General features: G+C 29.6%; 2 protein-coding genes, 1 non-coding gene and 1 pseudogene across 15 annotated transcripts; 3 read left to right on the top strand and 1 right to left on the bottom strand.

Annotated features, from left to right (window-relative positions):
* Positions 1–23,772: 23,772 nt before the first annotated feature.
* LOC112291685 (protein UPS3, mitochondrial) lies at positions 23,773–25,975 on the bottom strand. Of its 2 annotated transcripts, none has more exons than XM_024539471.3 (3): positions 25,688–25,975; positions 24,598–24,986; positions 23,773–24,492 (listed from the first exon to the last, which is right to left on the bottom strand). In XM_024539471.3, exons 2-3 carry the CDS (start codon positions 24,959–24,961, stop codon positions 24,095–24,097), a joined length of 762 nt encoding a protein of 253 aa, XP_024395239.1. In that variant the 5' UTR covers positions 24,962–24,986; positions 25,688–25,975; the 3' UTR covers positions 23,773–24,094. The 2 variants fall into 2 exon arrangements, with proteins under 2 accessions (XP_024395239.1, XP_090112192.1); XM_090256066.1 differs by lacking the exon at positions 25,688–25,975 and adding an exon at positions 25,398–25,511.
* A 1,087-nt stretch (positions 25,976–27,062) lies between these two features.
* On the top strand, positions 27,063–28,929 carry LOC112291684 (cytoplasmic 60S subunit biogenesis factor REI1 homolog 2-like; annotated as a pseudogene). The gene is made up of 2 exons (XR_016506458.1): positions 27,063–27,527; positions 27,786–28,929. The product of XR_016506458.1 is annotated as a cytoplasmic 60S subunit biogenesis factor REI1 homolog 2-like (transcript).
* Positions 28,930–30,347: 1,418 nt separating this feature from the next.
* LOC112291686 (uncharacterized) lies at positions 30,348–32,928 on the top strand. 11 transcript variants are annotated; one of them, XM_090256067.1, is made up of 5 exons: positions 30,348–30,605; positions 30,976–31,256; positions 31,584–31,766; positions 31,963–32,138; positions 32,509–32,928. In XM_090256067.1, exons 2-5 carry the CDS (start codon positions 31,032–31,034, stop codon positions 32,603–32,605), a joined length of 681 nt encoding a protein of 226 aa, XP_090112193.1. In that variant the 5' UTR covers positions 30,348–30,605; positions 30,976–31,031; the 3' UTR covers positions 32,606–32,928. The 11 variants fall into 11 exon arrangements, with proteins under 11 accessions (XP_090112193.1, XP_090112197.1, XP_024395242.1 ...); XM_090256071.1 differs by having other exon boundaries at positions 30,434–30,605; positions 31,599–31,766; XM_024539474.3 differs by having other exon boundaries at positions 30,464–30,605; positions 32,500–32,928.
* Positions 32,929–53,746: 20,818 nt separating this feature from the next.
* On the top strand, positions 53,747–53,820 carry TRNAV-CAC (transfer RNA valine (anticodon CAC)). The gene has a single exon. It is a non-coding gene; the product is annotated as a tRNA-Val (tRNA).
* The last annotated feature ends 18,269 nt before the right edge of the window (positions 53,821–72,089 follow it).

Genomic DNA, 72,089 nt, shown 5'->3' with positions numbered 1-72,089 from the left:
ATAACCTATTGAAAAAATATAATAAGTAAGATATAAGCAAGTAGAAAATAGAATGGTTGCATGCAAAAAAAATATGGAATGAGATGAATTCTCTTCCAATATCCTTTACTTACAGGAGGAGTTTATATCTATTGTAGTTAAATTTTATGTATAAATACCTTCATCCATCCAATTTAACTTTAGATTCTTTTTAATCTAGCTACCATATCAAATCGTAGCTACCACATTAATAAGTTATTTTTATTTTTTTACTATTTTTTAACTATTAATAATTTATTAAAAATAATTATATCTTATTGTTATTTTAATATGTTCAATTTGATAGGCCTTACTTAGATAATCATCCTAAGATCTTTTTAGAGTGTTTCATGGTAGATTCTACATAAACCACCAACTTTGCTTTAATTCTAGAAACTTTTGAAAACTTCTCAAACATGGCTTCAACTATCTATTTCTATGAATAAAAAATATGAATATCTTATCCATACCTTGTTACAATTAATCTTTCTCTATTAATACAAAATATCCTTATTTTGCTGCCAATGGTATTTTCAAATTATTTTTTGATAATATGTGAGGCTTTGTATAGATTTCTATGTTGCACCATGGATAGAATAACCTTTCTATAGGACTTTGTATTGAAATTGTGGACGTCCATTACCACAAAAAAAGTAGCAATGCTCCAAAATGTTATCTAGTTTTATTATTATTGATCATCAATCACAATTGGTGGTGGCAATGGTAATTGGTATTTGTCCAAAAAGTACCTTACCTTAGTATAAAACTCCTTGAGTTGCAAAAATAAAAGATCAAATAGGCCCAAATATGTCATGAAAGCTTGAGGTGGTATACAACATCAAAAATCACTATAGAAATGTGAAAAGGTTCAAACCATCGAGGTGCGAACTTATGAATTTGGATCGATGCAGCAAATAGAAAGTTGGCATTAGAGAGTAATACTTGCTCAGCTTTCTGAAAGGTCTTATATTGTCGATGGTTATTTATATACTACTTTTTTCAATTTTGTGTAGTGAAGAGGCAATATTGAGCATCCTACAAGGTTATTATAAGTCATTGTATAAAGTCCTTTGTTATTGAGTTGTTGGTATTAATGAAATAATAAAAAGTTATAGGCTGAGTCAAATGTTGATCAATATTAAAGAAAGATGGTCAATGATTGATATTTGCTTGAATATTATCATTACAAGCAAACTCCAAGGATGTCAAATATTTATCTGAGTTATTATGATAAATTGCCACAAATGCTTATAGCATATCTTTCAAGGCCCAATTTGCATGCTCAATTTGTCTATCTATTTGAAGATAGAAGGCTGTGGACATAATAAGTTATATATCTAATAGCTTAAACAAAGCCTGCCAAAAATTTATTATGAAGTGTGGATACCAATCTAAAACAATGACACAAAATAAGTGATAGTGATAAAAGACAATATTAAAGAAGACTTGTACAAGTAGTAGAGTATAAATATCAAAGTACATTGTAGCAAAGTAAAATTACTTTGAAAGTTGATCTACAAAGAGAGCAATCATGGTGTGATTGTAATACATTTGCAACAAATATATAATGAGATCTATAGTCTTTTCCTTCTAACATTTTGTAGGTAGTGGAATTGGGTGCAATAATCTAGGAGATGCTACATTGCATACTTTTTTACGTTGACATGAATTGTAAAAGCATATAAAAGCTTAAACATCATAATCTAAATATATCTAAAATCATATCCTTGAGATCTGTTCTAGAGTCATTTCATGCCTTAGATGTCCAAATATTAGAAAGTTATGTCCTGCTTGAAGTATGCGTTGTCAACGTAGAGAGAATTTGCCTCAAGAAACCACTGGGCTCCTGGTTATCACTAATTACTCAATCAAGCTTTAAAATAAGGGAAGTCCTAAGTTTATATATAAAAATTTTCTTTTGAAGCAATTACATCAAATACATAAGCCTCAAGTAACCAACAACATCTAAAATATGATAAAATCCTCTAAATCCTTATATATCCTGATGTGAATTTTTTTTTGAATTTCAATACCTTATAACTCTTGATCCAACTACCCAAACTTACTCAAATTTTACATAAAGTATTGATGTATTTTTTTCAACTTCTACAAGAAATTTCAATTGCAAATTCGTTGCAAATCTTGAGGTATCTTGAAAACCCTAATAGTCACTTCAAACCCTTGTTTTTATACACCTGCATGGAATTTTCTTTATATCTCATAAAATAAAAGCTCAAATTCTACGAAATTTATATGTTTAATTTTATAATACAAAATATTTCATTCTCCAAAAGTTTGAGCCAAAAATTTGTCTAAAAACTTAAGTTATGGCTCCAACCATTATTATAAACAAAACTACTTACTTACTACCTTTGATTTGAAAGCATCGCCTTCAATTCTTTATATCTTCTTTATATGAATTCCAAAAGAAACCATTCTTTCATAAAAGATGTAGGCCTTAAAATTGCTATTCTAATTGTATCTTTTGATTTTCAAAAACTATCGTACAACTTCTTGTATTCACAAAAGAGTAATATTATATTTTAAATTAACATCTTAACTTCAAATGTCTATAACTTCTTTACCCTCACTCCAAATCTTCTAATTTTTTTACAAAAATTATAGCCCAAATCTTAAAACTTACAATCTTAGCTTCTAATTTCCAAATGTCTCTCTTGAAGTTACTGAAATCCTTCTTAAGGTCACAGGCAGCCTCCTCAAAGTCCATTGGGCATAGTATTCTACCAATAGGGGTGAAGTTTTCTATTTCTTGCCTTCATCCAATCATGCCTTGCTTTCATCCCTTCCAATTAGCCTCCCACTAGTTTGGATTTTCTTTCTTAGGCTTCCACCTTCTTTCAAGGCTTCATACTAAATATTTAGATCTTATATATATATATATATATATATATATATATATATATATATATATATATATATATGTGTCAAAATCAAAACAAGTAAAAAAAAAAAAAAGTAAGATTTCTTATACCAACTTCTTTTAATTTAATCTACTAACCATTCTAATATACATATAGATTTGTCAACATATAATATATTTTAATTATATTTTATATACTATAAGTATTTATAGGTTGACATCCACTTCCTCCAAACCTGTACATCCTCTCGCATGTGCCAACCTTACCATCTTTGTTTTCTTCAACTTCATTTCTTTGTGCATCCTCTTCTTGATGTTCTTTGTTCAAATATTGAGGTAAGAATTTTTTAAGATCTTCTATTTGAAATCAGCCACCTCTCTTCTTGAAAGATTTTATCCGCTTCTCTGCTATTGGAATTCTAATGATAGCTCTATCTAACTCACGTAAGATATATGTGGCATTATTATGGACTATTACTACTACATATGGTTTAAACTATTTTTTTGCAAATTTCTTTATAGTACTATGTTGATGTTCAAGGCTGCTATCATAAATTAAAACCTAGTCTCCAATCTCTATAGGCTTAGGCCTCAACCTATGAATCTTATCAAATCTTTTTTTATTTTTCAATCTTGCTTCTTTTAATCTCTTAACTACAATTTGTAGATCTTCAAGTAATCTATTTAACTGTTGGATTTGAAGCTCCAATAATCTTTTTTTATTAATGTCATTTTTTTAAGATAAAAACATCCATGTAGGATAGGTTTCTTTAGCTGACATCATAGGTTTTTGTCCTAACATTAACTCCATGGACATATAACTAGTGACAATACTGTGAATAGTTCTATTAGTCCATAAAGCAAATGGAAGAAGTGTAGGCCATTGAATTGACTTATCCTTACATGCCTTAACTAATACATAAATGATAAGAGGATGACTCTTCTCACTCTTTCCATTGACTTCAGGATTATAAGAAGTAGTCAACTTCAATTGAACTCCGTACTTATTGAAAAATTCTCTTACTTCAATGGCATCTAATTCTCTTCTATCAACTCTCATCCTCCCAATGCTACCATATTTGCTAAAGATATCTTCCAATATAAACCTACATATTGTCTTTGTACTCTTGGTTCTCAAAGCCCTCCCTTCAACATAATTTGATAGCTCTTCTCTTGCCAAAATCAAATATCTCATATTCCAAAGTCTTGATGGCATAGCTACCAAATTAATTACCCATTGAAAATGTATTGAAGGTAGATAAGTATGATATAGTCCATCTTTGTATCTAACTTTAGATTATAGTTGATACTATGTGCATGAACTAACAAAGTCTTTTATATCCTTGTATAAATCCTTCCACCAATATATCTCCTTGATCTTGGTATATGTGGCCCAAACTCATCTATGCCCTACCCAAAGTGTATCATGATATTCTCTTATAATCTTAAACTTAGTTTCAAGATCTCCTACTATCTTCAATGGGATTTTATGACCTCTTTTTGGCCACTTCCATAGGAATCCATCTCTAGGAAAATAACCATAAGATTGATGTCTAATATCTTTGAAGATTTTATCCATCTATCATTCTTGTTTCTTCATTATGCTTAAATAAATTTCAATATCCTTCAATCTGCCTTTATACAAAGCTTCATAGATTTTTTGAATCTTATCACTAAAATTCATTCCACCAATAGTAAATGAATTTCCATAACTCTTCTTTTTTTGATCTTTACCTCTTTCATGTGCCAACATTTTTTCTTCAAAGATATAGCTAGCTCTAGACAACATATCTCCACCAAGTTTTTTTTGCCAGTAACATGTACTAAAACATGATTCAATGTTCTTATGTAGACTATTCATCTTAACATGGTAATATTTGGAGTAGTACAATTAATTATCATTCCAAATAATGATAAAAAATCTATTTCTAGAACCATACTTATTCCAATCAAATAATTCTTCTTAGCTTTTAGAGCAATGAGAGCTCCTCAAAGCTCCTTTTTAACTTGGAGATAAGTCCTTTGCTGCTTTGTAAGAACCCTTGTCCCAAACTTTATAGAAAATTTTCTTCCTCCTATATCATCTTATCCAATAGTCCATCCAATTTCTATAAGGCTTATATCTAATGTTACAACCATTGGTCTTTCTCATTGTTAATCCACTTATCTAAGTACAGGTGGTGAACTCTACATCTTTTTCAGATTTTTTATAGCTTCTTCTTATTCTTCTTCCCAAATAAATTTCTTATCCTTTCTCAATAACTTGTAAAGTGGCTCAAAGATATGGACAAAGTAAGGCATCCAAATGTAATAGAAAACACATGCTCCTAAAAACGTTCTAACTTTTATAAAATTTTTATAATCCTTTATTATAGATATAGCATCAATTTTATCAAGGTTTGATTTTCTACCATATTTGCCCCATATGTATTCTACTTCTAGAATCTCATCAATTCCAAAGCTTGATTTTTTCAAAAATAATATGAGATTAACTCACTCCAATCTCTCCAATATCTGAGCCACATCTTCAATATGCCTCTTGACAAACTTCCTACAATCTTCGACCTCCATAGTCTCATTTTTGTCTTTTTTTATTTTATTTCTTTTTATAGATATATTATCCAAAAATAGAATATTTTTTTTAGATATAAATTCTTTTAATATTTGGTTCATAGTATTTTTTATATGAGCCACTGAGTTGGTTGCATCTTGAGGTAAGGTACACATCCTCATTAAACTCAAAGGAGTCTTCATGGTAGTTAAATCCCTACTCTCTTTAGCTAATTAAAATTAGTCATATCCAAAATATATGTCTCTAATAGAATAGATGGCATGACTTGTAAATTATTCAACCACTTCATCTACTACATGACCTGATCGCATGTTCCAAATAGTTATTCTATTTGTAGATTACATATTCTAAATAAATCTTAATGCCCTTGACTTCTAAGGTGTTGTGAACCATCTATTAGAATAGGGAGCAATTGAAGGGTCTAAAATATCCATCTTCACCTTCTTCTTTAATAGTTCTATCAATTTTGGAAGTAAAACTTTGGACATAGGTATGGGCTTTAAATGCTATGGAACATGCAACACAATAAAGTTTATTATAAATACTACAATATTAGGATCTATACATCTAATTTCATAAGGAATTAAGGCAAATGCCTTATCATGCCTAATAAGCATTTCTTGAAACATATTTTTTTCCGTTAATGTCAAAAAATCACCTCCTCCAATCTTCAATTTAGCTTATGATTCTCGAATAAATTGATGTCCAATTCCATGCTTTTTTCTTAGACTTGGCTCTTTAATTGCTTGCTTAATATGTTCTATAGTATCAATTGGTAATTGAGAAGCTATAGGCTTTACCTTTCTTACCACAACTTTATATTTAGTTTATACTCTAGCCTCATATTTGAATCCATAGCTTGTAGCAAGTCCACCAATTGCTACTATCTTTTCTAATTCCTCATAAGTCTCTCTTGAATATATTTTTATTATAGCATTTCCATCTATGCTTATAGCTAAATTCTCCAAAATCTTTATCAAATCATCTTTCAAATCTATTTCTTCTATTACTTTTATAGCTTCTTCATATTTATTTAAAGCCTCATCTTCCATATCAACCTTAATTCTAGCTTTTGGCATTGCAAATTGTGCAAATATCTATTCTATCTCTTCTTTCTCATCCATAGTTATCCAAGTATCTAATGCCTCTACCATTAGAAGATTCTTGAAGAAAATTGCATATATTGGATTAAAGAATGATGACAATGGAAGCAAGTGAAGATACTCAAACAAAAGTAAACATAAATAAATATAGAAGACTTTGTCAAAGACATAAATCTTTCAAGATAACAAGATGATTTTAATTAGAATAACAAATATGAAGAAGAAGAATTGAATGAGGACATTGAAAATATTATATAAATCAAACAAAGTTGGATTATTTGGTGCATATCGGAGGATGCACAAGTTTAGAGGGGGTCAATGTCATGTTGTAACATGACCATATGGTGAAAGATAATAATATAGATCTTATTATAGAATAGCCAAGTTAAAAGAAAAAATAGAAAAATATGGATAAAAGATAGGAAGGTAGAGTTTAAGGTCCAATGAGAGTTTTTAAGATTTCTTACAATCTATTAGTTGGATTAGAGTGAAATTTATGTGAGAGAATATTAGACTTATTTTTCTATGTGTATGAGAATTTTGAGATCAATCGAATAGTGAAAAGAAGAGATATTGGCTTTGAGAGATTGGTATCATGGTTGAAAAAGGAGGCTAGCTAATATCCGAGCACATTTTTGAGGTTATCGTCTATTTGGTAATTTTGATCATTTTAAAAAAGTTTATATTTGTTTTTAACTTAGTTTTTAAGAAGTGGACAAAATTTGAGTTAAGATCAATGGTTCATTCATTAGTTATTGAGGTTTAATTCTCTTGTAGAAATTACTAATGTTTGGTTAGGATTTGATTTAGTGTTAGGATTTGGTTTAGGGTTAGGATTTGGTTAGGATTTAGGATTAGGATTAGGATTTGGTTAGGATTTGATTTAGATTTAGGATCTGATTTAGGATTAGGGTTTGGTTTAGGATTTAGGATTAGAATTGGGATTTGATTAGGATTTGATCAAGATTTGATTTAAGATGTAGGATTTTATTTGAGTTTGTTTAGGATTTAAGATTTAATTAGTTTTTGGCCTAAAGTTTGAATGAAATAAGATTTCAACTAGGATTAAATTAAGATTGAATTGAGATGTATTTGAAATATGTTTGTAATCAATCTAATATTTCTTTAAGATTTCTTATTGTTTCTTTGGAATTCCTTTAAGGTTTCTCTGAATTTGATTAAAGCTTGTTTAGCATTGTTAGTATTATATTAGAATTAGGATTTTGTTTTTACAATTTCTATTCTACCTTCTATAGCCAAGTACCTAGAGTATTTTCAAGGATGACTTCACGTATTACAACACCGGACTATCTCTAAGATCTAAGACCTTTTTAATTTATAGTAATATAAATTTGGTCATGATATAGGATAATATAGATTAAAATAAAATTGAAAAAAATAAAATAAAATAAAACATGAAAGGAAAAATAAAGCTAAAAAAATTAAACAAAAGAAATATAAAATTAAATTTTACTAAGACAAAGGAACTAAAGTCACACTTGATTTGGTACCCAAATGACCATGGTGAGTCCTATTTATACTTTATGTAATAATCTTAGAACTTTTTAGAATGTCATTAATAGTAGATTCTATCTAAATAGCTATTTTAAGCCTTTTTACAAATATTCTATGGTAGATCTTACATAAACCATTAACATAGCCTCAATTCTAAAAACTTCTAAAAACTACTAGAAACTTCTCAAATATGGTTTCAATTACCTATCCCTATATGTCAACAATATGAATATCTTATTCATATCCTATTACATTCAAGGTGAACTTAATTTTTGCATCAAAATCTTTTCTTCCAAAATTCCCTTTATATCAATAAAGCTTTTAATTTCCAATTAAAATTTATAGAAAGAAAATTTATCTTTAAGCTTATTTAAGCCCTCTTTTTTTATTGTATTTTATTCTACTCTCTTGAGCTCTAATTCCACTTTATAATTGAAATGAAGGCACTGCTTGAATTTGTGAGTAAGATTTTTTTTTTTTTTTTTTTTTTTGAGCAGATTTCTTAACTCTTAGTAGTCTCTTCTTATTGAAAATCTTTTCTAAAAATTCTTAAAAGAACCTAATTTTCTTTTCTTCTTGAATAGCATCTTGGTCCTCTAAATCCTTATTACTATTTAAAAAGGCTTTGATATTAATAACAATAATTGAGTTATTTCAACTTCTTATCCTACTATTAGTTTTTGTTCCTCTAACCATAGCCTTTTTTGGTGGCCTTGATATAGGCACTAAGATATTGGTCTCTACCTCAATGATATAAGACTTATTTGTTTTCATTGTTCTCACATACAACTCATTTGTTTTCTCTACAAAGTCCTCTATAAGCTTTTTCATACCTCATCTTTTAAAATTGAGCTTCAAAGATTGTCTTATAACAATGAATCTTATTTTAACTTCTTTAAAGTAAATAATTCCTTTTTTCAAGTCGTCATCATAATTAAAACAATCTTTCTTCTCATGCTCAAGACTATTGTAATACATGCATATTTTAATAAATCTCTTTCATCTGTTTAATACATGTAAAGAGATAGTTTTGAGCTCTTTTTCAACTCATTCATCTCCACTTTCAATTCTTTCATGTCTTTAATCAATTCCTCAAGGATATTTTTGGAGAGAGTCTTATATGTCTCTTAAATTAGAATAGATGTTATTGGACTTAATGGAATAATTGGCATCATAGATAGTAGAGCTTTATGCCTCAAAATCCTTCTTTTTGCTTTCATCCACTTTCTTCTAATCATTAGTTAAACCTCCTTTGATAGATTTATCAGCTATAAATATGAAGAACATATCATCTAGTGCTTCATTTATTGCTTGCAAGAAGAAATTGGTTTTTCTTGCATCTAATAAAAGTCACTTTGAAGATGAGAGTTGAAAGAATTTTCTCTCAAATTTTCCAAGAAATTTGTTGGAGGCCATAGTCATCTTCAATTTTTGCTTAATTTATTTTAAAAATAATCTTTTGGTGACTCTATTAAAATCCACATTATAAAATTTATCTTTCTATATTTCTTCATATTTACTTCAAGTTTCTAAATTATCTCCATGTAAATATTTTATTTATTTTTTAAAATTTTAAAAATACATATTAATTCAAAATTAGACATATAGTAAGACTTCAAGACTTGATGTACTTCCATCTCTCCTACATATGTTTAGAGAAACTTAGTGATGTTTCTCCCATCAAATCTTTTATACTTCTTGACTAAGTCTTGCAATGCCTAAGTCATCCCTTTCTTGCTTACTTGTATCTTTTGTTGTCTCTCCATAAACATGCTTGAAGCCAAGAGCAAAAAATTGGCACTTGCTCTTCCAATGAGACTTATACCAGTTTTTCCAAAATCACCCATCATCTTCAAATGTCTTAAATCTTCCATGTCTCTTTTTAAATTCTCTTTTCCAAGCCTCTTCAAGAGAACATGGAGTCTTTAATAGCAAATAGGTTTTAAAAAGTATAATATTTTTTCAAATGAACTCAAATATAAAAAAATAGTTCAAAGGTTGAATAAAAATTTTAGTTAAAAAGAAAGAATTAATTCTTTCTTTGTGCCAAAATGTATCCAATTTCTACCTCTAATCTCAAACCCAAATCTCATGTCACTAAAATACCTATAAATTACTTATTATTAATTAAATTTAGGTAAAGTTTAGTCCATTGAGCTTAACTCAAGATACAAACTTTAAAATATCAAAGTCAATAAATAAATTTTAAAAAATGAAAGCCAAACTAAAAAAAAAATTTGCCACTTGTTATAGCCGCAACCCTCAAAACCTCTATCTACAAATTTGTATAGATCTCTCTCATCATAGTTTGTTTTCTTATTTGTAATGGATTATTAAAAATCTTATAATAAGATTTAGTTTTTCTCAAAATCTCAAAATAAAAAAATAAATATATAATAAATGGTATATAAAAATCTAAACTAATATTGAATCTTTCTGTTCAAAAATTCCAGTGACTCTCTACCACAAATTTGTATAGATCTCCCTTATCATAGCTCTTCTTCTTGCATACTAAAGCTTGTAAAAAAGATAACAATAAGATCTTATTTTTTTAAAATTTCAAAACAAGAAAATAAAATCCAATAAATGGCATAATTTTTTTTAATCTAGTCTTGAATCTTGTCACCCAAAAATTCTAATAACCTCTTTCTACATATTTCTATCCAAGAAAAAAATCTACTTGATGCCAAAATCCTCTTCTCTCCTCTTTTTCTTCTTTCTTTCTCCTAATCTTCCTCCAATACCTACCTTAAACTACTATAGAATTAAATATCCGTCCAAAAAGATAATACTTTTATAGCTTGAATAATCTATTCAAGCCATCAATTTCCTATTCTAAATTCCATTCAAATTTGTAAATATATTAGCATTATATTCCTTCCATCCTACAAGTAAAATTAATTATCCTCCAAATAAATTTGATGCATTTAAATTAAGTGCATCACAATAATATCTTGAAGAAGCCTTATTTGAATATGTATTATTTTTTAATAGTCCTATTTATAATACTTATAGTTTAAGTAGTAGTAGATGATGATAACAATGTAATAGTCTATAGTTAGACATGATTAATTGAAGTTGTATTGCATAATTTAGATGCAAGGCTTAATAAGTAATTTTGAACTGATTATTTTATATTTTTAAAAATTATGATATCTAATTGGAAATATTTGATATATTTTTTACTTATATTTGTAATTGTAATCTTGTTTAATCATGAAGAAAGCATCGTTGGGTAAAAATTCAAGCAAACAATAATAGGTCTTAATTGAAGATGGGTACCAATACATCAAGTATTGCATTAGGTTTTGCAAAAGATAGTACAATTCAGGTGAAGAATTTAAATCAAAGTACAAGTCAAAGATCTACTATAAGGAGATATATTATAAGATTAAAAAGAAATTTTTATGAGATACCTATTATTTGTGTGAGCACTAATAATTTTGTGAGATAATATTCTATTGTATTTATTTATTTATTTATCTATTTATTTATTGGTATATAATTTAAACATTATAAATATATTACATCCTATCTTTAATTAAAATTATATGAAAAGATAAATATAATACTTGTTATAAAAAAATATCTAAGATGAATTAAATTGTGCTCATAAATTTCTTTAACTGATTTGCTTTCTATTTAATAGTTATTGCTATTATATAAGTGCAGTTATAAGTCAAAGGTTTTTGGATGGAAATTGATTTGGTATGCAAGATCTTGGCTTGTGTTTGTATTGAACATGATGTTAGTGATAATATTGTGCAATACAATCTAAATCTTATAAGATGACTCAAATAAGTTTCTATCAGTTGCTTTTGTCAAGACTATAAGCAAAGTTTATTTGTATTATACTATTATCAGATTTAAATTTTTTGTACCTTTTTCTTTTTTTGGTGAAATATTAAATTTGCTTCTACTGCTATAGTGTACAAACTTCTCTTGATGATTTCAACTATGATTTTAGTTATAATATAATGGTTTTTATTATTTTATTGATTTCTTTTTTATTTATTATTATTTATAGATAGTCTTTAATGAAGAAGCTTGGATTGCAAGCACTACCAAAAAGCACACTTATGTATCATGTAAAATCATGTAAACAATCTTTTTATATATTGATAAATTAATTTTTCATCATCTTCATATGAATTAATATTTAAATAACTAATTATACATAGATACTATATATTTTATTATAAATAAGATATACTTATAGAAACTTGTGACATAATTAGATTTTGAATGGATAAGTGTGTAAATTATGCCTTTTTCTTTGACAATTATTGCAATAACAAACATTAATTATTGCTTCAACAACTTCAAATTATAAAGTATTTTATTGTATAAGATGTATATTATATCTTATATAATTAGGTGTTCCATAAGATCCACCTTTTTATCAATTAATTTATGGATTTTTTAATTACACACTTCTAAATGCTAACTCTAACAATTGAGCTTGTACTCTGTGAGTCCAAATTTCACCACTTGATAAAATTAATGCTACACAACAAGTTCAAGAAGTGGAAAATAAGAACTTCCAATTGTTTAATTGCTAAGTTGATTTAAATCTTAGTGTTAATAATTCAATTAACTTTAAGTCTTTCAAGCAATGGTTACAAATATAAATAAATAAAAAAAAAGATTTAATGAGATTATTATGGTCTCCAAGGCTATTTGCATGATCTCCACTTATATCTCAATAGGTTGTTCAAAATCATTTATATAATTTTCAATTACTAATTTTTATGTGATTACAAAAATATAATTAATTAGAATAAATAAATAATTAATTAGTTGGAACTTATAAATTATTATTCCTTAAATAAATGACAGTAAAAGTACTTGATAAAATTATTATCATTAATCCATAGTAAAATTTTAAAAATCTTGAATATTGAGTTAAAAGTTAAAATTAAAAGTTAAAAGTTAAAAGTAAAAATTAAAAGTAAAAGTAAAAAATAAAAGTTAAAAGTAAAAGAGAAAAAAATTAAAGGTTAAAAGTTAAAAATTTAAATTTAAATTTAAAATTTGAAATATGAAAGTTACGAATTACTATAAAAATAAAAATAAAAGTGGGACTAAAGAAAGAGAAAAGTGAAGGTACCTTGATAACCTCCAAGAATTGAGGGCAACAATCCCTTTCTACTCCAAAATTTGCCAAAATTCTTGATTAGTTCCAAATTCAATGTTTTTTAGTTTGTTAAAAATTTAACTTGAAAATTCTCATGCTCTAATAAATTTAAATTCAATCTAGTACTTAAACCGCAGAAAATACTCCTTCAAAGTTGAGTGACCAAGACTGCCACGGCAGGCAACCTCCCTCCACTTGAAAATTGACCAAAACTTTAATTCGTCTTTTAATTTAGTAAAATTTGTGCGGTTAGAAGCTTAGCTTAAAGATACACTTGTTTTTAAAATTTCACAATAATTTAATTAGGAAGCACTGAAAAATTCCTTTTCAAAGATGGATGATTTAAAGTGCCAAGACAGCCAACCCCCATGTATTCAAAATTCCACCAATTTGTTTTCCTTACTCTAAATTAAGCAATTCTTACCTTATTGGAAATCTAATACAAAAGCTACAATTATAAAATAAATTCACATAAAAACTCAAAAAATTGTATGATTGATTCAGGTAGATCTGAGGCTCTAAAATCCTTGGGATATTTGGGAGGCCAAAAGAGCTATCTACCACAATGATCTATGTCTTAAAACCCAATGACCATCATTGAATACTTAAGATCCATGCATACACAACCTCAAGTTTACAATGAGATCAAAAATCAAAAAAAAAAATTAAGATTAGGATTTAGGGCCAAAATTTGGCATGGCTTTGCCCTTCACCAAAAGAGGAAAGAGAGGGCTTGGAGAACCAAGCCACTCTTATAAAATTGAGTGGTGTATTGTTGAAGGGCGGCCATATCTCCACTCTTGATCTCTAAGTTTCATAATATAGATCTATGGCCTTTATTCATCCAAAAGCCAATTTCGTTATTGAGGCTGATGGCTCTTTTTAGTAGTCAAGGAAGCACCTTTTGGTAAATCTACCTTCACCATTGTGTTCAAAACACCTTTTTATGCTAAAATCAACTATTCACATGTCTCAATCCATGCTCAATTGAAATTTTTATGAAAGTTTTTACCTACAAAGATCTTGGCAATTCTTGTAAAATCCTTCAAAATGAGAATTTCATCACTCCACTTGTATTTTGAAGGAGAGGGTGCTGATCTTGTTTTCTTCACTCCATGGGGTGAATTCGGTGCCACCATAGCATTAAAAAGGTTTCTATTAATTAGAAGAACTACTATGCCGCTTAAATTTGTTGAATTGGAGGAAATTTTAAAATTTTCATTACTAATCTTTACTAAATCTTTTAAAAAATTATAATTCTAACTCATTCTAAATCATGTGAAATGATTATAGGTGAACTCATAGTATTTTAGTCAATTATCATAGTAGTGACTAATAGCCTCAAAATTATTAAAACTAATTAAGTTGCTATTTTAATTTTTTAACTCTTATCACTTTGGTTCTAATTAACTTGACTCAAGGAATTAGGCTATAATTTATACCATCAAAAGTTGTAATCCTAAATTTTTTATAAAACTAAATTCTACTTATATAAATCTTAATTTAATATGCTTAATTATCATAAAATAGGAAAATAACAAAAATTTATATTTTGAAGTATAATTGAAAGCTCACACACTCTTTCTTCTAAATGAGGTAGTAATTCAAAAGTTTGATCAAAAGCTTCAAAGATAATATGAAGATCATTGCAACTTACAAATATATTTTTTAGTGGTAAAAAGAATAATAAATTAATAGTGTTCACTAAATGATACTGAGTATAAAAATTAGCTATAGACAAAATTCTTCCAATCCATTATATGCTTTGAAATTTATACTTATATGTTATTTCTAACATCTTTATCAATATACTTATATATGAGTTAATATTGAAAACCTTTATTGTAAATTGAATATACTTAAAGGCAAGATTGATAGCATATATTGATACTCTTTTGACAATATTTGTAAAAAAAAAAATGATATGTTGATAATATACACGGATATCACAAACATACATATTTATTCTAATAGTTATCTAAATAATATGAATAGCTTGAAGTAGATTAAAATAAATTAAGTTGATAATATCTTATAAAAAACCTTCTTAATAACTTCATAGATGTGGATTTGATTTTACACATGTTTGTACTTGATCAATAGATTAGAAACTTAGCCAACAAGTTAGCTACATATTATACATATTGATAGCTTGTAATACAAGTTAATTATATTGTTCTCATATAAAAAACATGTCTTGCAAGTTAAGACAGATGTCTTGCAAGTTATATACTTGACAAAGATCATATAGAATGTTACTACATAGCTTCTAGTTAGATAGTATATATGGAGCTAAGAGTAAAGCCTTCTTCATTCTTATCAATGTCTTTTTAATCCTTAGTCTTATTTCAAGTCTTTCAAATTTTATTTTTTTGGTAATAGTTATTTTAGTTTTAATACTATATTAGTTTTGAATAAATATCTATTTTTTTTAAGTAATAGAAGAGTGTATTGATTTTTTTTTCTTTAAGATTCACATTTTTAATAGTTTGATAAGGATGTTAAATCATTGTTCTTATTATTATTATTTTTTTGAAATAAATGAATTATTCTACTTTTATTGTTAAATTTTGAAGATTTCAAATTATCCACCTTTAAACTAAAAGTTTAATTTTTTATTATTGATTTTATCTACAAAGAGAGTGGACTACATTTTTTTGTAAAAAATTTCATTAAGCATTAGAGATTTCACATTATTTTCCTTTAATTTGACTTGTGAATTTAGTTGACTTGTCTACAGAAGGAAAAATTATGGATTCTACATTCAATGGAAGTGAAAATAAATTTTCAACTATTATAAATCTTCACAAGCTTATTAATATTCTTAGGATTAAAATTTTACATATTTCTAATGTAAACTATAGAGGTATTATTTCCATGCATGTGAAAAAAATCAATAATAAAGTTCAAACTCTATGCTAAGAAGTTTTGTAATTGAAAGAAGTAAGTAAATAAAATTTATAACTAAATCTAAGAAATTTTGCTACTACAACTATAAGAGAGGTAAGGATAAATATAATAGAAAATTTTGATGGAATGAGATCAAAGTTTTGAAGATTTCTACAACAAGTGAAGTTGTATCTTAGGTTGCATCTTTCTTAATATCTTGATGAAAATATTCAAGTTAGATTATAGATGCATTTCTATTTGAGAGTATTTTTTCTTGATTTTTACCTTTGATAGAAAAAGATTTATGATTCTTTTATGAATTAAATTCATTTTTAAAAGTCTTTACAATTACATTTGGAAAAAATGATCTAAAAAAGGTAATAAAGATCAAACTCCTATCTTTACAATAAGGATCACATTTAGCCACCATACATGGTGCGAAATTCCAAAATCTTACTTATAATATAGATTGAAATGATAAAGCTCTTATGAATCAATTTTGATATGAATTAAAAGACAATATCAAAGATTTATTGTTGATAATGCTGAAAGTAAACTCATTGAAACAATTTATTACTCAAGCCATTACATGCAACAATCAATTCTTTAAAATATTCTAAGAACAAAAGTTTGATTGAAGAGATACAAGTCAAGTCATAGCAATAACTTCTAAGTTTTCAAAATCTTATTCATTAAGGTCAAAATCTATGTAAATTAATATAATATGTTTTAAATCTCTTACTAAAAAAAAAAGACTTAACATTGTCAAGAAAGATTGTGTTTATATTGTGGAAAATCTAACACATTGCTTAAAATTATTTAAAGAAGCAACATAATCATAGAACAAAGAGCATTGTTGCTATAGAAGATAATGTGACAAAAGACAAGTTTTTTTTAACTACAATAAGAATCATGTGACTAAAGACTTGTGTAATACCTAACAAAGATCATATTTTTTTAGATCCATCACTTTGCTTTATAATAGAAGTTTATTTAGTATCCAAAAATTATAAAGTCTTTAACTTATTAGATTCAAAAGAATGAAATTATTTTTTAGATGAAGCCTTTGTTAAAAAATAAGAAATATCTTTAATAGAAAAAAATAATCTCATACATATAGAAGTCATAGATGGTTGTTTATTATTCTTTGGAGATATTGTCTATAAAACAATTCTTTTAGGTGTAGCAACTAAAGATTATAAATAACTTTTTGCTAGTATAACCTTTAAATATATTAGATTTTTTATAACCTTAATTTTTTCCATAATTTAGCTTAAGGTTTTGCTAATCGAGTAAAAATCCATAGGTTTAATACAAGTAAATTTTTATTGGTAGGTGAAAGAACTTTCATGCATGTTTTAAAAAAAAGGTGAACTTTTGTTATATATGCTACACCTATTTTTGATAGAAAAAATACTTCAAGTGGCATTCCAAGTTAATACTAAGATGATTTGATGATTTTGAAAATAAAATATAGATTGATAAAGCATTATTTTTATGATTTTTCTATCAATCTTCAAGAAGAAGTTTAACCATCATTTAGAACAATCTATAGCTTATTGCAAAACAAGTTGATTGCACTCAGCAAATATATTGATAAAAATTTGGCTAAGAACTTTATATGCCATTCACATTCCTAGCTAGAGAATCTTATTTGTAAAGAAAAAAAATTATATTTGTACAAATGTAAGTAGAGTGTCAAGGATTCAAGAAGATTACTATTAAGAATAGGTATTATTTATCTTTGATTTTAAGACTTTTTAATCAACTCAATCAAAAGAAGATATATATGAAAATAGATCTATAAAAAATATATAATTTGATATACATTAAAAAAAGATATAAAAATAAAAATATATTTTGAATCAAGTATGAATATTTTAAATATATTTTCATATCTTTTGGACTCATAAATATATCAACCGCTTTTCAATATCTAATAAATGATATTTTTTGTGAATTTCTTGATGATTTAATTATATATTATATAAACAATATTTTAATCTATTCTATAAATATTAAAGAGCATGAACTTTATGATTGTTGTGTATTACAAAAAGTGAGAGATACAAGATTATATGTCAAGATAGAAAAATATGTATTTTATACTACTCAAATTGAATTCTAATGATACATTATTTCAAACAATTACCTTATAATAGATCCTAAGAAGGTTCAAATCATCATTAATTAAGAGATTCCAAAAATAATCAAAGATGAATAATATTTTTTAAACTTTGCTAATTATTATGACATCTTTATCAAGATTTTTTTCAAATTATAGTTCTTCTTATATGTTTGATATGTAAAGACAAACTTGAGTGGAGAAAAGAAGTAGAAGAATCTTTTGAAGCCTAAAAGATAACATTTATTTTTACACCAATCTTCTATGGCATTGACTTTGTTTAGGTATATTTTTAAAGAATAGATATATTAGACTAACCTATAGATGTAACATTGATACAGATGGAAAGAAATGATAAGTTCTATTGGATAGATTTCTATTTAAAGAAATTTTTAATAGCTGAAATGAACTACAAGATCTATCATGAAGAACTTCTTATAATTATAGATGCATTTCAAAAATAACTTCATTATTTAGAAGATACTTCTAATTTAATCCTTATATACATAAATTACAAGAACCTTGAGTATTTCATCACAACTTGTATTTTGAATTGTTGCCAAGCTTATTGAAGCATGTCTTTATCAAGATCACTTATTAATTCAAAAAATAAGAAGCTTTTTGAAACTTTTTCAAGCGAATTCAATCAAATATGTCCTTTGATTTTTTTTTTTCATGATATTAGAAATAATTTTTTAAAATTTCATGATACTTCTAAGTTTGAGTTCAAAAATAATCTACTCTATTTTTAAGAACAATTATATATTTTAGAAGATAAAGCACAAATATGTGTTCTTCAAGCTCATTATAACTTTCCATCAACCAAATATTTTGGATACAATAAGGCTTTATAACTAATATTTAGAGATTTTTTGTGGCTTCAAATATGGAAGACAATCAAAGACTTTTTATACTCATGTGACATTTATTCAAGATTAAAAATTCCTCATAATTAATCTTATGGACTACTTTAGCTATTATTTATTTCAAAACAACTATAGTCTTTTGTTTCTATGGATTTTATCATGGATCTTCCAATCTTAGATTCATATGATTTTATAATTATAATAATAGATCATTATTAAGATTTTATACCATATATAACATCTATCATAAATAAAAAAAATAGCTAAGCTTTTCTTTGGCAATATCTATTGCTATCATAGATTATCTAAAAATATTATATTAGATAGGAAGATTCAATTTGTATCAAGATTTTGGAGGATTATTTTTAAGATTCTAATTGTAGATTTAAAATTATCTTTGACTTTTTATCCTCAAACCAATAGACAAATGGAGCAAATAAACTAAGTTTTAGAGTAGTATTTGAGATATACCATCAACTATCAATAAGATGATTGGATAATTCTTTTGCCATTATTAAAGTTTACTTATATAAAAATACTATATTCTTCTATGCAATAAACATATTTTTTTTATTAATTATAATTATCATCCATAATTTGATGCTTTTGATTTCTTAATAGTTGATAATTGTGAGACAAAATATTTGACAAATTATTTCTATGAGCTACATACAACAATAAAGGCACAATTAAAAGAAGCTCAATAATGATAATAGACAAATATAGATGTCTATCACAAAGAATAACTTCAATTTCATGTTCAAGACAAAGTATGATTATTTTGTTGTAATATCAAGATTAGTTACCTTTCTAACAAGTTGGATTATCATAGATTTAAATCATTTTTTATTTGTGAACAAATCAATTCAATTTCTTATTAATTATATTTATCACAGTCTATAAAGATCTATTTTATATTCTATGTGTCTCTTATTAAATCATATAAGATAATAAATATCTTAAAAAGAAGATAAATGCCACCTCTTCCTATAGAAGTGGATAATAATCAAGGATTGAAGGTAGAAGGAATTTTATACTCAAGGTAGTGTGAAAATAGATTAAAATATCTTATTCATTGGTAAAGATATGATATGAATGAATGCACATAGAAATTAGCTAATTTTTTTGTAATTACAGCAAAGAAGATTGATGCTTTTAATCAACACTATCTATTAAAATCAAGATAAAGAATAACAAATCTTTACTATAAAATAAACAAAAAAAAATGAGAGATTATATTCTATCTTTTATCTTTATTTGTAATTTTTATGTATTTATAGCGATAAAAAGATGAAGAATCAAGAATCAGTAGATTAAATTCAAGAGCTATTATTTGTTGACTTATTACATAAGACATTGTAATTGTCATAGCCTTGAAGATGATATAATAGAAATAAAGATCTTGAAGAATGTTGTGTTCTTCCTTAAATAGATAGCAAGATACAATGCTTTTAATATCATAACCTTGGAAGAGATTCCCCATATTTGGTGATTTCATTAGAAGTAGGAAAGAGTCTTGATGGTGTTTGAAATATTTTGTTTGAAAGAAGTTATAAAGGTTTCAACAACAATCAAATAATAAGGTGGCCTTCTTACCTTAGAATGAGACATTCTAGATGGCTAAGAGGACATATCAACTACCTTTAAAGAAAATAAAGATCAGAGTATATCACAAATACATTTTTTTTTGTATCTTAGACTTCATTAATATGACATCATTGTTCTTTGTAGAATTCATCTCTAAAATGAGGAATAATATCATGAATATATATATTTACTTTAATAATTATTTAAATAATAAAAATAGCTAAAAATAGATTAAAATAGATTTATTTGATAATATCTTGTAAAAAAACTTCTTAAAAATTTTATAGATGTGGCTTTTATTTTACATGTATTTATAATTGATTGATAGATTAGAATCTTGACTAAAAAATTAGTTATATATCACACATATTTATAAGTTGTGGTACAAGCTAATTATGTGGTCTACATATAAAAAACTTATTTTTCAAATTAAGACACATGTCTTGCAAGTTGGATACATGTCAAAGGTCTAATAAAACATTGCCATGTAGCTCCTAGTTAGATAGTATATATGGAGGCAAGAGTGAATCCTTCTTCACTCTTATTAATATCCTTCTAATTTTTAATCTTATTTTAAGATTTTTTAATTTTTTAATTTTTTGATAATATCCATTCTAATTTTAATATTATATTAATTTTGAATAAATATGTACTCTTTCCAAGTGACATAAGAATGTATTAAATTTTTCTTTCTTTGAAATTTATGTCTTTAATAACATGTCCTTTCTAAACTTTCTTATGTATTAATCTCTCTTGTTATTGTATTTTTTATAAATCTTTAGTAAAAATTCTTAAATATAATTTAAGAATAAAATATTGACCTTCAAATTTAGAAGTAGTAACAATTTTAAAATGAAGTTAATAATTTGTCTAAGCTTTAATAAAATATATTTTTTTTTTGTCATAATTAGGTATTTTACAAGTGCGTGATAATTGCACAGGTTATTGTGGGAGTATACCTAGTAGGAAGAATAGTCCACTTTTTATTGTAAAAATATTTAGAAGAAGCATTTATAATATTGTTCCAATTTGCTAGAAATGTAGACTAACTTGCTTTTGTACCTATAGCAAAATACTTCTTGTATTTTTTTTATTATTATTTTTTTTTGAATATGCCATATGCAAAGTAAAATATTATAAGTAGAAAAAATATTTTCAAAGATAATTATTAATGCTAGAGCTTTATTAGATTCAATGTAAATAGGTCTTATATTTTCATACAATTAGAATAATTGAATCAACACGTAATAAAAAAAAACTTATATTTACTCTTAGAGCAAATTAACAACAATTATAAAAGAAGTATTAAAGTTGTTATTCCCACTATTTGCAATATAGGTATTTTAAATCAATTTGACTTATAAATGTAGTCTATAACAATAGAAGATGCATATCTCTTTGCTAATTCAATATATTTTTGCATGTGCAAAAAAAGAGATGTTACCTTATTCTCATCATCACATTGATAAGTATAATAGTATGTATTGTCTTAAAAGGTGTCAATAAAAGAGACGATGAGAGCATAACCATCAAGTGCAATTTTATGCAATTTTTGATGCTCATTATAAATAGTGCATTTGATTATCCAACTTGTAGGATTCCTTTCACAAAAGGCAATTAGAATATTTTTTGGTGGAACGCTTGTTCCATTCATTTGAGGTGTCATGTCTTTCTTTGCAGGTTGAAATTGTCTTACAAATGCATGTCCCTGAAGACATAAAGGTCCATGGTTGTATTCACCATTTTGCACTATTAAGTGTCATTTTCTAGTATCTTGTAAATACTTTGTATGCAATGCAAAATGACACCTAGTTATTTAGCTTGTTGTATTCCATTGACAAATGAGATTTAGTCATCTAATATGAACTTATCTCTTATCACATTTAAAATCAATGCAATCTTTGTCAAACTTGTACTTACAAATGAGGTGTCCTTGACTGTAAGCAACGTCATTTATCTTCTCTTTTATGTCTTCAAAAAAATCAAAAATATTCTCAAGTAGATGAGATATAAAAGACAAACTATCCATTACAAAATCTAAATAACCTTACGCACCACCTTCTTTTCACTCTTTGGATACTAAACACAATATCAAATATATTATAATAGAATAATTCAAAGTGAACAATACATTGACTTAATATATAATATGAAAGATAGAAAAAAGTCATAAAATCATTAAATATAGTCATTGATAAGCAGTTATTGTTATCAACTACATGACCATTATTATACCAATTCTATTTTTAAAAAATCATTATTATATCAATGCAAAAGTGGATTAGAGTAATGATGATGTAGATAAGGCTAACAATCTAAATGCTTTATGATGATGGGTGAATTGATTTAATAAAATCCTTGGTTACTTTAACATGCTCCCATTTGAATGAAATATAAGCAAATTATTACAATATATTCTGAAAAAAAAATCTGAAGACTTTGTAGATCATTCTTTTTTCAAGTTTTTAAACCCTAATTTACCAAATCATTTGTAATTTGATAATTGGATTCTGACTTTAAACCTAAAAACCATACCTATTACATTTTATTGATTTTTTTATTCCACAGGTTATAATTGAAATGTAATCTTAGATCAGAACTAAATTCACAAATTTTAAAGTTTTCCACAAAACATGCCTCCTTTGTGATAATTGCTTTGCAAAATTATCTTTGAAACCAATGCTATTATTTGAAAAAAACACAGAGATTAATACTATGTATTATGTTGGAACATCACAGATAATATCGAAGATGATTTTTATACAATTTGTTTTGACATCAATGCACACAAACAAGATTCAACCTACTTCTGCTTACTCATGTATTTAGTAAAGTATCTGTACATTTTAAAGTACAAATTTTAAGCATGTTGCGCATTCCGGAACAGGCCCTCATTCCACTTTTAGTTACTTTAGATCACTTTTTCAATAACCTAATAGTGCTTCATGATGGTCAACAATACATTTGCATTGGCAATTCTAAACTATCCTTTGGTCAAACTACATTCCATCGAGAGTGAATCACTTATTATAGAGGACTGGCTTTGTTTGAGATCGCAACAATGAACTGAATCTTAACATTGATGAAGTAATAATATAAGTAATAAAAATTATATTGAACATAAATGTGAGTTGGATGAAGAGAGGTTGCCACTTCACCCACAAATGTAATAGTCAATTATATTAACCCACAAGCAAAGGGGGAAGCAAATTCGGATTAAGAATGACCTTGACAAGAATTTTCTATACCATACCATTGCAAAATCGTAGTACATACAGTACCGTGTGTAAACTATTACAATCAAGATGATGCCTGAAAATATCTCACCAAATCTTTCGTAGGTGACAGGCAACAAGAATGCCCCCAAAAGCATGTGTCGTAACCGCTTCAAGAAGTGTTTGTTACAAAGTAGCACCCACGAACTCAGCTCTTTCAAAGATCTTCCACACGTTCGTGTTGCAGGGACTACCAGAATGTGCGTCAAAGCTTTGCTCGGAATTCACAACCAACTGAGGCTGATCTTTTGAAGCTGTTTCTGCCCGTTCCAAAGCTTTGCACACAAACTCTACAACCTCTCTGCCGCGTGCACTGTTCTGCTGAAACTTCTCAGCACACTTTTGCTCAATCTTTTCTGCTACGGATTTCAGGGCTGGCATGGACGCACATGTTATGTTCGTCTCTTGTCTGAAGAGGGTCCAGTTTGCATTGTCAGGATGTGGAAGATAGGAGCATTTTTCTTCAACATCAACGAAGTCTTTCAGAGTTACATTGCGAGTAATCATTTCCAAGGAACGCTTGCCTAAAAGACAGCAAAGCCAGTGTCAATCTCAGTGAATAAACCCTATTTGATGAAAACTAATTAAGGCGAGAGAAGAAGTACTTGACATGGACAACAAGGGCTTACCATTATCGACAATGGACTCCTCTAGGCATTGGCACACGTTTGTTCCCATGAGACGCTGAAGCCACCAGGGGCCGGGAGTATTTACAGTTATTGATCGCGTCGTGAGAAGCTGGCCCCCCTCCTGATCCTCGGTTCTATTCACGATACTAACGTCTACAACGTGTGAGAGTAATGGTCTGTGTTCAGGATCAGCATACTTTCTCCAATTTGCGGCCGTAACCCGCTCCCATGGGTGCCTGTAGATATGCTCTTGCACATATCCTCTAACCATATTGCAAGAAGTCTCAGCGAAAAAAATGAAGTGGAAAGAATGACAAGATTCCCAGATGCAGCGGATAGGACTTGCTGGGACACCAGAGCTCATACCATGCGGCCGCCGATACGAACAGCTGCATACAGTAGTAGAACTAATCGTCAGCCAAACCTACAACACAATATAGACAGATGCAATGCAAGACAGAAGATTGAAACGCGAGAACAGCCTCACAGCGTACATATACCAAAATCATAGGTTGAACAGCAAATTATGACAAGCTGCAGGGGAAATGCTATACAAAAATGTGTGCCAGATGCAGACAATTGTCTCAACCGAAAAAAGAAAAAAGAAAAAAAATCTCAAAGAATTTGCTTTACCAGACTAAAACTGGTAGCCAAGAGCGGAAGCGAAACAGAGAATAGAGCATCCGAAACATAAATTTTAGTTTTCACATGCAAGGGAAGCGTGCTTAATTTCGACATCACTGCTGAACTGAGAAATCCAAGGCTAGTCCACAAATCGTTCAGAAAATACAGGCAACAACCTTGACGAGCAAGTATTCCTCGCAATCCCAAGTAGTTAATGGCGGGGATGATACAAATCACATCACGCATCCACCCGATATTGAAGCAGTTCAAAGAAAAATATTCACAAAAATATCTGCCTGCACTTCACGTTTTCTTCATCTAATCAAGCACCGACCAAGAATACTCAAGCAACGAAATGAGCTCCGAGAGACTCCACTGGAAGCTTCAATAAGTGTAACATTCCACGCCAAACCAATTCAAAGATCCATGCCGCGAATCATTCAAGAATATGTTAACCACATCTCACCTCAAGAAACGAACCGTGAGGTGGCCTTGTCCCGAAGCTCTCTCTCTCTCTCTCACGCCTCCTCGACTCCAATTAGCGATTGACCAAGCCACGAAATACTCTCGAACCTTAGGAAAAGCAATTTTGCCTTAACGATCAAGTAAACAGCAAGAATCCGAAAAGGTAACTGTAGAATGGAGAAGGAAAACACAGAGAAAGTCAAGAGCGCCGTGCACTCGGAAGGCTGGCGGCCGCCACAAGCCGGCCGGATCAGCGCAACACGAGCACGAAGGGGTAAGAGTGAGTGAAGCAGGGAATAGCCAAGGGCCCTGAACAACGCCCTGGAATGAAGAAGCGCACGAGACCCGGTATCCATAACCTCCAACCCCATACTAGGGTGTCAATGTCTACAGATACACATCAGGTTATTAGAGGGTATCTTATAGTCATCAGATGGCTCTTGTGTTGGAGAGCCCAAGTGACGAAGTCGGAACAGGGTCCTCTCCTTCACCGACACTGCTGCAGAAGCGACCAGGTGCGGGACCCAATCCAGACGTGCCTCAAATGCAGCAGAATAAATGTTCTCGCTTTCGTGCGATGCAATGCAAATTTGTCTGTCTCTGGAGGCATTGCAGCTGCATGTGGCTGGAACTTGACCGCCAGGGTTGGGATCAATTGTTGCGCTCCTATAGTTAAAATTCACACAAAGATCTCTGATTATACTTGGATTCGGGGATCGACGATGATGGTTTGGCTTGATGTTTCTGACTTCACGTGGCATGGAGCAATGATTTTTGTGCACTGGCCACGACTCTCAGGAAAATGAGAAGTGAAAGTTTAGAAACTGGGTAAAACAAACGATGTCCACAGGGACAAGGACGTCATTTTAGATATTCCGTTGACCCCGGTTGGCATTCTACTAAGGTGAATGACTTTTTTTTTATTTTTTAATTTTTTAATTTTTAATCCATCTAACATATGTATACGAATACAGTGGGTATAGAGGTTTCGATTTTTAGTTTGAGCTCACCAAGCTACACATCGATTTTTGACGTTTTACTTCCTGACAGAACAGATTGAATATACTTTAACCGAGAACCTTCATGAGACATTAGATTCTTAAATATCCATTTAGATACCAATTAGAATTGACCTGATCGACCATGACCAGTTGCATGACAACGTGGCCCTTGAAGGGACCAACGTGGAGATTGTGGAATTGTTGCCATCCGAGCGTGTGAATAAGGATCTTCATCCCGGAAACGCTAAAATCGGAACCTCCTGCTGCACCTGTCAACAATTTGGCTGTTCTTGGGTTGCGTGCGCGTGGAGCCCACTTCAACATACCGACATCTAACGGGCTTCGATGGCACCTTCCCAGGAGTCAATGCGTGCTTTTGTCCACTACAGCACCCTTACAAGCTTTCAAAGTCCAGTTTCCTTCTTGGGTATTTCTGGGTTCCCTCTGATTGGGTAGTTCGACTGAGGAAGTTTTGAAGGGTTTTGAGTAGCTTGGTGTGTTTATGGGAAGAGAACAAGGGGATGATGAGAGGATTTGCTTGTAATGCGTGCAACTAGACCTTTGCCGACAAAGAGCTGCAGAAGCAGCATTACAAGACCGAATGGCATCGGTACAATTTGCGGCGGAAGGTAGCTGGAGTGCCTGGGGTTACCGAAGCGCTCCACAATCTCCGAATTCAGGGGCTTGAAGCTGAGGGGAAGACGAAAGAAGGCGATCGGGTATTGTACAAGTGTGCGCTGTGCAGGAAGGAGTATACTACTGCAAAGGCGCACGCCAATCACTTGGAATCCAAGCTTCATGTTACGCGGGCGGCTAGCTCAAATGCCCCTTCTGATGCAGGTATTGCTGTTTCTATGATAATTGTCTACTTATGGGAGAAATACTTCGTTAATTCCAGTCTTAGAGTTTTCCAAGTTCCAGAACCATTTCCACAAATAACTTTTTTGTTTAAATTTTATAGACTTGAGGATGTTATTCGTAGTTGTCTTGGTTGTTCGAATTTCGATCCATTCTTGCCAAGTAGCAATTATTCTTGCTATTTTGGTACTTTTGAGGATTCCGCCGTGAGTGCTAACGTCACCTTTACAATGTTACTAGGCGTTGCTGGAACTCGACCAGCTCCTCAGCGGCTGCCCGCTATAATTTTTCAGGAAATTAACACACATGACGACAAGGAGATTTCGGAAGAGGTTGAGGGGAGTGAGGATGAATGGGAAGAAGTCGATGAGGAGGATATCAGTGAGGAAGAAGACAGGGACACTGTTGTAGGGATGGACGAAGCTGGGTGTAATGAGGGTCCACTCTCTGGACACTGGGACCCTAATGGATGTCTGTTCTGTGGCCGAAGCTCCTCCAATCTTGAGGTTTGTATAGAGCACATGCACAGAGAGCATGGGTTTTTCATACCCGATGTTGAGTACTTGAAAGATACAGTAGGGATGTTGACTTACCTTGGTTTGAAGATTACCAAAGGTCACATGTGTCTTTACTGTGATGAGCTAAGGAAGCAGTTTCAGAGTTTGAATGCAGTACGGACGCACATGATAATCAAAAGTCACTGTAAGTTACGGTATGGTGATGGCGAAGGGATTGCCGAAGAGGAATTAGAGGTTTATTATGACTTTAGTTCAAGTTATAAAACACTAGAGAGCTCTGAAATTATTTCTGTAGATTTTCCGGCAATATCATTATCTTCCGGAGGTCACGAGCTTGTCATCAAGGGTTTTGGTGATGAAGAGGGTACTGGCAAGAGAATAGGATCAAGGGATATGGCGCGTTACTTTAGGCAAAGACCTGCTCCTTCAGATCAACGTAATAGTGTTATGGTAAAAGCACTTGTGGCGAGGTACAGTAGCATGGGATTGGCTACTCTCGGGCAAAAGTGGCGCCTTCGCAATGAACCAGAGGAGCAGCAAAGGAAAGCCTCTCGAAGGGCCGAATACATTCGTTCTAAGATTGCTCTCAAGCATAATGTGATTCGGAATCTACCAAGAAATTGCGAATTCTAGAAGAACCAGAAAATTGAATGGAGTTGGTTCATCCCATTCAACTGTAAAATGTTAGTATTATTCGTGTCTCGAGGTTAAAAGAGCCATTGTTTGAAGCTCCGTTAACTGTTGAAGGCTGTAATACCAGCATTAGAGCTTTAGGGATATGGCGGTTTAGTTACTAGGCACTTGTTCATGTATTATACAACTGATTCTTCGATTGCCAAAAGCGCTTGGAGTGCTACCACGCTTGAATGGAGTGTCTCGTGATGTTTTGCTGCTTAGCAAATTCTTTAAAATGGTGGAATTGATTCCGCTACTCGCGTTGATAGATGTTGAACTGTATTTCTAGGATGCTATAATCACAGCCCGCATTTTCAAACATTCTTTTTTTTGTCTTCACAAATGATGGATATTACGACGACTTTCGTGATGTTTCGAAAGTGCGGCATTCCCGCAGCCAGACCTTCATGAAATAATTACGTAACTAGGAGCTCTTAACATACCAACTTGGATGTGCATTCAAACATCAATGGTAAAGTTTTTTGTGCTTCACTGGCAACTGCGATAGAGCCAGGTGATCCAGGTTTTCCAGCATCGAATGATTTCAGAATTTGATCGTTGTGCACTTACAAATGAGAGAGAATATCACCATTGACCTCAGGTGTTTCCAAGACTCGACGAACTCTCGGCAACTGATAACACACTGCATGAGGGAGAGGTCAGACTCATAGTTGCCTGAATTACAAGTCCTTGGACTTGGATCCTGCAAATTATACCCTAACACAAGTAGAGCTGCAGCAATCTCTGCAGTCATCTCACTCTGGGAACATTTCTTTTCTTTCCATTTTTTTTCCACAACTCACTTTTCTCTCAAGGACTATTTTTAGCACCGGCCTTCATCAAAGATCAGGGTCAAAGAACAACTAAATGCTGGCTGCGCAAACCGATCTGAACCAAAAAACATTAAATCACGAGGCTGGCGCACTCCTTGCAGACTCTTCTCTCGGGGATACATATATTGTTATATTGAATACCTAACATACCTTTCTCCATAGCTATGGAGAAAGGTATGTTATATATGTTTCTCCATATATTCAATATATACCTTCTCTCGGGGATACATATATTGTATATATATAACATACCTTTCTCCATAGCTAATGCTGTATTCTCTTGCAGCAGGTATATCACTCCTGGCAGTCACTTCAACGATTCAGTCACTTCAACGATTGCTTAATACAAGAAAAATTTGCCCGAAGTCAAGTCCATAGTAATCCTAAGAACTTGAGAAAGACGGCTAAATTACAAATACAACTTAAAAGGTTTGCTCAATCACAATATTGGGTGGATAACAGTAGCAACCCCAAAGCGAAAGATATAACACCACATCAATCACCAGGTTGCTTAAGGAAAGACTTGCGATAGCTAATAATTACTAAAAAGAATCAGTCCAGATGATCTTGAAAGCAGATTAGAAAGAGAAAATTTTCGGCTGTATGAAGCTATTGCATTTTGGTACACAAATGTCTTTCTTCAACTAATAAAACTTAACCGATTTTTATCACAATTCAGCAGCATACCCTGCTCCCATCAGACGTGGTATCAATCCAGAAATACCACACAACGATGAACTTTGAAACAACTCAGTAGGAATGCTATTGCAGGATTTTGAGAATAGGGTTGTGCTTACGTACCTTAAGTCGCAACTTGATGATTTCATGCTTGCTAGAACTGATATTTTGTTCAGATTCTGCTACGGTGAATCCCTCAGCCACTTGACACTGATGCCAATCTGAAGCCGCCACCTTACGTTTGCACCTTATGTTGCAACTTCAGACTGCCATCGTGTATACCCGGAGGTTATGTACCGTGCTTCATACCCTATAGCCTGAGATCGATCGACTGAATATGGGTCACGCGCATCAAGGTGGGTGATCCTCGTTGACTTGTTGTGTGCTCGTTTCTTTTGAACTTCGAGCTTTGCGCACTGACCAGTGTTTCGGGTCGCACGTCTCGGACTGTAAGCACTCACTTATTAGTTCTGCCGAAATTTCCAGCACCGGGGATGTGTATATATTTAGATCTGTGAAATGATATTGGAATCTACATTTTCTGATATACGATTATAATGAATTCCATGAAATCTTGCGGCATTGTGAGATTTCCTGTGTGGATTTGGAAGCCGGTTAGCAGGCAGAAGTTCGCTTGAGTTTATGTTGCCGTTTTGAGACGGAATGGATGTGTTACTTTAGGGTGGTGAGTAGTTCTTGAAGTATGCAACCGGGGTTTTGTAACAGAATTAGGGTATAGATTGGAGTTGTGGATAGCACGATTTTGAAGAAGGAATTTAGACATGGAGAATGGAAGGCTAGCACGGAGAGAGGGACATGACTCTTCCTCTTCTCGTCCTCAAGGAAGCGCATCGTCCATTGGAGACGATCCTCGTGGCTTTCGAGCTACTTGCAAAGACTTGCACCACACACTTCGAGAATTTTACAATATCGAGGTGATGCCCAAGACTTTTATTATCAAATTCCGACAGCGGGTGCAAGGGGTCCAACTGGGGGCCAATTTCGAGGTTAAAGCCAAAACCTATTTCTGTGTTGCAATCGCTTCAATTCTACAACTCTTTATGATTTCTTTTATCGTGCAGAATCTCAGGTTACAATTCGTGATAGAGCCTGTAATATATTGGTACTTGAAGTGAATCCTTAGTGCTCGCAACTTTGAGCAATATTATCATTCTTTGGGAGGATGCGGTCGTTTCCTCAGAAGCCCCTGGTTTTAGATAGGCAGCTATGTACAAGTATCATATGCTGATTGCCATTTGAGAGACGCCTTCGTGCAAATTGTCGACGGTTCTTTTTGGACAGCGTTAACACTGAAGTGTAATGGTTTTCGTCAGTTCGATGGAATGCAGGTCGATAGGATGAAGCTGAATAATTTTAGCCCTGATGATTGTCATACTAAGCTCGTCCTGAAACCTTCCTCGGAGACTGCTTATTGGAAAGTTATATGTGAACCGAAAGAAAAAGATTTGCGGATACTCACAAAGAAGATCCCCCTTGGCTCGTTGTTTAATTTCCAGGTATTTCATTTTTAAATGCTCCTGCTCCTGCTCCTGCTGCTGTTCTCCGATTCTCACTCAGATTTGAGATAATTCTGTCTTTGTGGGGTTACTTGCAGTGATGTAATTCAATCAGCGCAGAATCATCTGTTAAACAGATCAAATGTGTTTGAAAACTGCAGTTCATTTTTAACACGGTTCTAACATGTGTAAACAGTTTGGGATTGGACATGATTTCTTTAGGAATTCCACTGGCTGGAAGTGGAAGGTAACGTCGGCGTTTGGTCTACCTGGAGTACCTGAAGTTTGTCAGAAGACAAAGGTGCCAATATTTCCTGGTCTTGACGTTAACGTGGACTGGAATACCCAGTATGAATTTCCCGAACTTCAGGGGTATGAGAATTTATCCCTCATTTATGTTTGATTATCTTTTTTCGTCGTGAACAGAACTCTATTAAACTACAAGTACAGAACTAGCTGTAATATTCATCCTTCGTTTTGTATCTCTATGGGATCATTTTGCTATGCTTTCCTTAGTGGCTTCAACCTTTATGTTACCCTCAGAACACGCATACGTGCTTATATTTCTATGAACGCATTCCTAATGGTTACAGATAACCTGAAATCCAGAAGTATTTGTCCATTTTCTGTTATCATTAATGGTTTGAAAATGTTGCATGTTGACATGATGTCCATTTGTATATCATTTAATTCATTTTCATACTGCACTTTCCACATAAAGGATGCTTGTTAGCTTCTGCAGGTCAAGTGGAACTGGGGAGCCATCTGTAAAGGCGAACTTCGGTCGCCTTCACGTCGATATTGAGAGGCTGGCTGTTGTCTACACCCACAATAGCTGAGTTTCATATAAGAATTATCGTTGAAGTCTCTAAATTATTCCAGTTACAAGGCTTCTAGGTGAATTCTCACAGTTCTCTAAGTGTCTAATTAGCATCGACATTTTTCGAGTATATTTGTCACTGGGATTCGGCTGACACAGTTATCCCTTCTTTCTTACTTATTGTACATTCAGGCACTCCCCAAGAATTCTCTCTGAGGGCTATTATTCTAGTGCGGCATGGATTTTTTATTTTGTATTTTTACTTTTTTATTATTTTTGCAAATAATGAATAACTCCAGCAGCCTTGGCTTTACGGCAGGGTGGCACCCAGTTTGCTTGTAAGCCATATATCTATTTCACTGAATGATGGCAGAGCGTTCAGACATTCAAATGAACTTAGTCGAGTTTGCTATAGTCAGGTTTAGAAAATAACCCAGTACAACACAGCAACACAGTTCATATTGTACACTTAATTTACGGTCGTTGTCTAGTGTCTTTTGTGTCGATAACCTGTTGAGAGTCAAGTGGCCGGAGGATGCAGTAGACTCTCAACTTTTGAGTTTTCCTTCTTGTTTCATCTGCAAAATTGGGGTGTAAAATGGACCTCCAAGTTCGATTGATAACGAAGCTGTAGCAGGTATTTTAGTGGCCGAGTCTAGATGAGCTCTTCAAGACTCTCACATCATCCAGACCGAACTGTTTTGTGATGCTTTAGCAAGTCTACACTATTACCAGGTACTTTTTATGTGTAATAATTACTTTATTATTAATATTGTAAAATAAAGCATGGTGTTAGATGGTATAAGAACCTTGGATAATGTTTTGTGTGCATTTATATCTATATATTTATATATATTTATTGCTAACCTATATATTGTGCAAAATTATTGTTCATTAAAAAATAGTTGTATTTATTTGGTATATGACCATTGTGTCTAATGTATTTTAATATAGATGTCTTAATTGACTATATTTATACTTTAAAAATTCATGATTATTTTATAGTATGTACAACAATATATGTAATAAATAAGGATTTTCAAACAAGATTTACATATTGAATATAATTGCATTTACATTGTAAGAATATTGTTAATTTGAAACATAAAAATTTATTTTTCAAACTAAACTTATTTGCCCAAAATATGTTTATATATACCTCAAAACTTAAATACAAAAATTTTAAAATTGTATTAGAATGTCAATAAGTTTATGTATACTATTTTTTTTTTTCTTCTATATATTGATTAAAGTCTAATTTTCAATTGTGAAAATCTCATATCTTCTAAATTATAGACTTATTGAAGATTTTAAATAAACCATTAGAATTAAAAGCATTAAAAATAAGAATGAAAGTCAACTTAAAGTTCTAAAAAGATAAAGCAAAAAAAAAGTCAGTAGATAAAATTTCCAAGTTAAAAGTCGTATATCTAAAAATTGAAAAACTTGTAGAGTATTCTAAGTCCACCATTGGACTTATAAACTTCTAAAGTATGAGATAGATTAAATCAAAACCTATAAAATCTTATCTACTTGCAAAAGCAATTTTTTTAAAAAAAATAATCTTTTAATATTTACAAATCTATATACTTTTAAAATAATTCAATAATATATTTTGAAAGTGCAATTTCTAAATAGACTCAATAGTATTTTCAAAACTCTCAAAAATCCTTCTATAACAAAGATCAAAATTCTAAATTTTAAGTTAAAGTTGATATATCTTAAGTATAAAACCTTTTAGAGCAAGTTATTTTATCCTATTGGAATTGTAGATAAAAAAGGTAGAAGAAGGAGGAAAGGGTGTAGATCAAATTAAAGTAAAAAAAAAAAAGTTAAAAATCAAGATACATCCATATAACTTTAAAGCCTAAATTTTAAATCCTTATTGTAATCCTAAATCCTAAAACTCCAACATACCAAAGGTAATCAAATACAAGAAGTTGCCCAATTCAATTGGTAATGATACCAACCTTCAATACCACATCATAATTAAAAGTTGTCAAAGATGAGAGATTGTTGAATTCTTTTGGCAATGATGTCAATATTAAGCACTTCTATAAATCAAAGGTAGTCAAAGATTTGAGGTTGCCCAATTCATTTGACAATGATGTGAAGCTATATAAAAGGTGATTAAAGATGTGAGGTTGCTAAACTCTTTTAATAGTAATATAAAGTGTGAGCAATCACTTATATCAATGGTAATTAAAGATATGAGGTTGTCCAATTCATTTAGCAATGATGTCACCTTTTTATACCAACTTATATCAACGGTAGTCAAAGATGTAAATTTGTCTAATTTATTTTGTAATGATGTTAAAACTTGAGCACTCACTTATATACAAGTCAATTAAAGAAATAAGGTTGCTTATTTGATTTAGCAACAATATCAGGCTTGAGCATTTATTTATAAACAAGTCAATCAATGATGCTAAGATGCGAGGTTCATTTATCCATGATATTAAGCTTAAACATGTCTATATCTCAAAGATAGTAAAAGATGTGAAATTACCCAATTCATTTAGTAATTTTTTCATACTTTAGTCATTGATTATAAACAACTTAGTCAAAGATGTGATGTTTCTATATCCATTATTCATTGATGTCAAGCTTCAAAATACACTTATTCTTAAGGTGGTCAAAGATGTAAACCTACTTAATTTATTTAACAATGATAAAAACCTTAAGTATCCATCTATATCAAAAGTAGTTAAAGATGTTAAGTTGTCCAATTCATTTGGCAATGATGTCTACTTTAAGCAATAATTCAAATCAAAAGTAGTTAAAGATAAAAAGTTATCTATTTCATTTAGCAATGATGTCAAGCTTAAATACCAATTTATTTTGAAGTTTTTAAAAAACAACAAACTTCTTAATGATATCAATAATGATCTTAATTTTATATCTAAAAGTACAATAATTAATTATAATTCCATCTTTGTCTACTTTTACCAATTATTGGTAAATCAATGTATCTAATATAAATTATAAATCTTGTTCAAATATGTTTTTTTTGGCTATTGGCCCACATTTGTAATTTTTTTTCTTTTGAAATGCTTTGTAGACATATATTATTCTAAATATATATATATATGTATGTATATAAACATACTCTTTTCTTTAATTTTTAAATTATCAAAGCTTACTCTTAATATCTTCTAAATCTTGTAGTTACTATTGTTTTCATCTCCATCAAACTCTTCTATTTTTTTGATATCGAACTTCTTCTAATATTTTAACATTTCTATAATTATTTTACTAACCTCAATAAGTTCATGAATTAAATTTTGTTGGTGATAAGAATAAGTGACAAACAACTTCAAACTTGTTTTTTCATCAAGCCCTTCAATATTTATTTTATAAATTTTTCCACCATATTACTATATTTCTTTTAATCTCAAATTGTTGTAATGAATGTACTACCATTGCTAATAAATATATGTCAGGAATATGAATCTCAAAGAAAGAGAATCCTTGATACACTCTTGTGTCACTGAAGAGAATTAGAAAGTCATTCAAAAGGTAATGTAATATTAAGTAGAATGGCTTTTGCCAAAAACAAGAAGACTAAAAAGTCTCGAAATAAGACTAAAGACTTGAACAATATTGATAAGAGTGAAGAAGACTTTATTCTTGCCTCCATATATACTCTTAACTAGGAGCTATGTGGTGATGTCCTATAGGACGTCTAAAACATGTTGACTTTGCTAGCCACATGTCTTAACTTGCAAAGCAAGTTATTTATGTATGTGCCATATAGTCAGCTTGTTCCACAAGCTATTATGCAGAGTTAACTTGTTCCACAAGCTACAAACATGTGGTTAATTTGTTGGCCAATTTTATGATCTACAAACATATCTAAAGTCAAAACCACGTCTATGAAGCTTTTGGAAAGCTTCACTAAAAGACTTTATGAAATTAATCTATATTTATCTATTTCTACTTAATTATATAAGTAATTATTGAAGTAAATATATATGTCTATGATATTACTCCCCCTTCAAGGAACGAGTTCCATGAGGAGCAATCTTCATATGTTGACGAAGTTCAAGATGCAGTAAATTGTATTTACCACAAAACTAATCTTTGCTCTCTTTGAAAATGGTTGATAGGCCCTCTCAGCTATCAATAGTATTCCATACCAGGGCAAGAAGACCACCTTGTTATTTAGTCATTGTTGAGGCCTTCGTAACTTCTTTCAAATAAAATATTTGGAATACCGTCAGGAGTTGTTCCTACCTCTAATTAAATCACCAAACTTTGGAAGTTTCTTCCAAGGACGTAATACCAAACATATTGTATCTTTCCATATATTCGAGGAAGGACATGTTGTTCTTGAAGATCTTCATTTCAATTCCATTGTCTTGAAGGTTGTGACAATCACAATGTCTCATCTGGTAAATCCGCAAATGAAAGCTGTTGAATTGAATTTGCTGCTTGTTGGTTCTCCATCTCCTTAGCATCAAAAATATACACAAGCTACAAAGAAAGATAGAAGGTAGAATGTTATCTTCCTTTGATCTTGTTTTTTTTATAGCAAAGATTTGCTATTTTTCATCTTGATTTTGATGGATTTAATTGATAAAAAGCTTCAACTTTCTTTGCTGCATTTGCAAGTTTCTTTGATGGCTTCCATGTGCATTCACTAATATCATATCTCTGCCAATGAACAAGACATTCTAACCTACTTCAACCTCATCTTAAATCTAAGACTTCTTCTACCTCGAACTCTTGATCATTATCTACTTCTATAGGAGGAGGTGGCATTTGTCTTCTTCTCAAAATATTCATTGTCTTATATGGCTCAAGAAAGAACATGTGAAATATAGGGTGGATCTTCATAGACTCCAATAGATATAATCAATAAGCAACAAGATTAATTTGTTCACAAATAGAAAAAGATCTTAGTTTATAATAGTCCAACTTATCACAAGCACAAGTAGTCTTAATATTACAACAAAGTAATAATACTTTATCACCTATGTTGAATTGTGGTTGCTCCTTGCAATAGGCATCCATGTTGGTCTTTTGCCATCCTTGAGCTTCTTTTAATTGTATCTTTATTGTTGCATGTAGCTCTGACAAATAATTTGCTAAATCTTTTGCTGCAAGATTATCAACTTTTGAAAAGTCAAAAGTATCAAGTTATAGATGATAACCATAATTAACAAAGAAAGGTATTTGTTAGGTAGAAGAATGTATTGAATTATTGTATGCAAACTCTGCGAATAGTAAAAGAGTGGCCAATCATCTTGATGATAGTTGATAGTACACCTCAAATACTGTTCTAAAATTTTATTCATCCATTTCGTTTGTCCATCAGTTTGAGGATGAAAAGCCAAAAAAAAATTTATATCCACCTTTAGAATCTTGAATAAAATTCTCCAAAATCTTGATACAAATTGAGACCCCCTATCTGATATAATATCTTTTGACAATTCACGATAGCAATTGATATTCTCAATAAAAAGCTTAGCTGTTTCTTCACCTGAAATAGATTTTTTACATGATAAAAAATGTGCCATTTTGGTGAAGCAATCTACAATTATGAATATGGAATCATGTGAACTTGAGACAGGAAGATCCGTGATAAAATCTATAGAAACAGAAGACCATGGTTGTTCAAGAATAGGTAATGGTGTTGTGATGTAACACGAGTAATAGGTGAAAGAGTGTAGGGATTAATATAATTTAGGAGATCTTAGTTCAAAGTATTAGAACAAATTATCTTAGAAATATAGTTAATAATCAAAGGGATAGAAAAATTAAAAGGTACCAATGCTGCCTTTTAGAAAGGTGACTTCTACTCACTTTGTAGCACCATAAATAAGGCAAATTAAAGTAGATTGGCAAAATAAATAATATAGGCATCTTTAGAAGGAAGTTAAGAGTAAATTCAAGAAAAAAATTACTTAGAAAAACTAGATATTGATATCCGGAGAGGGCCAATTATGAACCAAGGTTGAAATCAGATCCTAGGGCACGAAACCGAGTCTCGACAATGACTCTAGGGTTCTTTTGGAGATCAAAGAATGAGATTTGATAGCAAACTGAATAGGCTTTCTATGAACATTGATTTAGAGTGATTTGGAGTTGATATGACTTCATAAGAGCTTTACAAAGTCAAGGTTTGTTTTAGATGACTTGGGTTTTATGAAATAAAATAGGGTTTATATTTTGGATGATTTTAAGAGTTTTGTAATAGATCTATGAGTGAAATTTCGTGGATTTATGGTTATAGTTGTGTTTAATATGTGTTGTGAATTTGAGCTTGATCTAACGGTTGAATTGAGGAATATTAAGGTTTAAGTGGGTCAAGGTCTTAGAAAGTAGAATTTTAGATCTAGTAGGAGTTTTTAAGATTTCTTGCAATCTACTAGTTGGATTGGAGTGAAACTTACGTAAGAAGATATTAGACTTGTTTTTCTATGTGTATGAGAATTTTGAAATCAATCAAAAAATACAAAAGAGAGATATTGATTCCGGAAGATTGGCATTAAGATTTGAGAAGGAGGCCGACCAATTCCTGAGCACATTTTTGAGGTTATCATCAATTTGGTAATTCCGATCCTTTTCAATTTTTTTTTTCTTGTTTTTAACTTAGTTTTTAAGAAGTGTGAAAAATTTAAGTTAAGATCAACGGTTTATTCATTAGTTATTGAGGATTATATCTATTATAGAAATTATTAGGATTTGATTAGGGATTGGTTTAAGGTTAGGGTTTGGTTTAGGGTTAGGTTTTGGTTTAGGGTTTAGGATTTGGTTAGGACTTAGTATTTGTTTTAGGATTTGGATTAGGGTTTGGTTAGGATTTAGGATTTGGATTAGGATTTAGGATTTGGATTAGGATTTAGGGTTTGGATGAGAATTTGGTTAGGATTTAGGATTTGGTTAGGATTTGGTTTAGGATTTAGTTTATGGTTTGGTTTAGGATTTGGTTTAGGATTTAGGATTTGAATTAAGGTTTGGATTAGAATTTAGGATTTGGTTTAGAGATTGGTTTAAGGTTTATGGTTTGATTAGGATTTGATTAGGATTTGAATTAGGATTTAGGGTTTAAGATTTAATCAGTTTTGGCCTAAAATTTGAATGAAGTTCAATAGGATTATCACTAGAATTAAATAAAGATTGAATTGAGATCTATTTCAGTGATATTTGTGATCTTTCTAATATTTCTTTAAGAATTCTTATTGTTTGTTTGAAATTTCTTTGAGTTTTTTTTGAATTTGATTAAGCTTGTTTAGCATTATTATGATCTAATTAGAGTATTTTTAGTATTCTATTAGAATTAGGATTTGTTGTTGCAAATTCCATTCTTTCTTCCACAGCTAGGTGCTCGGAGCATTCTCAAGCAAGACTTCACGTATTATAACAACGGTTGAAGTAGTCCATAAGGTCTATGGCGAGGAATTTTGGATCTTGAATAAGTGTCATATAATTGTACAAAGTCTTTTATTACCTTTCACATTTGTGGCCACCAAAAATCTCTAGATATAAGCTCTAAAGTCGTATTGTATCCAAAATGTCTTGTTGCTAGAAAGTTATTACATGCTTGAAGAATACATAAACATGCTTCTCTTTTTGGAACATATAGACATCCTTTGAAATAGGAAAGGTTGTTCTTGAACTCAAACTTTGAAATATCATGAGACTTAGAAGAAAGATTCTTGATATCATAAATAAGAGAATTAGAGGACATACTTAATTAGATTTTCTTGATAAAGGTTGAATCAATAGTCAATATTGATTTTATTGCTCGAAGATGAAAATATTTGGGCTTTAAGAGAATCATTTTTTGTTAATCAGAAGATGCATCTCTTTCTTTTGGTATAAGATAAAAATATCTAAAAATGACATCTGATAGACCTTATTATTTTTTGGATCAATAAGTGATCTTAAAATTGAATCTAAATAAAGACATGCTCTAACAAGCTTGATGACAATTCAAAACACGTGTTGACATGAAGTACTCAAGGTTCTTATGATCCATATATATAATAAGTAGACTTAAAGTGCCTTCTAGATAATGCTGCGATTCTTGAAATAAATCCATGATTGCAAGGAGCTCTTTGTTATGGATCTCATAATTAATTTTGACTGCTAAAAATTTCTTGGAATGAAAAACTACGAGATGGAGTTTATTATTTGTTCCTATTTGTGACAACACAACATCCAGAACAAAATCTAACACATCTGTTTCCATACAAATTAGCAAAGCCTAAAAAGCATTGCACATCTTGTACTGTTCTTGAAATCTTCCAATCTATGATAGTTTGGATCTTCTTGGGATCTATCATAAGGCCTTTATTGGAAATGATGTATTCTAAAAAATCAACTTGATTAGTATAGAATACACATTTTTCTAACTTGGTATATAATCCTGTAAATCTAAGTTTTTGTAATACACATCAAACATAAAGTTCATGTTCTTTTGTATTCTTAGAGTAGATTAGAATGTCGTCTAATTAATAAATGAAAAAATCATCTAGAAATTCACAAAAAATATTATTCATAAGATGTTGAAAAGTGGCCAGTGCATTTATGAGTCTAAAAGGCATGATATTATATTCAAAATGTCCATACCTAGTTCAAAAATCAGTCTTCTATTCATCTCCTTCTTTGATACAAACTAAGTTGTATACTCCTCATAGATTTATTTTGGTATTGATCTTTGCTTAATTGAGTTGGTCTAGAAGTTTTGAAATCAAAGGTAAAGGATACCTATTCTGGATGGTGATCTTATTGAATCCTTGATAATGTACACACATCCACAAAGATCTATTTTTTTTCTTCACAAATAAGATAGGAGCTCTAGCTAGGGATTTAAATTGGCGTATGAAGTTCTTTACTAAGTTCTCATCAATATATTCTTTTAGTGTAGTTAATTTATTCTGCGATAAGATATAAATTGGTCCAAATGGTAGTTGAGTTCTTTCTTGCAAATCAATTGAACAATCATAACGTAGATTCTTTGGAAGAATATCTACATTTTTCTTTTCAAAAACATCTTGAAAATTTTTATATTAGCTAGGAATACTACTTAACATTTTTTCACCATTAGAAATAGGCATAGCATATATAGAAAAAGATGATCCTTTTTTTGCAGCATACATAAAAGCTCTCACACCTACCAGTAAAGATTTAGAAGTAGTAGACTTTTGTACTTCTACTTTACTAACTCGATCTTGGATTATACTACCAAAAAAATTAAGTTTACGACAAATCCAATGTATTTGAGGGTTATATTTTTTTAGCCATGATAATCCTAAAATAACTAGATTGGAAGGAGATCTTATTACATTAAATACTACTATGCTTTTATGATCTTTAATTGTTACATCTAAAGGAAAAATCTCATGGGTAATATTTCTAGAAGACAACAAATGACCATCTATGACTTCTACATGTACGGATTCAGTTTTTTTGACTAAAGATATTTTTTGATTTTTGACAAATCTTTGTCTATAAAATAGGCTGAGGCTCCTAAATCTAACAAGGCAAGGACTTTGTGATTTTTAGGTCCTAAACGTACATTTATTATAAAACAAGGTAAGGAATTTGAGGAGAGAATATGACCTTTACTAGGTATTGTACATGATTCTAGCCGCACAATTCCTATTGTAATTGAAGAAACTCATTTTCTAAGACATTATCTTCTTTGATAATTGTGCTCTTCATTTTGTAATTACATTGCTTCTTTGGATAATATTGAGCATTGAGCTTAGCTTCTCCACAATATAAATACAAATCCTCTTAGCAATATCGAGTCTTTTTTTCCTTTGTGAAAGTTTTAGAATGTATAGTATCAATTTGCATTGGTTTCGGCCTTGGTGAATACGTTTCAAAAAACTTCAAAGGTGCCACCATTACTTAACTTGTTCCTCTCTAACTAAGTCTTGGTTCTTAACACCTTTCAAATAATTGATTATTGCATATAATGGCTTGAGTAATAAATTATTTCAAAGATTATGTTTTTAGTATTATTAATAATAAATCTTTGATACTATCCTTTAATCCATATCAAAATTAATTAATGAATATTTTTTTATTCCACTCTACATCGCAAGAAAAGTTTTGGAATTATGCAGCATATATAGTAGCTGATCATGATCCTTATCATAAAGATAAGAGTTTGGTCTCTGTTACTCGTTCTCGATCACTTTCTCCAAATGTTGTTGTAAATATTTCTAGGAATGAATTAAAATCATAAAAGAGTCACGAATCTTTTTTCATTAAAGATATGAATCAAAAGAGAGTACTTCATGATAGAAATGTACCTATGAATCCAACTTGAGTAAATCCATTAAGATATTAAAAAGGGTGCAACCTTAGATAGAGCTTGATTTATTACGTAAATCCTCAAAATTTTGATCTTGTTCCATCAAACTTCTCAAGCATACTAATCTTTGTCCCCTTCATACTTATAGAAGAAAAACTCCTTAGATATGGTTGTAAGGTCGATCAACTTCTTTCCTTTAATTGCACAACTTCTTGCCACAAACTCTAAATTTCTTCCATAGGTATAGGCATAGTACTTCCATGATTCATGTTAGAAATATGTGAGATTTTTACTCTAAGAGTGTTGATAAGCTCATAAAAATGTGTAATAGTTATAAATCTATTCATATATAATATTTTAATAATACTAATATCTATTTAAATCTATATTTTTTTAGCTTAGATATTTTTTATAATAATATGATTAATTTATATCTACTAAAAGTCCTATTTTTTATATAATTAACTAAGAAGATATGAAGTTCTCTTCATGCTTCTTCCAATTACTAATTAATTATTGATAGGATTTTAATAAGTAATAAATATAGATAGAAAGCTAATAAAGACATTGGTCACAATAACTAATTCTTAATAATAAATAAAAATACTAAATTAACTAAGATAATTGCCTCCAAGAGTTACTAAGACTCCATTTCTATGACTTATAATTTTCTTCTAATAGGACTTTTTTAACTTATAAATACGTCTAAATTCTAATAAATAATTAAAAAGTCAAAAAGACTATCTAATCTTAATATTTATATAGTTGAATGAATTAGAACTATATTATTTTACCAATCCACTAATTAAGATGTATTGGTGGAACTTAAAAAGGCATTCTTAAGCATTTGGAAATACCCTAACATTCTTTACTATACATATTTATAACAAACTATTTGCGGATAAGTTAGATTTTTTATAAGCTAAAAGAAAATCAATAATCTTCTTACAAAAATCCATCTTTATATCAAAATTTTGTCATAGCTCTATATTTCTATCTTTAATATATATATAAAGTCTTGACTCTCAAAAATTCTTTTATTTTGCATAAAATACCCAAATTATTGTAAAATCCTTTCAAAATATTTTTTTCCTATAAAAAACTTTTTCTCTTCAAATTTTAAAATATCATATCTTTTGATTCAATTATTCAATTTTTTTCAAATTTCTAGATAATATATCATTTATCTTTAAGCTTTATTAAAAAAATTAACTAATTATAAATCTACTACAAATTATTTGACATCTTAGAAACTCTAGCAAGTGCATTAAATCCTAATTTATAAGAACATAACTACTATTTTCTTTATATCTCAAAACTCCAAAATACAAATGCTACAAAATTTAGTGTATAGCTTTATAATATAATAATACACATTTATAAAATATTTTAATTAAAGATATGTCCAAATTCCTAAGATATGGCTATGATCAAATCCTTCATAAAATTGGTTCATTGACGAACCTCAATTTGAAAATACTTTCTTCAAACAATCATTGTACCTCTAAATCAACTTCAAATCTTTTTTTTATATTTAACTTATAAGTCTTTAAACCAACTTTTCAACTACATAATTTGATCTTCAAAAAACCTTCATATATATATGCACTATGCTACAAAGAGTGATAGTAGGTACAAAATCAACACCTTAACTTTGAGTGCTTATATCTTCTTTATAAAAACTTCAAATTATCTAAAACTTTTATCAAAATCCTATTTAAAATCCTAAACTTAATGATCTTAAATTTTTATGTTCAAATATTCTAAAAATAGTAACTATAATTTCTAGTAAAGCCTCAAGCAATCCCATTGAAGTCTATTAGGTATGACTTTTGGCCAATAAGAATAGATATTTTTATCATCCATCTCCATTCATCCATATAATTGAACTAAATATCCTTTTTCATATAAAAATCTTTTTTTTAATCTTTTTTCTGATAAGTTTTATATAATATGTGTCCTAAACACTAAATAAAAGAAACAAAATAAGATTTCAAAAATCACCAATGTCTAATAAAGATGGCTCTAAATATATAGAAACTAATATCAACATAAAATCAACTTCAATAATAGCCTTTTTAAACTAATTATTTCAAAGTAGTAATCTAATCACATTTTGTAACCAACTAAAATCTAATAACATGGCTCTTATTACATTGTATAGTAAGTTATATATCAAATATATATGTGCATTATTTTTACATGGTAGCCAAATCACAACATGATACCAATTTATAATATGTAATAAATCATGTCTTTTAAGATTTTTTAGATGATTTTATTGTTTATTATTTAGATGGCATTTTATTCTTTTTTAAGAATAAAAAATCATGAACTTCATATCTATTGTGTGTTACAAAAACTTAGAGATATAAGATTCTCTACTAAGATAAAAATAAAAAAATATATATATTTTATACTATTTAGATTATTATTTTAAGATACATTATTTCAAATAATAGTCTTATAATAGATTTTAAGAAAATCTATGCTATCACAAAATAAAAGATTTCAAGAACATTGAAAGATATTCAATATTTTTTAAAATTTACCAATTACTATCAAATCTTTATAAAAAAAAATTCTCAAGTTGCAACTCTATTAGCATGTTTGATATATAAAGACAAACATGAATAGAATAAAGAAGCTTGAGTATTATTTGAAGCTTTGAAGTCATTATTTATTTGTGCACCAATCTTATATTGTATTGAATTTTTTAAGGTATTTTTTGATAGAAATAGATGTATAAAACTTTGCTTTTGGTAGAATATTTTTATAAATAGAAATAGATGATAAACTTCATATTATTGCTTTTTGTTTGAAAAAATTTCAATGGTAGAAATCAACTACAAGATTCATAAAAAAGAACTTTTTACAATTGTAGAATCATTTCAAGAATGACACTATTATCTAGGAGGTACTTTAAGTCTATTGAGAGCTTGTATAAATCACAAGGACCTCAAGTAATTCATATCAATACATGTTTTAAATTATTATCAAGGCTATAAGATCATGTCTTTTTCAAGCTTTGAATTTAAGATTACAAATTGGTTAGAACAATAATTAAGTTATTCAAATGTCTTTTATAGATGTTCTTATCTTATGCCAAAAAAAAGACATAATACTTTCTTAACAACAAATAATTCTCTAGAAGCCAAAATAGTATCAACTTCTAAAAATGAAATCAACATTAACTATTCATATAACTTTTTTCAAACAAGTTTAATTAAGTATAAATTATGATTTTATTATTTTTAATATTAAAAATAATTCTTCTATATCACATGATACTTTTAAGTGTAAATTTTTTTTAAAAAAATTATATAAAAATATGTATATATGTTGTAGAAAGTGAAGCCTCATTGTAAGTTTATTAAGTTCATCACAACTTTTTAACTCTAGATTTTTTATGTATTTGTAGGTGATTGATAGGTTGAAAACTAATTCAATAAGTTATCTACATATTCCACATATTAGACACTTATAATAAATGTTGTTATACAATGTACATATAAAATTTGTCTTATAAGTTAGACATGTGTCTTCCAAATTGGATACGTCTTTGAGATCCTATAAAATATTGCCATATAACTCTTAATTAAATAATATATATAGAAATAAGAAAATAAAACCTTCTTCACTCTTATCAAAGTCATTCAATAACTTTTATCAAAAAAATATCTCTGAATATTTGAAATATTATTCTCAAAAAATAGAACTCAATATAGTTTACCTTTTAGAATATATAATTGTCCCTCAAAATAGAATAGATTATTTTTGAACTTAAACTTAGAAATATTATTAGACTTAAAAAAGATATTTCTTGATATTATAAACAAGAGGATTAGAGAACATATTTGATTGAATTTTGAATGACAAAGATTGAATTAATAGTCAATGTTGATTTTATTTCTTGAAGTTGAAAATGCTCTTATTACAAGAAGATTGTTCTTTGTTGATCAAAAGCTACATTTTTTTCTTTTGATAGAAGATAAAAATATCTAAAAAGGCATGTGATAAATCTTATTATTTTTTGAATCAATAAGTATTCTTAAAATCAAATCTTGATAAAAACATGCTCCTATAAATTTGGTGATAATTCAAAATATGTGTTGATATGAAGCACTCAAGGTTCTTGTGATCTGTGTATATGATGATTAGACTAAAAGCATCTTTTAGATAATGATGCTACTCTTGAAATAAATCTATAATTGCTAGAAGTTTTTTGTCATGGATTTCATAGTTAATCTCATCTATTGAAATTTTTTTAAAATAAAAAGCTATTAGATAAAACTTGTCATCTGCTTCTATTTGTAATAAAATAACATCTATAGAAAAGTTTGATGCATGTATTTTTATAAAAAATACCTTCAAAAAGGTAACATGATACAAGTTTGGTACAAAAATAAATGTTGTCTTTAAAGCTTCAAAAGATGCTTCATTTTTTTTTACTCTACTTAAGTTTGTCTTTACATGTCAAACATGTTAAAAGGGCTACAACTTAAAAAAAGTTCTTAATGAAGATCTGGTAATAATTGGCAAATCTCAAAAAAAATTACACATCTCTAATTATTTTTGGAATCTTCTAATCTATGATAGTTTGGACCTTCTTAGGATCCAATATAAAATCATCATTTAAAATGATATATCCTAAAAAGTCAACTTGAATAGTGTGAAATATATACTTTTTGATCTTGACATATAGTCTTGTATCGTTTAGTTTTTATAATACACAACGAATAAGAAATTTATATTCTTCTATGATCTTAAAGTAGATCAAGATATTGTCTAAATAACAAATGACATAATTATTAAAAAACTTGCAAAAAATATCATTCATTTGATGTCAAAATGTAGTTGGTGCATTTCTAAATTCAAAAGACATGACATTATATTCAAAATATCCATACTTAGTTTGAAACATAGTTTTCTATTCATCTCCTTCTTTAATGCATACCAAATTGTATGCTCTTTATAGATCTATTTTTGTATAGATCTTTGTTTGATTCAATTAATCAAGAAGTTTTGAAATCAAGGATAGAAGGTACCTATTGTTCAATCCTTGATAGTCCACACACATCCATAAAGATCCATCTTTTTTCTTCACAAATAAGATAGAAGCTCAAGTTGGAGATTTAGAATAACATATGAAATTCTTAGCCAAATTTTCATCAATGTATTCTTTGATTGCATCTTATTCGTTTTGTGATAGGCTATAGATTGGTCCAAATGGTGGTTGAGCTCTTTCTTGAAGATCAATGGAACAATTATAAAGATGATGCTTTGGAAGAATATTTATATTTTTTTAAAAAGACGTCTTAATAATCTTGGTATTGGCTTGGAATACCACTTGGAATTTTTTTTCTATCAACAATAGGTATAGCATATATAATAAAAGTTGATCCTACTTTCGCAACATGTATGAAAGTTCTTGCACCTATTAATAATGGTTTGGATATATCAATCTTATGACTTTTTACTTATCTTGTAGAATCTTGGATTAAACTATAAAAAATCAAGATTGTAAGAAATTTAGTCTATTTAAAGATTATACCTTTTTAAGCATAATAATCCTAAAATACTTAGATTAGAAAGAAATTTAAGTACATTAAATATTAATTAACTATTATGACCACTAGTTGATATTTCTATAAGAATAGATTTATTTTTAATATCTCTAAAAGATAATAAATAACCATCTATTCTTTCTATATATACATATTTGATTTTCTTAACTAAAGATATATCATGTTTTTTGACAAAGTCTTTGTCTATAAAACAAGCTAAGGCTCCTAAATCCAACAAGGCTAAGACTTTGTGATTTTTTGGTCCTAAAAAAACTTTTATTGTAAAACAAAGTCAAAGATGTGAGTAGAAAATAAGACCTTTACTAGAAATTATAAAAAAAATTTGATTGCATGATTTCTATTATTATTGAATAAATTTATTTTTTGATACATTGTCTTCTTTGGCAACCATACTCTTAATTTTGTAATTCCATTGCTTCTTTAGATAATATTAAGCACTCTATTTAAATTCTCTATAATATAGGTATAAATCTTCATAACGATGATGAGTTTTTTTCTTATTGAGTAAGAAGTTTAAAGCATACTATATAAATTTGTATTGATTTTAGCCTTGATGAATTAGTTTTTGAAAACCTATGAGCTACTGTTATCACTTGACTTATTCCTTTTCAACCAAATCTTTATTCTTGATGCCTTTCAAATAATCAATTATTGCATGCAATAGCTTAAGCAATAAATTATTTAAAAGATTTTTTTTGATATTGTCAATAATAAATCTTTGACATTGTCCTTTAACTCATATCAAAATTGATTGATAAAGGCTTTATCATTTCAGTACATATGGCAAATAAGGTTTTGGAATTTAGTAGCATATATGATAGCTGATTGTGATCCTTGTTGTAAAGATAAGAACTTAGTCTCTGCTATTCTTTTTCAATCATTTTTTTAAAATTTGGCCATAAATATTTTTAAGAATGAATTCAATTCATAAAAGTTTTGTGAATCTTTTTTCATCAAAGATACAAACTAAGAAAGAATACTTCTAGATAGAAGTGCACCTATGAATCTAACTTAAATAAATCCATCAGGATATTGAAAGGGATGCAACTTTAAGTAGAGCTTGACTTGTTGCAAAAATCCTCAAAATTTTGACCTCATTCTATTAAACTTTTGGAGCATACTAATCCTTGTTCCTATTATACTTATAAAAATAATACTTCCTAAATTTGGTCGTACAGTTGATATACTTGCTTCTTTTATCAAGTTCAATATCTATAATTTTTCTTTCCATTTCAAACAACTTAACAAATCCAAAATTTCAATTAAAAGAGGATAATTTGTAACCTCTAATGTCACATAAAAATTTCCACAAAGAAGGATAATCTGCTTTCTTTAAGGAAAAAAATTAGTATTAGAAAAATAAACAATTTGTTTAAAAATGAATAATCCATAATTTTCAAAATACAACAATAGAAGAAGGATAATCCACTCATTTCTAAAATAAGATAAAAATAATGAGTTAGAAATCTTATCAAAGTGATGAAGACATGAATTTTAAAGAAAGAAAACTTTAATGCATTCTTGTATTATTCAAAAAGACTAAGTATTACTCGAAGATGATATAGTATTAAACTAGAATGGCTATTGCCAAAGACAAAAAAACTAAAAATTCTTGAAATAAGACTAAGGACTAAAAAAATATCAATAAGAGTGAAGAAGGCTTCACTCTTGCTTCTATATAAACTTATAACTAAGAGTTACATGGCAATATCTTAAAAAACTTGCAAAATGTGTTGAATTTGTAAGACACATATCTTAACTTCGAAGTAGGTTTTTTATATGTGTACTATATAATTAGCTTATTTTGCAAGCTACTAATACATGGTTAATTTGTTGACAAAGTTTCTAATCTACCAATCAATTACAAATACATCTAAAGTTAAAACAACGTCTATGAAGTTTTGAGAAGCTTTTCTAAAAAACATTATGAAATAAATCTACTTTTATCTATTACTACTTAATCAAATACAAATATATTAGAATAAATATATATATATATATATATATGTCTATGACAAAGGTCTATTTCTATATAGTAAATATTTTTCTTGTAGTCTTATAAATATTATATAATTTTAAATTCTTGACTATTATCAATTGGCTTTAAATTGCTCCACTTGTATTAACTTTAAATCATTTCATTCTTATAGTGTGTACATATTGGCTACTTGTGCTAGAGATTTGCCATATAGTGCACATGTGAAATTTGACTTATAAGTTAGACATGTATCTTGCAAGTTGGATACGTCTTGGAGATCCTATAAAATATTGCCATGTAACTCTTAATTAGATAATATATATAAAAATAAGAATAAAACCTTCTTCACTCTTGTCAAAGACTTTTTAGTCCTTAATCTTTTTTTAAGAGTCTTTAGTCTTTTTGTCTTTGATGATAGTCATTTCAATTTTATATTAAATTAATTTTGATTGAATATATATTATTTTTAAGTAATACAAGAGTATATTGGGATTTTTATTTATTTCTGATTCATGTCCTTAACACAATATTTGTAATCAACCGCATCTTCAATAATCTACTTTTTAATTTATATATATTAAAATAATTACTTGATTTGAATAAAAGCATGCTGATAAAAGATGTTTTTGCATTATATTCTAACCATTGCATTGCTTGCACCAAAAAACACATCATCACAATATATAAGCATGTACTAAAGAAATTAAATTATATAAAAATATATCAAAATCTAATATATATATATATATATATATATATATATATTATTTATTTTTTTTCAAATCACATAGATATATCTTATAAAAATCTAACATAAGTAAAAACCACACATGAAAGAAAGAACAAAGATAACCCTCTTCTTAAATTACAATCAGTAGTTACATCTATTGCAATGCATGTCTTTTTTTTTTTTTATTTTAATCCAAATTAATATCCTAGTAGATATTCTAATTCATATCCAATAATCATTAAATGAATATTTTTTTTGATATCCAAAAGCATCAAATTAGTATTTTAAAATTTATTAATTAATGCCTTAGAATTTTTGATTAATATTCTAAAATATTTAATCTAATACTTTATAATCTTCTAATTGATGCCTTAAAATCTTCTTTTTGATATTTTAATAAAACTTCTTTCATACTATAACTTCTAAACTAGTCATTTTTAATCTCTTTTTAATGCTAAGTCTTTATACAATTAGTCTATTTCAAGCCTTTCTTCACACAAGCAAACTATCATCAAAATACTTTTTATTTAAATAATTTGTATAACACACAAAATCCCAATAATATTTTCAAAAAATAACACCCTTCAACTAAATACTTGTTTTTTGAGTTTTTACATAACAAAACATTTACACTGAAACAACACCATCTTTATTGACTTATCACAGCAACGTAGTTGTGATTTGATGGCTGACCTAGAAATTGGCTACTATTGATTTCTTGTATGTTTTTTTTTTTTTTTTTTTTTTTTTTTTTTCAGTTAACTATTTTTATCTACAACTGTATTTGGTTTGAATCCTTCTCTTTTTGAATCGACAAGTCAGAAAGATTGCCCGTTGTGCACATCGGTTTGTTACGTTACGGTAGCCTTCCTTCGTGGAATTGGGAGCACTTGCTGATCATTATTAAGTACTTGCTCATTCTTAACAAGGAAAATCTACTTGAGCTCGTCTTTCCAGTGGACTCCGCTAAAACATGAGCCCAGGGAGGGGGAGCTTGTTTATGTCTGTTGTTTTTTCAATCCGCCTGAACTTCGTCTCACATCAAACCCGCCCTTCTCTGCACGAGAATATTTTAAACCAACAAGCTTCAGTTTCTCACTTCGCTTCGTCACATTCTCTTCAGTTCTGCCGTCGAGGAAACTCGCTTCAAGTCCGGCGACTGTGAGGGCAGCAGAGATATCGACTTCAAGGCATTCATATCCTCCACGCAGTCAGCATTCCAGAAACCAACCCAAACCCGCACAAATCGACTGACAGCTTGGAATCTAAGAGAGGAGAATCGGTTGAGCTTTGAGTGAATCGTAATGTTGACTGATGCACACTCCTCCTGACTACTCCCCATCAGCAGTTGCCAATCGGACTGGAGCAGCTCCGCTGTGCACACAGTTCGTGTGCCGGTTGCCACTAGCAGGCCCTCGCAACCTGAGCACTTCATGGTGGGTTGTATGTATTGCGGACCACGGCGACTCCGATCTGGACAAGTTGGAAAGCTGGCTGCGCACTGCGCTGAAGCCACTCCTCCACCAATCTCCTCTCTTGGACACGTTGACGCAAAAAGTCTTACACTTTCAGCTTGTAACATACGTGAGGTAACTGCCACAAATGAGCGTACGCTGCTGGAAGCGACGCCAAGGACCAGAAGGGTAGCAGGCCGTCATAATGGAGGAGTCCAGGCCAGAGCGATGCTGGGACCGTGCGAAGGCGGCTCCGTCGTGGCAGCCACATCCTGAATTGGAGTGGATTCCGGGCACGGTCGAGGTTGGTAGAAGTGCCTGCGAGGGTTGAACGTGATGACTCACAGCATTCCGAGGCCACGCCTTTGGTGTCTGTGTCTGGTGCATGGGTATGCGACAGGGAAGCACGTGCGCCCTCTCGCCCTCAGCTACGCAAGTCCTGTCTCTGTGGCAAAGGATGAACGATGCGATGGTGGTGAGACCTTTACCCAGCTCCAAACGACCCGCTCGGAGCCCTGGCGAGAGCAGCAAGAACCCATGCGGCACCGCATTATGGGACATCGATGTGTTTTGGTGTGCACTCGGATCCATGGGTCGATCGAGAGCTCTAGGGGCGATTGGCTGATGATCGCGGTGGTGGCGGTGTCGGCAAGTCCGTGTTGTGGGGTTCTCCGCGGAGAAGCGTCCCCGAGGTTATCCAGGGGGCACTGACAAGGTGGGTGCAGCGAGCAAGGACGGTCCTGGTCCTGGTTTTCCATTTGGAGTACACGTCGCAACCACAGCGTCGGCGGTGCTCCGATACGGAGGGCACCAGGGGACCGAGCATCGATTGAGCAACGAAGAGCCAGAAGATTGTTGGTATGTTTGTTTGTTTGTTTGGGCGTCGGTCAGTGGGTGAGTGGGTTTGAAGGAGGAGGGGGTGGCGACCCCTCTGTCTCCCCACCACTGCCTTGCCTCGCCCTGCCTTCTCCTTCGCTGCCTTGGACAGAGCCTGGTTTCAGTTGCGTGGAGGAGGCTGGGGCTGTGCGGCATTCGAGGGCTGCAGAGATTAGAAGGGGCAAGAGTAGAGGTACGGGCCGATTGAGTACGCATGCGTGATGCATATGTGATGTGAGGCATTTCCACTTTGCCCTGGTCTGGTTGGTGTAGTTGGTCATCACGCTAGTCTCACACACTAGAGGTCCCCAGTTCGAACCTGGGATCAGACAGCAATCTTTGATTTTTTGCTTCCCACGTCTTCCCATATCTTCTCATGTCCCCTCTCCATCACATATCTCCGCCCCGTCGCCCCGGACGTCGGTTTCTGGTTCACTCTAATTTCCACTATCTTGCGGTCCAGGTTCACAACACAATGCCGCTGTCTGTTGGGGAAACCCACCCCTGTTGCTCTCGATGAATCTCCTGACCTAATGAACGTCATTTGTCATCCACGCCAATTGAGGTTCAGGGCACCCTAATTTTAGGGTTATGCGGTAAGTGTATTTTAAGGACCTTCCTATGCAATGAAAACAAGTTGAGCCCTTCTTCTATTAGATTTGCTTTTTGTAAGTGTGCTGATAACATGGTATCAAAGTGAGGTTTCGAATAGAAGACATGGGTGAGCATTGCTCCCTATTAGATTTGCTTTTTGTAAGTATGTTGATAACATGGTATCAAAGTGAGGTTTCGAATAGAAGACTTGGATGAGCATTGCTCCCTAACCTATATATTAAAGGGATAGAATAAGAGTTAGTCCTAAAATAGCAACAAGATCCGAAAATAGAATGAAATGATGGAAAGCAATAGATCATCAAATTGCAAAATAGGAGACAACAATAGATTATTAGGGATCCAAAACTACAATGTGTAGAGAGTAAAAATAGTGGCAATTCTAAAAAGAGAGAACCTATGGCTACTAGTGGAAGTAAAGTGAACACCTTGTGCCTAGCCTACGATTATAGCAAATATGTCATATGTCACAGAAATAAAAATGATAGCAGCAAAATAACCAACTCAAATTGGGATTATTATATCAATAGCTAACAATTTGATTGGATTTGTCTCCTCCTAGATGATCTTTTAGACTCATGGATAATGCTGAAGAACATGTTCAGAGTAGGCAATCAATAGCAAAACATGCTACTCAAAAGCAAACTATACAACATGATAATGAAGGAAAGAGAAGAAATCAACACTTATTTGTATCATGGACATATTTATAGTTACCTAGATAATATGAATAAGTAGAAGTAGGTAAAAATAAGTTAATTTGATAATAACTAATAGAGATTTTTTTTTTTTTTTTGAAGATGATATAATATTAAACTAGAATGACTATTGCCAAAGATAAGAAGATTAGAAAGTCTTGAAACAAGACTAATGACTAAAAAAGCATTGATAAGACTGGAGAAGGCTTCATTCTTGTTGCCATATATATTTTTAACTAAGAGTTATGTGGCGATGTCCTAAATGACCTCCAAAATGTGTTGACTTTGTAAGACACGTATCTTAACTTGGAAGACAAGTTTTCTATATGTGTGCCACATAATTAACTTATTCTGCAAGCTATCAATTTGTGATTAACTTATTGACAAAGTTTCTAACTTACCAATCAATTACAAAGATATGTAAAATCAAAGCAATGTCTATAAAGCTTTTAGAAAGCTTTTCTAGAAAATATTATGAAATAAATTTACTTTTATCTAATTCTACTTAATCATATAGGTAAATATTAGAATAAATATACATGTCTATGACAAGTAGTAGCAATGCTATTAATTTAACTTTCTTTGATTCAATCTTATATTTTATATTCACTTTTACTTCATATTTATCCACATATTCTTTCATGCCATCATAAAATTTCTTAGAATGTTTATTTATTACTTTATCACTACCTTCAAAATCTAAATTCAATAATATTTGTAAATTATTCATAGTATCAACAAAGTTAAGATTCTTCAAATAGCCCTAATATACATTCATCTTCATCAACTACTTTAAATTTCTTCAATTCGTGATCTATATTTTTGACATTTTTCTTCTCTATTCTTCCAAAATTATTTATATTTTTGAATAAAATATATCCATCCCGTGATAATTCTATAATGGCCTCATTTTTTCTATTAGGCAGAAAGCTAGCATCCTTTCTACTATTGCAACCTTGCTTTACAATGGTCTCTAGTAAAAATCTTTTGAGTTGTTAAGATCTTTAAATTCTTTTTGTATCCTTGACAAAGGACACTTCTTCAAACTATCCCAATTCCTTTCATGATTTGCACAAATTGTTAAAAATTGCACCATCCTCTTTCTATCTTGACTTTTTATCCTTGCATAAGCCAAACCATCATTTGTAATCTTTATTTTCATTTGTGTGGAAATAATTTATAGTTATTTTAATATAATAAGCTATATAAACATATTTTGTACAAAGAAATTTTGTTCATGAATAACATCTCCTATTGTCATTTTAATATTTGAGCAAGTTTTATATAAATCTCTCTTTGAATTATTAGTTAATCTTATCATCCATCCATATTTAATATCAATAGGCTATTTTTTTTTTTTTTTTTTTTTTTTTTTTTTATTTAATTCTTTGACATCAAATTAATTTCAAAATCATGATCAATTAATGCTATAATTGATTCTTTTAACTCTCCTAATTTTACTAAAGTTTTTTTAGTAGCCCTTGTCCAATGATGTCTTCAATAATGACTAGAAGCTTAAATCACATCTTCTTCTTTTGTAAAACTAACTTATAAAATATCTCCAAAAATTTACATTTCATCTTCTTTATTTATATTGCTTTCTATTGCCTTTGTTTCTTGTACATTTGATGTCATAGTATCTCCTATAGATTTTTTTTTTTTTTTTTTTTTTTTTTTTTCTTTATTGTGTCAATAATGAATTCATGAAATTAATGCTTTGTAATCTCTAAAATTTTACCAATTATAAATTCAACCTTTCTACCTAAATTCTATTTTTTTAATATCTTTTTCTAATCTATAATAACTTTTTTTTTCTTTCATAATTTTTCTTTCTTTCCTAAAAATATTTTCTATTTCTTCTTCATGCATAGGATTCTTTTGTTTTCATGATTTCTCTCCATGTATAGTTCTTTTTGATGGCCTTTTATTATTTTTGTCTCTCCTTTGTTTTTCTTCTATTAATGCTTTCTATAGACTCCTTGCAATATCAATATGAATCAATAATCCATCTTTTAGATTATTCCATGCAATAATTTGTCAAATATTATTGCCAATATATTTTAAATCATCTCTAGTAAATTCTTCCTTTATAACCTACATCATTGCTTTTGACTAGAAAGAATTAAATTCTCTTGGAAACTGAAGTTTTATATTTAAATATTTGCTAAAATTTGCTTCTATCCAATATGTTGATGCCTCATAGTTTAAGATTTTAAATGCTTTCTTTGTAAGGACCTTCATCTTTCTTTTACCAAAGTTTATCTCTAATTTTTCTCCACTTTCTTTTAAGTATATCATACCATCTTTGAAAAAATACAACTCTTTTAAATAATACCTTCATAAAAACTTTATATTTCCTTCTTGAATGATCTACATTGTTACACCACATGCGCATATGGACTACACTTTCTATTGATTCTAATTTTTGTCTTATTGATATTTTTGATAATTGATTCTTTTCTTCAAGTTTTACAATTTATTTTTGTAAATCTTTTATTCCTTATATGATTTCATCAATGCCTATTTCTTCTTTCTTTACTACAATCATTGAAATATAAATCATAGAACCATGAAAGCATCCCAAAGGATCTACCAAGGATAACAAGTCCACTATTGCACTCATTGTGTGCCAGTGTAACTTCAATTTGCTTTAAGCATGGTGTAGATTTCAGCCTTGGTCTAGTTGGTGTAGTTGGTCATCTTGCTAGTCTCACACATTAGAGGTTTTCAATTCAAACCTAAGATTAGAGAGTAATTTTTGATTTTTTGCTTTCCAAGTCTTCTCATATCTTTTCATGTTCTCTTTCTATCACCTATCACTGCCCCATTACTCTGAACATCGATTTCTGGTTCATTCTAATTTCCACTTTCTTGTGGTCCAGGTTCACTATGCTCCAATACCTCAGAGCTTTCATACTCACTTGCATCTTTTATGCTCCAAACATATTCATTTGCACTTCTTTAGAATCAACAGTTCTCTACTATCTCAATCTCCCAACTCTTCTCTCCGTCCTCCACCAACATCCTCAAACATCACATTGTCTCTATAATCCTTCAAATTTGGTCCATCCTTAATCCTAGCCTTTCAACCTCCATTCTTTCTTTGCAAAATCTCTCTATTGTATCTTCAATTAGTAATCCATTCATATGTTAGATTGCACAACAAACTCTCTTTTCTTCCAATCACTTTGTTACACCATTTCTAACAATCCATCACATAACTTATGTAAATAGAGCTAGAATTGTACTATTTTCTAACTATATATTAATTTTGTATTACAACTAAAAATCAACAATCAATTGAATATTTTTATGAATTCAAAATACAACAATATATGCACTTTGTTCCAAACAGCAACAAATCAATAAATAAGAAACAATATAGACCTAATAAAAGTATCATCAATAAAAATGTTTCTTAACAAGTTCTTAAGAAGCTGTAAGAGATTTGTTATTTTGAGACACCAATGGTGAAATTTCCATAGAAGAGATTTTATTCTCCATAAGTACTTAATAAATGCAATTAGCACTATTATAAAATTATGAAGTCATAAAAATATATATTTATATTTAAATTCAGATAATTAAAATATATATCCATATTTAGATAAATTTTATATTAAATAAGATATATAATTATATTATAAAAATAATTAGAGATATTTTTAAATATTTTATTATATATATTTATATTATATTAAAGTTGTATTTTTTTCAAAGGCAATTAGTATATTAATATCTTTAAATTATAAGCTTTATTAAGTATATATTTTTTTATTAGATTTAAATTATTTAAATTTTAAAAAATATAATTAGAATAAATCCATGTTGTATCAAAAACTATATAAGTATCATGACACCATTCTTCTATTTATCATATAAATAATCTATATTTCTATGAATCAACTAGTATAAAAGAGAAATTTGTACTTTTGAAAAATATTATTTAAATACATCTTTGTTTTAATTAAAAAAAATTCACTATGTCACATTACATATTCTTACAAGAAGTGTGTCTTGTTAAATAGTATATAATTGTAATTGTAGTTTAATTGTGGGTACTAATTTTTTTAGTTTTTATTTCCAAATGATTATACTTGAAAACACTTAAAAGTAAGTAATGGTGATGAAATATTTATGGGCCAACATGACAATTTTTCTTATTTGGAATTCAAAGAAATTAGATAACTTATCAAGGACATGAATCTTGAAGAAAGAAAAATCAATATACTCTTGTGTCACTCAAAAAGATTAATAAGTCATTCAAAGATAGTAATATATTAAACTAAAATGGCTATTGCCAAAGATAAGAAGACTAGAAAGTCTTGAAATAAGACTAAGGACTACAAAGGCATTGGCAAGAATAAAAAAGGCTTCACTCTTGCTTCTATATATATTATCTATCTAGAAGCTACATAATGATGTTTTATAGGACCTCCAATACATGTGGACTTTGCAAGACACATATCTTAACTTACAAGGTAAGTTTTTTATATGTGTGCTACATAGTTAATTTATTCTACAAGCCATTAATACATGTTATATGTGATTAACTTGTTGACTAAGTTTTTAACCTACCAATCAACTAAAAATACTTTTAAAATCAAAAACATGTCTATGAAGCTTCTAAGAAGCTTGTCTAAAAGATGTTATAAAATTAATTTATATTTATCTACTTCTACCTAATCATATAGGTAACTATTAAAGTAAATATGTATGTCTATGACATTATTCTTCCTTCTAGGGATTAGTTTCTTAAGGAGTAATTATCATATGTTGAGAAAATCGAAGATGCAGCAAATTGTATTTGCTACATACTCTAATTTTTGTTTTCTTTGAAGATAGTTGATAAGTCCTCTTAACCATCGATTGTATCTTATACCATCTTTATTATAAAAAAATAAATTGTAAAACTACTATAGATCATCTAGCATCTTAGAAATCCTAAGAGGTGCTTTAAATCCTAATTTATAAGCATTCAAATACTATTTACTTTATATCTCAAAAATCCAAAATCCAAATGCCACAAAATTTGATGTATAGCTTTATAATATAGAAATATATATTTATAAAAAAAATTAGCTAAATATTTATTCAAATATCCAAGTGATGGCTCAAATTAAATCTCTCATGAAATTAATTTATTGACAAACCTCGATTTGAAAGTACTATCTTTTAATAGTCATTTTTTCTTTCAAATCAATTCTAAATCCTTTTTTTTTTACATGCAAAATATAATCTTTTAAATCAAATTTCTAATTATATAATCTAGTCTTCAAAATTCCTTTATATCCATATACTATGCTTTAAAAAGTGACAGTAGATACAAAATCAATATGATAACTCTAAGTGCCTATATGTCATTTACAAAAATTCCAAATCATATAAAATTTTTACCAAAATCATATCTAAAATTCTAAATTTGACAAATCTAACCTTTGATGTTTGAATGGCCTTGAAAGAATAATCCTAATTTCTAATAAAGCCTTAAGTAGCCTCTTTGAAGCCCATTAGACATGACTTTTTGCCAATAAGAATAGAAAATTTTTATACAAAATATCTATCAATAATCATTTTTCTTATAAGTTTTACATAATATGTGTGTTAGGGACATAGTCCTTAGAACCTTCTAGAGACAAGTTTGTAGAACCTTCTAGAGATAAGTTTCTAGAACCTTCTAGAAGGAAGTCTCTGGAACCTTCTAGAAGCTTCCTAGTTGGTAGAAGATGTTAGGGACATAGTCCTTAGAACCTTCTAGAGACAAGTTTCTAGAACCTTTTAGAAGCAAGTCTCTGGAACCTTCTAGATGCTTCCAAGTTGATAAAAGTTGCTTAAGAAGCTTCCTAAATAGAAGTATATATTGGAATCGAGGCTGAAGAGTTCTTCAGTCTCGACAATACATTTCTTGGAGCTCTAGCTCACATCTCTGGTATTTATTTATAGGTAGAGTTTACATCTATCATGGTTCAACTTCATTCTCATTCATCCTTACATCATCTAACTAAACCCTAGATTTCACTTAATCTAGCTGTCTCCACAAATCCTAGTAGCTACTTAACCTAGCCGCTAGTATAATATCTAGCTACTACCTTGGTAACTTTCTTATTACCTTTTGCTGCCCTTTAACTATTAGCAACTTATGTTTAGTAATATCTTTTATTTGTCCAACATTTTCTTTATAACTCACACTTAGCTATGGATTAAAGGTTTCTAATCCTAATTCTTTTGTCAATTTATAATATCTATCCTTCACCAATTCTTTTATAACCAAATCAGCAAGTATGTCTTCCAATTCACAATACTTCATATCAATCACTCCCATTTTAATCTTTTCTCGTATGAAGTGATATTGAATGTCAATGTGCTTTGTTCTTGAATGATGCTTTGGATTCTTTGCAAAGATAAGGCATCCTTGATTTTTACACTTCATTGGAGTTGCTTTCAATTGCACAAATCCAATGTCTTCTAAAACTTGTCTCAGCCATATTGCCTCTATTACACCATGACTTTTTGCCATGTACTCTGCCTCCATTGTTGACCTTGTAATTATTATTTGTTTCTTGCTATTTCATAAAATTTCTCCCACTCCAACAAAGAACATATATCTCATTATTGACCTTCTATCATTTGCATCTCTTACTCAATCCGTATCACAATAACCATGCAATGGAATATTATCACCTCCAAGGTACAATTTGAAGTTCAAAATACCTTTTAAGTACTTCATAATCCTCTTAATGGTTATCCAATGGATTGGTCCAACCTTTCATATGTGTTGACTCACAACACTCACCTCATATGTAAGATCCATCCTTGTACCAACCATTGCATACATAAGTGAGCCTACTGCTACCTTGTATAGAACATCTTTCATTTCATCTTCAACTTCAGTAAACTCTTCATCCATGAGCTTCATCAACTTCATATTGGCCTCTAATGGTATTCCAATAAGCTTGCACTCCTCCATATTAAATTATTTCAACACTTCTTCAATATAATTTTTTTGGCTCAATGTAATGATCTTCTTAGCTCGATCTCTCACAAACTCCACTCCTAAGCAATAGTGGAGCTCTCCCAAATCACTCATCTCAAATTCTTTTTCTAACTTTGCCTTCAACGAATCCATCTTTTTCAAGGTATTGATCAAGATGATTAAATCATCAACATAGAGAATAACAATCAGCTAGAAGACTTTTGATTGCATCACATATACGGAATGATGAGCATTGCTTCTCACAAATCCTTCATTCACAAAGAATGTATCAATATATTGGTATCATATCCTTCATGATTACTTGAATCTATATAAAGATTTTTTCAACTTACAAACAAGGTGTTGCTTGTCTTCTTCAAAACATCCTTGAAGTTCATCCATCTAAATGTCTTCTTCCAACTCTCCATTCAAAAAAGCCATCTTTACATCCATTTGATGCATTTCTAAGTCCATTGCTACCCTAACTGCCACAATAGTTCTAATGGTGGTGAATTTGGCCATAAGAACAAATATCTCATTCAAATCAATATTAGCAACTTATGAGTAGCCTTTGGCAATCAATCTTACCTTATACCTCACAACATTGCCTATTGCATCATTTTTCACCCTAAACACCTACTTACAATCAATTGAAGCTCGATTTGGTAGAAGTTGAATCAATTTCTATGTTCCATTGTCCATAAGTAATTGATAATCTTCTTCCATGGCTTTCTCCCACTTCAAAGCATCCATAGACTTTATTGCAACATATAAATTCAATGGATTAGCAAGAAGTGCAACATTGGTATGTTCTTCACTTAATTGAAGAAAGTTATGATTCTTCTACCATTTGCCATATTGTTTTCTATCTCTCAAAGGTTATTTACTTTCATTTGAAGAAGATTCAATTTGTTGTATTCTATAGTCTCCTCCAACCTTCTTTTCTTTTGTAGATAGACTTTTTTTACTCAAAAGTTAATAATCCTCATCACCATTATCATCAACAACTTCATGCTCTTCATTGCTGGTCTTAGCATTTTTTAAGGCCTTGTTCTCTACCTTCTTTGCCTCTTCATCTTCATTTCCATCTTTACAGCCATCATTGTCTTCATCTTCTTTCTTCTTTGCTGAATTTGAAGATGTATCTACAAACTTACTATTACTCCCATTTGAACACATCTCCAAGTGCTTACAAGCACTCTTACACTTCAAAAACTCAACATTACAACTTTTGATGATCTTTTTGGTCTCTAAACGCATGAGCCTATAAGCCTTTGTACCTTCATAATATCCAACAAATATATATTTTTTACATTTTGCATCAAATTTTGATCTCATATAATCTAGTGTCTTTGCATATGCTATGCATCTAAAAGTCCTCATGTATGAAATACAAGGTTTCCTCCCACTCTAAACTTCTTTGAGAGTTTTTGATGTAAGAACACTTATAGGGTACTTACTCTTTGTATACACTACTATTACCATGGCTTCTGTCCAATATTCAAATCTAAGATTTTATATATGTATCATACTCCTTGCTATTTCTACAATGATATAATTTATTTTTTAAGCAACTCCATTTTGTTATAGAATATAAGGAGTAGAGATTTATCTTGCAATACCATGCATCTTCAAGAAATCATTGAATTACTTTGACATATACTCACTTCCATTGTTTATATGTAATATCTTGATTTTGCATTCACATTGCTTCTCTATAAGTGCCTTAAATTCCTTAAATCTTGTGAAATACTCACTCTTTGCTTTGAGGATGAAAATCCATACATTCCTTAAAAAATCATCAATGAATGTGACAAAATAGCTTACACCTCCTATTGATGGCATCCTCATAGATCCACAAATATCACAATGGATTATCTCTAGTAACTTGGTTGCACGTGTTGCAATTCCACTTGGAAATATAGTCCTTTATTTTTTGCCTTGAATACAACCTTCACAAGCAAGTGTTATAGCATTATAGCTTGTATGATGAAGATTTAAGCTACTTATTATGGATTGGAGCTCCTTTATGCTCTTTGCATTCAAATGACTAAGGCATCAATGCCAAATGCCATACTTATCTTGATCTTGAGGAAATTCAGTATATGTTGCTATTTCATCTCAATTCACCTTCTTACACTTGATGAAGTAGAGGTTACCAACTCTAAAGCCCTTTGCAACATCATCTCCTTCCAATGTCTTCACAAAACATCCATTCTTATCAAATTGCACTTTACAACCATGTGAAACAAGTTTACTCACTGAGAAGAGGTTTTTCTTCATCTTTGGCACATGTAAGATATTTTTCAATCTGATTCTTTTAATTTGGCATTTTACAAAAATCTCTACTACAACAGAGTTCCTTCCAATAGCTTGTACTAAGCCATAGTCTTCCATGAGTATATTTATTGCTGAAATTTCTTCATAAATATCAAATGAATACTTATATATAGACATGTGCTTGGTGGCACTCGAATCAACAATTTATTTGGACATGGCAGCTATAGAAGTACCTTCACTTGCCATGAATGTATAATCATCACCTCTATATTCACCACAAGCATTGTTTGTACTTTTTCTATTTTCTTTCTTAGCCATGTGGCAATTTTTTACAAAATGACCTGGTTTTTCACAAATGAAGCAAGTTCTTGCATTGCTACATTGGTTAGAATAATTTTCCTTACCTTGTCTTGAAAAGAGAGCCAAATCATCACTTTGAGTTTTTTTTTTTTTTTTTTTTTTTTTTTCTCTTGGTTACTTCATAAATAAGTCTTGTTGTCACATAATCTATTGTGAGCTGTTTTAGTTTGGTGGACTCCAATGCTAGAATGAGGTAGTTGTAGGACTTGAGAAGGATCATAAGCAAGGTCATGACAATATCACTCTCTTCTAAATGCTTTTTAACAATTGTAAGTTGATTAGCAAGAACCTTTACCTTATTGACATGAACCATGAGGTCATCATCTTCTTCTATCTTGTAAAAGAAGAATTTTTTTCTTGTGAAGATGATATTAGATAAGTTCTTCATCTCATATATATTACAAAGGATCTTCTTTGCTTTTACTGGTCCTTTGCAAGAGATAATTTGAAAAAAATTGGCTTCATTCAAATTAGTGGGAATCATGCCCAAAGCCTTCTTTTTACGTCTTGTAAAGTCTTTTTTCTCTTTAGCATTAGCATACATACTTGGAGGCTCTTTACTTTCATTTATAATATTCCAAAGGTCTAAAGATGCCAATAAAAGTTTAATTTTTACCTTCCAATGGTATAAATTATCACCTTTAAACTTCTCAATTACTCTCAAACCTTCACCCTCACTAGAAGCCATGTCTAAGAAAAGGTCTATCAAAAAATATGAAAAAAAAGAGTCTCTATGTGCTTAAAATCACCAAAACAATTTTGTATTAGCAAAATCTCAAAATTCCCTCTTGTGAAAAAATAAGTGTTTTTTTCATTCCAAACACTCCCAACTCAACTTTCAAAGCTTCTAACAAGTATGTGGACTCCAATCAACCTCACTATCAAGTTTTTTAACTCATAAAACTCACTTTCTCACTAAAACTTCTACAACACCAAAGACACTATCAAGGTTTTTATATAAGGTCTTAATCATTCAATCCTAGTAATTAAAAACCTTCAAACAGATGTTAGGGATCTTTAATGCCTAAATCAAAACCTCTATAAGCCAAAATACAAGATTAGATCATATAAACCCTAACATCAGCAAACACCATAAGATCTGTTCCACACAAGAGCAACAACTAGAAAATAACTTCAACTTACTTGAGAAGTACAATCAAGTATGTGTGGACCCATAACCTATTGAAGAAACTTAATAAGCAAGACACAAGTAAGTAGAAATCAGCAAGGTAAGATACAAGAGAAGTGTAGAATAATATACCTCTCACTTCCAACACCCTTTATTTATAGGTAGAGTTTACATCCATTGTGACTCAACTTTATTCTCATTCATCTTTATTTCATCTAACTGAATCTTAGATTCCACTTAACCAAGCCGCCACTCCAAACCCTAGCTACTATTTAACTTAGCCACTATTATAAATCCTAGCCACCACCTTGATAACTTTTCTATTATCTTTTGTTGTTTTTTAATCATTAGCAACTTACGTTAGGTAATATCTTTTATTTGTTCAATATTTATTTTATCATTTATGATATTAACAAGATAGAGAATCAACAAGTAGTAGATTCAATCTAAGAGCTTTCACTTGTTAACTTATTAGATGAAATATTGTGATTATCACAAACTTCAAGAGGATGTAAGTAAGATGAAGATCCTCAAGAATGACATGTCTTTTCTCAAATAGATGGCAAGATACAATGTGTTTGATTTCACAACCTTTGAAGAGACTCTCGATGTTTAGTGATTTTATTAGAAATAAGAACAATTCCTAACAGTGTTCCAAATATTTTATTTGAAGGAAGTTATGAAGGCTTCAATAACAATCAAATATTAGGATAGTCTTCTTATCTTGGTGTGAGATACTATTGATGGCTAAAAAGACCTATAAACCATCTTCAAAAAGAACAAAGATCAAAGTATTTAATAAATATAATTCACTGCATCTTGGATTTCATCAACACATGATGACCACTTCTTATGGAATTCATCCCTAGAAAGAAGGATAATATTAGGGATATATATATATATATATATGTACTCTAGTAAATATCTATATGAATAGATAGAAATAAATAAAAATAGATAAAAATAAGTTAATTTCATATTACCTTCTAAAGAAGTTTTTTAGAAGCTTTATAGATACTTCTTTGACTTTGCATGTGTTTGTAATTGATTAATAGATTAAAAACTTGGTCACCAAGTTAAACATGTATTGGCAGCTTGCAAAATAAACTAACTATGTGGCATATATATAAAAAACTTGCCTTGCAAATTAAGATATATGTCTTACAAAGTCAACACGTTTTAGAGGTCTTATAAGACATTGCCACATTGTTGTATTATAATTGTTTATAATATATAAAAAAAATAACTAAAACATATAATATATTTATAAGTGTTGATGTATATTAGAGTGGTTAGTAGATTATTTTAAAGAGAGTTGATGTAAGGTTTTTTTTTTTGAGGTTTAATTATATTGATTATAGTGTTTAAATTATATAGGATTTAGATATTTAATATAAAATTTAAAGAGAAGATTGAGACTCAAAGATGAAGATCCAAACCTCTAAGAAACTTATTTGGAAGAATGAAAGAAAGGTATAGATGGATGAAAGCAAAAGGTAAATATCTTAATGTCTATTGGTCAAAGGTCATATGCAATAAGCATTCAACAAGTTTTCTGCAACCATAATAAAGATTTTGGCAACTTTAAAAGAGGCATTTGAGAATAAAAAGTTAGAATTATAAGGTTTAGAATTCGGATTATAATTTCTATACAAATTTTACAAGATTTGGAATTAGGATGATGAAGTTATAGCCATTTGAAGTTAAGGTATTATTTTAAGATATACTATTTTATTTTTAAGATACAAGGAATTTTATGATAGAGTTTAGAGATCAAGAGGTATAACCTATAAAGTTGATTTTAAGATCTATATCTTTTGTGATAGAATTTTTACATTCATAATTTGTATGAAGAAATTATAGAGCATTGAAGACAATACATGCAATTGAAAAGCAATAAGTGAGTCGTTTTATTGATAGTGATGGTTGGAGCCATATCTTGAGTTTTTAAATGAAATTTTGGCAAAATTTTTTTAAAAAATTATATTATTAGGTTAATAAGCTATATATTAAAATTTTATGGTATTTAAATATTTAATTATGAGATATAAAGAAAATTATATATAGATATATGTAAACAAGGATTTGAAGCTACTATTAGGATTTTGACAATATCTCAAGATTCATAATAAATTTATAATTAAAATTTATTGTATTAGTTGTTAAAAATATATTATTATTTTATATAAAATTTTGGTTTTTTTGGACTATCTGATTGTGAGATATGAATTGTTGAAGTTCAAAAAAAATCACCTTAAGAATATATAAGGTTTTATAATATTTTTATCACATCTTAGATAATCTTTGCTACTAAGGGCTTATGTATTGATGTAATTACTCCTATAGGACTAATTTTATATATAAAATTGATATTTTTTTAATATAAGGCTTGATTGAGTAATTAGTGCTAGCGAGAAGCCCAATGATTTTTAAGGCAAATTCTCTCTCTTCCAATAATATAATTCTTAATTAAGAATATATATGAAGGTAAGAGTGAAGCCTTCTTCACTCTTGTCAATGCTTTTCTACTCCTTCGTCTTATTTCAAGACTTTCTAATCTTCTTATTTATAGTAATAGCCATTTTAGTTCAATACTATATCATCTTTGAGCGACTTTCTAGTTCTTTTCAGTGACACAAGAGTATATTGAGGATTTCTTTCTTCAAGATTCATGTTCCTAATACTTATGATAGTCTAATTTGTCACAAAGACAAGTTTTCTTGATCTTGTGACAAAATAATCATATCTTATCATCCACATTAAATTATAGTTGTTCTTTGTGATAGGCATTTGTATTACTATTTTATTGTTCTTGAACTTTCATTATTTGCACCTTTATTATTGTATATAGCTCTAACAAATAATTTTCTAAATATTTTGCTATAATATTATTAAGTTTTAAAATGTTAAAAATATCAAATTATGGATGATGATTATAATTTGTAAAAAAAGATATTAATTAAATAAAAAAATATATCAAATTATTGTCCTCAAAATTTGCTAATGACAAAAGAATTATCCAATCATCTTAATGGTAGTTAATAGTACACCTCAAATACTACTCTAAAACTTGATTCACCTATTCTATTTGTCCATTAATTTAGAAATAAAAAGCCATTGACAATTTTATATCCACCTTCATTATATTAAAAATAATTATCAAAAATCTTAATACAAATTGTATCCTTCTATTTGATATAATATTATTTGGCAATCCCTGATAGTAATAGATATTCTTAAGGAAAAATTTAGCTATTTTTTCATCTAAAGTAGATTTTATACATAGTACAAAATATGCCATTTTGGTGAAGCAATCTATAATTACAAATATAGTATCATATGAACTTAAACATGGAAGATTTATAATAAAATCTATAAAAATATAAGACCATGATTGCTTTGATATAAATAATTGTTGAAGAAGTCCATAAAGTCAATGACAAGGAGTTTTTGAGCTTGAAAAAATATCATATGAGTGTACAAAGTCTTTAATTACCTTCCATATTTGAATATTTTATATTTATATTTGCCACTAAAAATCTAAGGATATAAACTCCAAAATTTAGTTATATCCAAAATATCTTGCTATTGAAAAGTCATAACATACTTAAAGAACACATGAACATACTTCTCGTTTTAGAATATATAAATGACCTTTGAAATAGATTAGATTTTTCTTTAATTCAAATTTGGAAGCAACTTGAAACTTAAAAGAAATATTTTTAATATCATGAAAAAAAAGATCAAAGGACATATTTAATTGAATTTACTTGATATATATTGAATCAATAATCAATATTGATTTTATTGCTTAATGATAAAATTGCTCAAGCTTCAAGATAACCAATCTTTATTAATCAAAAGTTGCTTTTCTTTCTTTTTAGTGCAAGATAAAAACATCTATAAAATGCAACTAATAAATTTTGTTATTTTTTAAATTAATATATAATCTTAAAATCAAATCTTGATAATTACTTGCTCCAATAAGTCTAGCAATACTTCAACACCTTCACTGATATTAAGTATTTAAGGTACTTGTGATTTGTATATATAGTGACTAGACTAAAAGCACCTTTTTCATAGTAACTCCATTCCTAAAAAGAATCTATAATCATAAAAAGTTCTTTATTGTGGATTTAATAGTTGTTCTCTATAACTAAAAAATTTCTAAAATAAAAAGCTATTAGATGGAATTTATCATTTACTCTCATTTTTGATAATATTGCAATGTTGGCAAAATTTGATGCATCTATTTCCATAAAAAATGCCTTAAAAAACTCAAAAAAATAAAATATTGGTACAAAAATAAATTTCTTCTTCAAAGCATCAAATGATGCTTTTCTTTCTTTATTCTACTTAAGTTTGTCTTTACAAATCAAACATATAAGTAAAGGTGCAAGTTAAAAAATATTCTTGATGAAAATCTAGTAGTAATTGACAAAGCTCAAAAAGCATTTCATATCTCTTATTATTTTTGGAATCTTCCAAACTATAATAGTCTCAATCTTCTATCCATGATAGTCTATATCTTCTTAGAATCCATCATGACGTCTTTATTGAAAATGATGTATATTAAGAAGTCAACATGAATACTATAAAATACATACTATTTTTATCTTAGAATATAATCTTATATCTCTAAGTTTATATAATATATATTCAACATAAAATTCATATTCTATACTTCTTTGTAAGGACCTTCATCTTTCTTTTATCAAAGTTTATCTCAGATTTTTCTCCACTCTCTTTTAATAAATATCATAAATAAATAGAAGCTAGAAAGAAGCAAAGAAAATAGAGTGTTATCTTCCTTCAATTTTAGTTCTTTTATTACAAAGATTTGCTATTCTTCATCTTATTTTTGATAGATGTCATCAATGAAAAGCCTCAACTCTCTTTGCTGTATTTGCAAGATTCTTTGTTGGCTCCCATGTGCATTTATTAATATCATATCTATACCAATGAACAAGATATTTTAACCTATTTTGGCATTGCTTTGAATCTAAGACTTCTTCTACCTCAAACTCTTCATTATTATCCACTTCTACAAGAGGAAGTGGCATTTGTCTTCTTTCCAAGACATTCACTATCTTATATGGCTCAAAAAGAGATACGTAAAATATAGGGTGAATCTTCATAGACTCTAATAGATATAATTGATAAATAATAGGATTGACTTGTTCACTAATAGGAAAAGGTCTAAGCCTATGAAAGTCTAACTTGTTACAAGGACAAGTAGTCTTGATATTGTAACAAAGTAATTATACCTTGTCATCCACATTGAATTGTGATTATTCATTGCTATAGGCATCTGTATTAATCTTTTGTCATTGTTGAGCTTCCTTTAACTCTGCCATTATTATTGCATATAGCTTTGACAAACAATTCACCAAATCTTCCACCGTAGAATTATCAACTTTTAAAAAGTCAAAAGTATCAAGTCATGAATGATAACTATAATTGGCAAAGAAAGGTGTTTGTTGAGTCAAAGAATGCATCAAATTATTATATGCAAACTCTGCCAATGGTAAAAGAGTTGTCCAATCATCTTGATGATAGTTGATGGTACACTTCAAGTACTATTCCAAAACTTGATTCATCTATTTTTTTTGCCTATTAGTTTGAGGATGAAAAGTCAAAATAAACTTTATATCTATCTTTAAAATCTTAAAAAGAGTTTTTCAAAATCATAATCATATTAGTAAACTTTGTGCATAATTTTAGTAGCATTTGAATTTTGGATTTTTGAGATGTGAAGAAAATAATGCTTAGATACTTGTAAGTTAGGAATTAGAGAATTTATTAGAGTTTGTAAGATACCAAAAGATTAGTAGCAAATTTATAGTTCATTTTTTTGGAATAAGTCTTAAGGATAATAGCTATATTATATAAAATTTTAAAAGCAATTGAATGCTTGGATTAAGATTATAAATTTTAGAAAAAAAAAATCCTTTGCAAGAAAAAAAAAAAAAAAAAAAAATGAAATGATTTTATTATATTTTGAGATTTTATGCAAAATAAAGGGATTTTTGAGAGCCACGACTTTGTATATACTTTTTTTAGACTTTCTTCAAATCCATCATTAGCTTTTTATTAGAAATAATATATGCTAAGAAATCAACTTGAGTGATGTAGAATATATTATTTTTTAACTTGGCATATAATCTTGCATCTCTAAATTTTTGTAACACATGACAAACATGAACTTCATGCTCTTTTATATTCTTAGAGTAGATTAAGATGTCGTCCAAATAACAAACAATAAAATTATCAAAAAATTTACAGAAGACATCATTCATTAAATGTTGAAAAGTAGCTGGTGCATTCATATATTTAAAAGGCATAAAATTATATTCAAAATACCCATATTTGATTTAAAATAGAGTTTTTCATTCATCTCTTTTTTTCATACATATTAAATTATATGCTCCTTATAGATCTATTTTTGTATAGATCTCTACTTGATTGAGTTGATCAAAAAGTCTTGAAATCAAAGGTAGATGATACCTATTCTTGATGGTGATTTTTTTGAGTCCTTAATAGTCTATA

The sequence above is a fragment of the Physcomitrium patens genome, chromosome 14 (genome assembly GCF_059467195.1).
Source record: "Physcomitrium patens ecotype Gransden chromosome 14, ASM5946719v1, whole genome shotgun sequence".
Classification (NCBI taxonomy): domain Eukaryota; kingdom Viridiplantae; phylum Streptophyta; class Bryopsida; order Funariales; family Funariaceae; genus Physcomitrium; species Physcomitrium patens.
This window is presented reverse-complemented; position numbering and strand designations above follow the sequence as displayed.

Coding starts and splice junctions, on each gene's coding strand:
- LOC112291686 (XM_024539474.3), top strand. CDS start 31,032: ATGGAGAATGGAAGGCTAGCACGGAGAGAGGGACATGACTCTTCCTCT. Junction 31,257..31,583: donor AACTGGGGGCCAATTTCGAG/GTTAAAGCCAAA, acceptor GGTTTTCGTCAG/TTCGATGGAATGCAGGTCGA. Junction 31,767..31,962: donor GCTCGTTGTTTAATTTCCAG/GTATTTCATTTT, acceptor ATGTGTAAACAG/TTTGGGATTGGACATGATTT.
- LOC112291685 (XM_024539471.3), bottom strand. CDS start 24,961: ATGAGCTCTGGTGTCCCAGCAAGTCCTATCCGCTGCATCTGGGAATCT. Junction 24,493..24,597: donor GGAGTCCATTGTCGATAATG/GTAAGCCCTTGT, acceptor GCTGTCTTTTAG/GCAAGCGTTCCTTGGAAATG.